Below are 72089 nucleotides of genomic sequence, written 5' to 3' on the forward strand. Positions count from 1 at the left end.
GTCAGCCTCAACAACTTAGTGAGACCCCATATCAAGATAAAATATTTAAAAGGCTGGAGATATAATTAAGTGGTAAAGCACCCTGAGGTTCAATTGCCAATACAAAAGAAAAAAAGTTCCCACCCAGGGCCTCATACCTGCTAGGTAAGTAATCTGCCACTGAGCTACATCCCCAGTCCTTGGATTTTATGTATATTATTGCTTAGGATCTGACTGAGTTTAGAAGGTGAGACAATCCAAAAGGTTACTAATGAGTGAATAGATTAAAAAAACTGTGGTTAACACCAAACCCGGATAAAAATTAGCCATAAAAAAATAAAAATCTGGCACATGCTCTAACATAGTTGCACCTTGAAAATGTTATGCTAGGTGAAGTAAGCCAGGCTCAGAAAACAAAAGCATGGCAAGATTCTACTTGCTTTAGGTATCTCAAGTGGGAATATTCATGGAGATGAAGTAGAATAGATATTACTGGAGGCTGTGGGGAGAAGGGAATGGAGTTATTATTTAATGAGGACAGAGCTTCTGTTTGGGATGATAGAAAGTTCCGGAGATGTGTACAGGGATGGTTGTGTAACTTATTGTCACTGGAACCTGGAGTGAATGATGGTTAGGGGCTGAAGAGGCTGCTCAGTGGTAGAATATTTGTCCAGCCTGCACGAGGCCCTGGTCTCAATCCCTAGAAACACACACACACACACACACACACACACACACGCACACACACACACATGCACACACAAACATGCACACATACAGACACGTGCACACACACTCATATGCACACACACATGCACACACGCATGGTTATTGTGGTAAACTTTATGTCATGTCTTTCTTACTACAGTAAAAAAGTGTGAGCAAATGAAAACATTGATCTGAATAAAAATACCAAGTAATGTACACCTGGCAGCGCCCTGTAACAAAGGATGTTTGAGGAACTGGCAGGAGAACTTAGAGGAAGGACAGGTAGGTGGCTGGACAAAGGGTCAGGTAGACTCAGGAAGCAGATCCAAGAAGTTGCCAAGGTGAAGAGGAGGGAAAGACACGGCAGGGGACATACTCCTCTGCCCTGGGGACAGTGGTGCTCTGCTCTGCTGGGTAGTTCGGGGCAGAGCAGATACCGGTCGTCCCACTGGAGGGGTAACACAGCTGGCTGCAGCCTGTTCAGGGAGCACAGCTCTTCCCCACTTCTGGTCCAACTCGTGCACAACGTCAAGGGGCCAGAGAAAACCCCTCAGAAGTCAAGGGTTGGCAGCCTGAGGCCACGAGATGGGCACGCCCACCATGGTGAGTGCAGGGGGTGGGCTATGACAGGTGCCGACCGTTTTTGTGACAATAGTGCAGCTCCAGGTCAGGAGTGGTGGTGCACACTTGAAACCCAGCAGCACAGGAGGCTGAGGCAGGAGGATGGTGCTTTCAAAGCCAGCCTCAGCAACTTAGTGAGACCCTGTCTCAAAATGAAAATCTGAAAAGGGCTGAGGATGTGGCTCTGTGGTTAAGCACCCCTGGGCTGAAACCCAGGTACAAAAAATAAAAATAAAAAAGTGGGGTTCCATCCTGGTAATGTTTTATATTGCGACAAGTTCTTCCTGATGTATGGTGGGGGGAGAGAGGAAAACATTGTTCCAACACAGGCTGCTCTGCCCACCGTGCTCTCCAGGAGTAAGCCCTGCCCCTCCTACCTTCTTTGGCCATGGGCCACCTGAGACCGAGTCCCTGCATTGAGGATACTGGTAGTGTTTCAAGATGTATATTCTTCCTTCCACTTGATCCCTCAATGCAAAACATAAACATCACCCAGTCCTAACTTAAAAACCCTGGCCATGTTGGTTTGTTGGGAGACCCAGGGCAGGTAGGGAAGGGGTCTCCAACATGATACCTACCTGAGACATAACAGATGCCTCCTTCGGGGTGTCCATGCCCCCATACTCTCTCTTGCTCTTCTATGACCCTGTCTCATCTGTCATCACCGACTGGATGGTCCCCCATGAGTCACCCTACGACATAGAGCTTCTGAATATATTTTTTAAAATTTTATATTGTTTTGGGAGCTACCAGGGATTGAACTCAGGGGCATTTGACCACTGAGCCACATCTGCAGCCCTATTTGGTATTTTATTTAAAGAAAAGTTCTCACCGAGTTGCTTAGCACCTTAGGTTTATTTAAAATTTTTATTCTTTAGTTTTAGGTGAACATAATATCTTTATTTTTTATGGTGATGAGGATGGAACCCTGTTCCTCACATGTGCTAGGCGAGGGTTCTGTAACTTGAGCCACAGCGCTAACCCTTAGCACCTCGCTTTTGCAGAGACCAGTTTTGAACTCACAATCCTCCTGCCTCAGCCTCCCGAGCCACTGGTATTTCAGGTGGGCATTACCGTGCCTGGCTTTATGTTATGTTTGAGGCAAGGTCTTGCTTATGTTGACCAGGTTGGCTTCCAACTCCTGGGCTCCAGTGATTCTCATTGTCTCAGCCCCTTGTACAGCAGGGACAGCGGGGACTACAAGGTCGTGCCACCATGACTGGCTTCTTATTTTTTAAACAAGGCTGTTCTGGAGCTGGGGCTGGGGTTCAGTGGTAGAGCTGCTTGCCTAGCTTGTGTGAGGCACTGGGTTCAATCCTCAGGAGTACATAAAAATAAATGAAATGAAGGTTAAAAAAATACAACAACATTATTTAAAAAAACAGACAAACAACCACGATTGTTCTGATGCCCCAATTTTACAGAAGAAGCCTTGGAGGCTGGGGCTGGGTAACTTGCTGTAGCAGACGCTGTGGGTGCTCCACCCATGAGCCCCTTCCATCCCGCTCAAGGCCGTGGCTGTGGGTGGGGGGAACAGAGAGCCGAGTCATGTTATTGGTAGAGGCTGGGACACATACGCTGGCAGAGGCTCAGCCGCTTTCCTCAGTTTCCCCACTTGTCCTGGGGAGTCTGTGTCTTGCAGCATGACAGATGAGCCATGTCTCACAGGCATGGTGGACTGTGTGTGGACAGTCAAGGGGGTGCGACTGGAATGAGGGTGAGCAGGAGGAAATAAGGTCCCTGCGGCCCCCAGAGGGAACCTCAGTTTTCCCACTGTCATTCCTGGGTTTGGGCAGCCTAAGCCATCCTGTGTCACAGAATCAGAGCCCCAGGCCCAGCACCACACTTGCCATCCCAAGCAATCCTCCCTGGGAAATCTCCAGTGGGGTGTGCCGGCTGGGATTTTTGTTGTTTGGTTTGGTTTGGTTTTTCAAACACAAAGCAACTAAAACAAACACATAGCAATTAAAACCTCCAAGTGAGGGCAGCCACTGTCCTCAGGCAAAGGGTGGAGCAGAGTCGGCCCCTGGGAAGCTTGCCCTGTTGTTCCTCAGTGGAACATGCTGGTGGCCAGTGGACTTGTCTGTGTGTCAAGTTTCAATGAAAACAAGTTGACTTACAAAGTACTAAATTCCCAGATGCGGTGTCCCACGCCCGCAATCCCAGTGACTCGGAAGGCTGAAACTGGGGGATCGCGAGTTCCAGGCTGGCCTGGACAAAACTCAGTGAGGTCCTGTCTCAAAAACAGAAAGGGCCACACACGTGTGGGAGGCTGAGATAGGAGAATTGCAAGTTCAAAACCAGCCTCAGATTCCGGGAGGTGCTAAGCAAGTCAGTGAGTCCCTGTCTCCAAATAAAATACAAAATAGGGCTGGGGAGGTGGCTCAGTGGTGGAGTGGCCCTGAGTTCAATCCCCTCCCCAAAAAACAGAAGGGGATGAGGGTGTGGCTATGTGGTCAAGTGGTTTTCTAGCAGGTGTGGCCCTGGGTCCACATCCAGTACCAAAAAATAAAGAGGGAAGAGAGAGAGAGAGGAAGGAAGGAAGGAGGCAGAGAGGGAGGGAGGGAAAGAGAAAGTCCTGAAGTGGTGCTGAATGAACGGGTTTGGAATCGTTTCCAACACTGTCCGCAGCACGGTGCGGGAACAGGAGGAAGATGTCTGCATCTGCCACGCGTGTGACCCAACACACAATTGCCTTGAACCAGGCAGCAGAAACTAGAACGACGGTGGCCTCCAGGAAAGGCAGGTGGGTGGCTGAGGGCTGTTTTTAATTTTATCTCGTATGCATTGATGAGCAGCCAGTGTTTTTAAAAGTGTGTGTGTGTCCTCCTTACAACCCTCTGCCCCATCCCCAGGGTGCCCATGTTCCCTTGGGGACAGGGTATTGTGGTGCTCCATCTCAACCCCCTCACTCCAACATGTCCCTGCTGGGTGGTGGGGCCCTGGAGACATTCTTGGCCTCTCTGGACTCCCATTTCCCTGTGATACAAGGTGAGACTAGACCAGGTTTCCCCCAAGACCCCTCCCATCCCAATGTCCCATGTGCTGTGACTTGGTAAATGTCAGGGGCTAGAAGGTAGTTACACTCTTACCGTCGCCTGCCTCAACAACTTATAAATGATGTACAAACTCTATCAGGAACCATTAAAGATTTACAGGACCAAATAGACTCCCTGGCAGAAGTGGTCCTTCAAAACAGACGAGGCTTAGATTTGCTGACAGCTAACCAGGGAGGTATTTGCTTGGCCCTAGGGGAACGATGCTGCTTTTATGCCAATAAATCAGGCATAGTATGCACTAAAATTAAGCAGCTTCAAGAAGATCTAGAAAAGAGATGAAGGGAACTATTTGAAAATCCCCTCTGGACTGGGCTTAATGGATTTCTACCCTACCTTCTAGCCCCTGACAGGTAAACCAATCCAGGGCCAAAAGCTGCCCTGATGGGCGACAAACCTCTCCACCCAGCCCACCCCACAACCCAGACCTGGGCCTCTGAAGCCTCCCAAGATGGCGGGACAGCACAGCCAAGCAGCAGCAGTGCTTGGGCAGGTGTCCCCACCTCCAGGCAGCCTCTGCCCCACCTCTGCTACCAGCACCCTCACTGTGCCTTAAGACCCCCCTCACACTGTGTGGACCTTGAGGGACTCTCTCTGCTAACCCAGGATAGTGCATATGCGTCCCCAGGCCCTGGTTCCACAGCCCAGGGACACGGCGACACCAGGACAGGGGCTCTCCCCACGGTGGAGTTCCCTGGATGGTGGTCCATTCCTTGATCCCCTAGGGTCTGGAGCACCCAAGCCCTCGTCCTTCTCCCATCCATCCCAGCAGCTCTCCCCCAACCAGGAAATTCCTCTTGGACCTAAGTTGTCACCTCTGTCGTGTGCAAACCCTGAACCCTGATGGACAGGAGAGCAGCCCTGTTGCTAAGATAGCAGCTGAGACCAATCATGTCTCCACCCTCATCCCACACAGGAGCCACCTTGGAAGGGTGATCTCAGCAGGCCTGAGAGTGCACAGCCCTCCACTCTGCCCTGGAGAGTCAGGCCCAGGCCCCATCTGGGGGAAGAAAGCAAGCTCTTCCTTCCTGTAGGTTGGTGGGGCCCACTGAGCACCCACTTCCTTCCCTGGTGCCCAGAGCGCTCAGGAAGCAGCTGGTGCAGGAAGGGCAGCCTGTGCCCAGGGACTGGCTAGAGGCTGCCAGGAGTCCCTGGCTGGGTCCAGGCTCTCCCAGCCATTGCGAACCCAGGCCTGGGATGGATGAGGCCTTGGAAGCAGTCACAAACCCAGCCATCAGCAGCTGAGAACGTCGGCCAGAGCCTATAACATTAACCTTTTCAGACATCACCTATAAATGGGGGGATTCAGCCCCTTTCCCCAGAGGAGCTGCAGAGGGGGTGAGTTGCAGGGGGAGCCTGGCAGGGGAGGTTACCCTTGTCCTTTCCATCAAAGGGACACAGGCTGGGAGTGGGCACGGACAGGGGTTTTCCGTTCTCAGATAGGAGAACCAAGGCTCAGACAGGACACGCTGGGTCCTGAGAACTACGAGAACTCGCCATTCTCCAGGTTCCTCCTAAACAACCACACAGCTGTCCAGGCTGCACAATGTGGCCTATGGAACTCGGTGAGCAATTATTACACCTGCAAAGAACCACAAGGGTCTTTTGGCTGGATGGGCCTTGAGTGCATCTCCCTATCCCATCTGAGGGCACCACACAGCACTACTGATCCTTGCTGTGCAAGAACTCAGTCAAGGGCTGCCAGATCTCCTGATCACCTGGAGCCTGGGAGCGCAGCCCGGGTCAGCCCTGGGGGAGGGAAGCCTGGTCCTTAGCACACAGCCAGAGGGGGACTTCCCTGATTGTGCCGATGGCCTGCGAGGAGGGCTAGTGCAAGAGGTGGCAGGGTCTCCCCAGGGCACTGGCCTCCCCTTTGCCTCAGGGCACCTCTCTACACCCACCTCCTCCCAAGCCACCTAAGGGACAGAAACAGTAGTTAGGGCCCCACTGTCTGCAATGACACAAACCCGGGCTCTTGGCCACTCATAGCTATGTGACCTCTGGCAAGTTACTCAACCTCTCAAAACTTCAGTTTTTTTTTTCTGTAAAACAGGGGAGGAGAGCCTCACTTTGTAGGAGAATAATGCTGCTCAACAAATCCCATCATTCTTATCAATAAAAACATTATAGTTCCAGAAGCCTTGGTGCATGCCTTTAATCCTAGCAGCTCAGGGGGCTGAGGCAGGAAGATTGCCAGTTCAAGACCAGCCTCAGCAACTTAGAAGACCTTGTCTTAAAAATAAAGGAGGTGGAGGCTGGGGATAGAATTCAGCAGTAAAGCACCCTGGGTTCAATCCCCACTACCACAAAAGAAATAAAAATTAAAAGGTCTTGTCCCTTTCCTGTTCTAATACACCTCACGCCCCTGGCTATGGGGTTAACACAAGTAGTTACCTGGGAGTTTTCCAACCCTGGAAAAGCAGGGAGTCACCTAAGCAAAATCTGATTCCCAGTCCTAATTCAAAAAGGAGAGAAGGGAGACAAGGCAGCCCACCTCTCAGCCTTGTCCTGGCTTAAAGTGGAAAACCACTGATCTAGTCTACTGTCCTCCAGACAGATAGGGAAATTGAAGCACAGAGAGGTGGCGTGACTGGAGCAAAGTCACACAGCAAGCAGGAAGCAGGGCTGGACCAGAAGTTTCATGCTGACTCCTGTGTGCTGCCCCAGCTTATCTAACCCTTAGTGTGTTAGCAACACTCAAGGCCTCCAGGGCCAGATACAAAAGGGGAAAAGAGGGCTCAGCTGCATTCAGGAGTCATGGAAACTGGCAGGACAGCACCAGAGATCCTTGCTATGTGAGAACTCAGTCTGGAGCTGCCAGGTCTCCTGGTGACTTTGAAGGACAGTTAGAAACCTGAGTTTTTGTGCAAACTTCCCTGAATCTTAAGAATTACGTTCTAGGGCTGGGGTTGTGGCTGAGAATGGTAGAGGGCTCACCTAGTATGTGTGAGGCACTGGGTTCGATCCTCACCACTACATAAATATAAAATAAAGATATTGTGTCCACCTAAAACTAAAATATAAATATAAAAAAAGAATTAAGTCTAATTCCAAGCAAATTTTTTAAATATTTATATTTTAGTAGTAGTTGGACACAATACCTTTAATTTATTTATTTATTTATTTATTTTTATGTGGTGCTAAGGATCGATCCCAGGGCCTCGCACATGGTAGATGAGTGCTCTACCGCGGAGCAACAGCCCCGGACCCCAAGCAAATTTTAAACCTGAGCAACCAACAAACAAAAACCTGGAGCCAGATGCACTTCTTGGGTTACCAGTTTGCAACTTCGGTTCAGGATTTCAGGGTTGGACCTGGGGATGACTTTTTGGCACCGAGTCAGGATGACATGAGAGGTTCTTGGAAAGTATCTTTATGAATCAGTGTCTGGTCCTGGTGGCTCAAATTCTTCCATTAGGATTTGTTCTTGTGAGCCAAACAGTGCTCTCCCCAGATATTCTTGCCAAAAGATTTCAATGAGTTTATTACAAATATCTTTGTCTAGAGGACAGATCTAGGTAGTGTCCTGGCCCTGGAAGAACAGAAAAAAGTAATATAGACAAGAGCAATTGGACGACACGGAGCAGTTCCGATGCCCCAGGTGCCACCCCAAGACCTAGGGACACAGAGTGCCGCCAAAGCTTCTGAGAGGTTGAAGCAAGGCACGTGTCTATTCTAGATAAGAAGCTGCCAATATCCCCCCAATATACCACCCATGAGAGGCTGAGATCAGAAAGCTGGTGTCTTGCCAACCAGGAAGCATCCGCCACATTTGCCATCCCAAAATAAGTCTGGCGTCTTCCAGGAACAAAACTTTTAGCTGTCAAATGAATCGCTGGGGCTCAGCGGAGGCTTTGGCCACCTGAAATTCTGCCCAGAGTCCTCGCAGTGCCGAGGGGAGGACAGAGGTAGGTGGGCAGGCATGGGAAGCTGTGCCTCGACACTTTTCCCTAAAATACTGATCTTAGGTCTAGACAGCAGAAAAGATGCTGCTAAAATTACTACAAAGCCTTTCCCCAAAAGGCATCCGGTTACCTCGGATTTTAAAACTGCACTGATGGAAGCCTCTCCTCTTGGCCTGTCCTGTGTTTCCACACGAGGGCTCTGGAAGAGGACTCCAAGATTAGGGACACAATTAAGGAGAGGCAGAGGCTTAGAGAGGATTTCCCAGGAAACAAATGGGGTCGAAGGGGGGAGGACCAGATTCTTTACAAACTCCCTTCTCTCTATTCAAACACGATGAGTTCATCCAGTGTGCCACGCCCTTCCCACCAGGGGGCCTGGGGAGCTGTGGACCATCCCCACCAACGCCCCAGCCCCCAAGCCCATCCACATCACCTCTTTACTCCTTAGACCCAGCCCTACCATCCCTTTTTCTCAGGAGTGGTCTGTACGTCTGGAATTCAGTTCCCCTGCTCCTAGCAGCACTCAGTCCAACCAAATTGCACTGTAGCATCACACCCACTGCCGAGCTAGCCTGAGCAAAGCTGCATAAAAATCACCTGGAGAGACTTTGCAATTTCAGATTCCTGGTCTCCACCCACAGAGATTCTGGCTCAGCAGATCCAGGGGCCTGGGTTCCCAGGTGAGGGTGATATCCGGCCTGCACTATCCATGACAGTAGCCATTCCTCCTGTGGCTACTTAAGTGAAAATCAAAGTTAAATCAAATTAAAAATAGTAAGCCAGGTGAGGCAGAGCCCATGTCTATAGTCCCAGCTACTTGGGAGGTGGAGGATGGCTGGATTTCAGGAGTTCAAGGCCAGCCTGGGTAGCACAGCAAGAGCTCATCTCTAACAAAAGTAGTCACACTAGTCACATTTCAAATGCTCAACAGCCACATGGGGCAGGTGGCAGCCATGCAAGATGGTCCAAATGGAGAACATTCCCCTGTCTGCAAAGGTTCTCTCAGGTAGCACTGGTCTAGATGCCAGAGCACACGTCATGTTGGAAATCGTGGGCTTTCCTGTGAGTTCCTCAAGGCTGTTGTCGCAAGCAATCAGAAGGCAGGATTCCTGAGGACAGGGACTAATGCCGTGTTCAGCTCATAGGAAGAAATATTTGTTGAAGAAAAGGATGGCTAAACACTGGATGGATGGAGGGAGAGACTGATGGTCAGCTGGACACAACTCCAGAAGGGTTAGAGAAACCTGGTGGCCTGAATCCTCTTGGGGATTGGATCCACACCTCCGTTACTGACTGGGCATGCTCTCTCCATTCAATACCAGAACCCTATCCCCAGACTCGAGCAGCCAAGGACTGTCCCCCAGGTCCTGGATGGCCATGCCCTGCTTAAAACTGAGAGGAAGCCACTGATGGAAAAGAAAGTCGATTCTAAAATGCCTTTACTATTTTGAGTTCCTGGCTACCTAGCAAAATGGGGCTGACAATCTGCCTTTAATAGCTCCAGCTCTGAGTGTCTTAAAGACATTTATTTCCAACTAAGTAACCCAAATAACTTTAGCGACTTTTTTTTTTAATAAGGATTAAAGATGCTAGAGGACCTCAGTTCTCACCCACAATGTGGGGCTCCACCCTCTGGGCCAGCTGAAGGCCCTGCAGTGGGATGTGCATCTGTAGGAGGAAGGATGAAGGAACAGAGTCCTCTTTGCCCCACAGACTTGTCTTTAAACACTCCTGTGATTGGCTGAAGAGGTGGCTTAGCAGCAGAGCATTCGCCCAGCATCGCACACACAGAGTCCTGCGGGGGTGACTGAGGCAGATGAGCTGACCTTTCAGCCCTGACACCAGGGAGGCTACTGTACCCAGACACCCGTCCCCACAGGGTCCACCCATGCTTTTGCTGGAACTGTCATTGAGCCAGCCAAGGTTGCTGGAGCGCTCCTCTTGCGTGTCTTCCCTGCAGTGGGAGAGGAGGTGCGGAGATAACTGAACATTCTCTGGTGGGGGCCAAAAAGCCCAACTGGAGGCCTCATATGCACCCACCAGAGGCCCTTCCGTGGGTGTGTGACCTCATGCCCTTGGAGCTGCAGCCCTGGAGGCTGCAGAGGGACTGGGGCTGGGGGAGGGTGTAATAAATACCTTGATGCTGGTGGAGCCCTGAATGGCCTCCTTCCCTGGGCCTGAGTGACAGCCAGCCTAGGCTTTGCACTCCCAGGAGCCAGAAGGAGGGAAAGAGAGAGAGCTGCAGGGGCAGAAGAGGGGTGCCAGCCAGGGACAAAGGAAGAGACAGAGAAACAAAGGAAGAAAAATCCCCTCTTGTTATAACCTGTGGTTTAAAGAAAATTGTGGCTTGCTCCCCCAGGAGACCTCGAGTGCAACCCTGAGTCCATCTGATGCAAGGCCAGGCCCTTCTCCTTTGCACACTACACCTCAAGCCCAGGTGTGACACGGTGTCCTGGGCATTCTCCTAGGCCGGAAGCTCCCCAGGCCTATGTTCAGAATCAGGTGGAGTCAGAGGCCATCATCTCCAGCCAGATTTGGGAGCAAACAGTTTTCTTTCTGGATTTAAATAATTGCATTGCATCCCCAGTTCTGATTCTCTTCTAAAGCCAGCCCGAAATGACGTTTGGCAGGCTAACGGTGGTCTGGCTTTTCACACCCCCTCTGCCCTGTGGGGTTTTCTCAGAATATTTTCCTCAATGTCTGGGTAGCTGCCTTTTAAACAAGTTTATTCTTTTTTAGATCAGGTCTCAAATTTTATTAAATTTAAATTTTATTCCATTTCAGGCTATAAAATCTCCAAAAGTGGCTTTGAAAGTGAACAGGTTTTGGCATGCTGGAAATAGGTTACCTCCAATGCAAATAAAAGAGTCTAGCTTCCGAGAAAAACAAGGCTCTTAAGGGTTGGGAAAATGCGTGGAGTGGTTAGAGACCAATTTAAAAGCACATATATTTTAAATGAAACATTCTGTGGACATATGGAACCAATATTTCTGCCAAGAGCTCAATTCTAGGGATCAAGTCTCAAGAACTAAACTTCAGTCTTTACTACCCAAGGTGATTATAAGCCGACAAAAGAAAACTCCTTTTTTGGTTTCTAGTCTAAGGCGAATCTTTATAAATTTTTAAATTATTTGGCATTTTGAATTAATTTTCTTAGAATGAAATGAGATTCTTAAATTGGGATCTTTATTTATTATATATCACCAATAAATTTCTAAAAATATAATTTACACCTATTTTTTTCTAATCCTGTTCATGATTTCTCTATTTTCTTGATTATATGAATTTTTTAAAACTGATATTAACTTGATAATCTGTATCATTTCCTGGTTTACAAACACTCATTGATTTTTGCATCTTTTTAGTTATAGCTGGCCTCCAGTAACTAAGGGAAAGACCCCTTTCTTTCTGCTCCTCCCAGCCTTGCTCCAGCCTCTCAGCTTCCCAGACCCTCATGCAGTTGGTTGTAAATTCTTCCAGAATTTTTTATTATTTTTCAAGACAAAAAAAAAAAAACTTTAGAAAATACTTTAAAAAGAAAAATGTGGAGGGAGGAAGCAGCAACAGTTTTTTTCAAAATTAGGCTTTTTAAAAATTTTTTTAACATTTGTCCATATTTAATGTGGGTCAGCCACTGATACTTCATCAAAATAACAGTTTCTTTGCTGAGTTCAGGTGACCAAGGAATAGCCACACCCTCGGAACAAAACAAAACACACACATACAAAAAATTAAAAAAAAAAAAACAGAATCATCTTTAACCTAACTGTTTATATGATGTTTCATATCCCCTTAACTTTGCAAACAAGATTCTGTATTCAGTTGAATTTTAACTTTTTTTTATTTGAAGAGAGTGCGACTATTGAACTTGAAACCTTTTATTCTAAACATCTTGTTGGTTTCTAGTGAGTTTAAGTGGGTGAGAGGGTGAAAAGAAAGTGGGGGATTCTTTCCTATCATAACATGAAGTTTCCCCCACAGTCTGCTCTCAGGTGCCAGACTTCAAGTTTTTCTTACAGTGGTATACTTTGATTATTCTTACTTCCCCTTTACCCATAAGTTTTAACAGAATTTGATCAAACTGCACTTATTAAGAAAAATTTTAAAAATATAATTATAGTTCACTTCACCAGTCTGTACTTATTGCTTATGGTTTCACTCACCTATTATGCCTGTTTTTGGTGTCTGAAAAACAGACAAATTATTTTACATATTTTACCCAGTTTCCTCCATGTTTATACTGGAAAGAAAATCAGGTCTGGAAATACTTCACTTTGATTGAATGCTATAATCAAGAAAATAAATTTTAAATATGCTAAATATATCTCCAGAATTTCTCAGGTAGCTATGCCTAAAACAAAGAGAATTTCCTGAAAAGAAAAACCATGGTTTGTCTGAATGCCTGTGACTTTAAAAGTAAATATTACTTAAAAAAAAAAAAAAAAAACATGGTCAGTTTCAAGAAAGCAAGAATAGAACCCAAGTATTTATCACTAACGATAGATTGTAGATGATGAATACAGAATAACCTCATGATTTAAAGGAAAACTCGTATTCAACATGGTATTCTAAACTGAAACAGACTATCCTTTAATGATAAATAAAAATAGATTTTCATAAATGATAAAATTCTAAAAAGCTGTTTTCTGTTCCTCATTTCAAAGAGAGTTACTCAATATAGAAGAAAAATAAAACAAAGGGAGCAAAGTTTTTGGATAGAAACAGGGCCTCTAACTACAGAGCTGAAGAAAGTTCTGCTGATTCTGCAGTAGACCTTGAAAATAGCTTTGTTAGCATACCCCAGTCCTACTTTTAAAATGATGGTTTAATAGAAATATTAGCTAGTGAGTAGTCAAGTGATTGAATGTAGCAAAAGTTAGAAGATTCTAGTGATCTATTTTCCTCAACACAAAAAAATTGAATATTAGAAAATACAGAAAAAACAAAGTGATGGAAAAGAAAGTAAAAACCCACTAAATACAAATAAAGGAACATCAAGTTCTGCATATGAAACACAGTAAAGTGTGGTTTTTTTGGAACATTTGATGGCATTGAAGAAAATAGTATTTTTTTTTAACTATTCAGTGCATGTGCAAGAAGATCCATTTGTTTTCATATCCACAGTAAATAAGACTGTTTTAAAATTATTTAATGTTGCTTGCCTTCTTAAAGTTTTGAACTCTTAATATCCTGCATTTGAAAGTGACAGGGCTATTTGAGTATTGATTGTTCTTGATGGGAAGAACATCCCTTCATGAACAGCATTCATGTCCTGATATTGGATGTCAGAAAAGCTAATAAATTAGAGAAATAAACTATTCTTACTTCTGGTATGTGTTTTGCGATGAAAACTATTTTCAAGTTAAATTTGTGAAAATGCTTATTTTAACCTTCATAAATTTTCTGTAGACAAAGAATGCAATACAAAATTATTTTTAAAAGAGAATAACTAACTGATGAAGCATGAACACAGGCACTTGTAACTATTAAAAAATAGAGTGATGTGTAGAGGCCTGTACAAATGCTGATGTTCAGAAATAATAAAGTGTCCAATGTTGATTAAGCAGGAAATCACAGAACACATATCATTATGATTACATAAATGAAATTCAATTAAACACTAAAGCCTTTTAATATTTGACTCATCAAGCCTGAAGAGAAAGAAGTGGCTCCATAAGCTAAATTGGTTTTCCTCCCTCTCTCATTGCAATTGGAAAAAGTAATGGGAACACCTAATACATTGTGAAGGGTCTCCTATGTATATATTTCAAAATTATGGTCAATATCATACAACTAGTAGTAGGTATGGCTTAATTTAGTTTCCTTTTAGAACTTTACATAGTTGCAGATATAGTGGAGGCTGCTGATTTGGGTGTAATATTTTGGAAACTACTGTTTTATATAGTCCTGGGAATTAACCCCAGGGGTGCTTTATCATTTATCTATATTCACAATTCTTTGATATTTTATCATGGAGATCTTGTCTCAGTTACCAAGGCTGGCCTTGAAGTTGTGATCCTTCTGCCTCAGACTCTATGATTTTTGAGGTTACAAGTATGTACCACCACATCAGGCCTGGATACTACCTTTTAATTTTTTACATGAGTCTAATAATCAAAACTATTTTAAATATTCCTGCCTTTTCTTTTATATAAAATATTCAATACTACCTTTCCAAATTGTTTTTCACCATCACATTCTTTTTTTTTCAGAAGGCCAATCTTCATGTTGTGTAATTATACATTTTTGACCATCAAAAGATATACTCAATAGATTTTATTCTGAGTTAGCAAGTCAATTTTATATATGTTTTAGAAAAACAAATTACCATAAATTTTTCTGGTCATGCTCTTAATAGAAGTACCTTCCTCTTAGTCATCATCAAAAGAAAATAGGAGGAAATTTAGAAAAGTCAAAAGCTAAGATCCAACGGTTGGCTAGTTGATTCAACCAGATGTTTATGATTTTATTGTTTTCTATTAAATTACGTATTCTGATTGCTCTCATGGCTTTTCCTATGATATTTTATAGTCAGCTCAATTTAAAAGCACTAGTTTATGTGAAAAGTGGATACTAAGGGAAATAAATATCTGGAACAAATTAATATTACTCAATGTTTCTCATAATTATATACAGCTTCCTCCTATAATACTGGGATTGCAATACATAAAGCTTTCAATGACTTCTATTCCTCACTATATTTCACTAATCAGCACATGCAGAAATAATTTCTCAACAAATTTATATTAAATAAGTAGCAATCTAGAGAAAATTAGATATAATTCACACCTGTGAAATTAAAACAATATATGTGGCAGTTTGCCAAAGAATACTTGGCATATTCAAATAATAAAATAAATAACTGTTGCTTTCCTTTATGTGATAGGGAACAGTTTATTGTCATGTTGTTTCAAAAAAACATTGACAGTTTCCTTATGAAAAAAATAGTTGTTACTGTTTAACATGGATTTTACTTGAATTTTTTCATTTTTATTTTTACCCATTTATCTTGAACACTGAGAAGGTATCAGTATCAGTGAGATACTGATCAATCAATTGTATTTTCAAGTAATGTTGTAAAATGCATCTCTGAAACATTTGCAATTGTTTGTATTTTATATAATAACATCATGCACACTCAGCACGAGAAGAGGTTGCTCATTAATTTTGGTATCAATACTGTGTTAGGTACATTGAAAACATGTTGAGAAAAATATATCTATAATGGTGAAATCTCCCAATTCTTTGTTTTCATTTTTCCTGTGGTGCTTCTGCTATTGATATTAGTATGTTAACTTTAATTTGAATTTTTCATAGTTTCTTAAAACATACGACACTTAGAATTGAGGAAATTACATATAGCATATTTATTTCATAAACTGATATAAGATTCAATGAAAGACTTCAGCATTATTAATGTACATTTTATCAAAATTCCATTAAGTCACAATGTAAGAAACAGTATTAAAATTTTATATAACTAAAGGGTTTTTAACAATGAGCTATAGGCACCCTAAGCAAGTATGTAGTTCCAATTATTCATTTACTGAACTTCATTCATTCATAATATAATAGTTGGTAAAAACCACACATCAGAGAGTCTGTTTTTGAAAAAAATTGTTTGGTGAATTACTAACAATGCAGCATGTAATTGTTATTTGTTCATCATACCCACATCTTACCCACATAATAAGATTGTTATAATACTCAATAAATTGTAGCTAAAAACATGAAAAACCACATACCATATTGTATAGATTATATAAATGCTCTTTTTAACAGAAATTTACTATATGATAATTAGAATTAAGTTCATCCTAATTATTTCAGATATTAAAAAAAACCCTACAAGACCTCATTTGAAAAGGGCAAAATAGATTTCAGAAGTAACTACTGTTTCTCTAGTGAATAATGTGTATAGAAATCTGCTAAGGTGTTGGGGTATGAAAACATATTTGGGATGCATCAGAGAGTGCATATGAAAAAACATACTATTGATCATATTATATAAATGAAGTGAAATATCATACCAAAAGGTTAAAAAAATTAACTTTTGGGGAAAAAAAGCAAAAGAGTGCACTAGTATTTGAAATAAGGTAATAATTTTTTTTTTCTATAAGTAGTTGTTTCTGGGTGTCATTTCAGTCTTTACTTTAATTATCCATGCATTCTGTTAAGTACCCCTATAGGTGTTTTTGGAAAATATTGGCATTCAGTCAGTAATGCCACCAATTTTCTGTTCTGCAATATTAAAGAACTATTTCAGATTCATTGCAATGAATAGTTTTGTTTAAAAGTAACAGTAGTTTTCCAATGTAGAAATTACTAAGGTAAATTTGGGTGTTCTCAAAAAGTTTATAACAATCATATTTGATGAACTTTTTCTCATAGTGTATAAGAAAAGTTGCTTCCACACCCCAAACCAGACATCATTGGAATACCCTTATGTAGTATCAGCATATTCAAGTTTTGATGAGGACTTTTGCATATTTTCTGCTTTTACTTCCCACCTACAACATGGCTTATTTTTTATAAGCAAATTTCTATGCTTGTTCAACCTCTCACACATCTCAGAATTCACTAGGAGGGATCCCTGACAATCTAGAAACAAACATATCTGAGATAGTGTATTGGTTAATATATGAAGAAGTTCAAGAAAATATTGATCTGGCCATGAGATGGTGCGGTAACTATATAGAAAGCTAAAAAATTGAAAGATAGATAATACTCCTGAGAATTACTATGAATTATGTAGTCTGTGGAAGTAGATATTTTAAGTAGGTAGAGAAGTGTACATCATCACAAGCAGAAAAATTAAATAGAAAAAAGTGCAATTTGCCTTATGCTAAAAAGACCCCTTCATTTATGTCCTTTTCTTTTAGCTCTCAGGTTACATATCTTTGGGCTCAAGATATTCAACAAGAAGAAAGTGGATTTGTTTTATGCTAGATCAGTTAAGAACTGATATAATTAGAATGTAAAGATATTTCAATTGGGGGTTCAGTTGTTTCAAGTATGACAGCTTGCCCAGGAAAACAATGCAGGAGATTTTGTCCAACACTTGATCCAAACTGTATGGAAACATTATTATCTTTTAAATTAAAAGTGGAACCCACAGGCAATCTACAGCAGGTATTGAAAGGTCATGATGAGACACCAAAAAGCAGTTGTTTTTCTTTTTTTTTCATTAATTGCTGGGGAATTTGATTTGAATGTATGAAATATAAAAACTATATTTAAAAATAAACACAAAATATTCTTTTGTATTTTAAGGCTCAGAGCCTGAGGTCATAATACACAGTATAATTACCTCATATTTTTCTAATGCAATCCCAAGACAAAACAGTTGGGATATATTTTTCATTAAAAAAATTTTTTTACTAAGTAAAACTATGTTGTTCAATGTATCATACTTTTCTCTGCAGTATATGTTTGGCCTTAAAATTAATAGAAGTGAATGCTTTGATGGGGCTGACAAAAGGTTTATATTATCTTGTCCTGGTGAATATTGTGGCAGAATATATGGAGCATGAACCAGAAGATTTCTGAAATTGTGTATTGTTGTGGCTGGAAACACCTGAAAGGTACATCACTGTTATTAATAAAAAAGACTTACTAAAAACAGCAATGTTCTTTTAGCTGTACATAAGTGAACAAATTCTTTGTTATGCAAAAATGCCCTGTGCATCCGGAGATCACTGAAATACATTATACAGAGACTCTGGAAATCTCAGTTCTATTTTTTACCTCTAACTAGTAAGTTTTTCTAGCTCAATAAATCTTTATTCCTTTTCTTGCTTTTAAAACCAGAGGAGAAATGCTTTTCTTTTTTTAACTTTCTGGATTGTTTCTCAATTTGACTGAAATAAAACATGCAGGAATCTTTTGGAATATATTATAAGGCATACAAAAGGAAGTGAATAATCTTTGCTAACATTGTGATTCTTTTTCTTTCAAATGCTGTTCTAGCTCAAATTGGGTAACATCTTTCTTCAATTACCTCTGATTATATGATGATTTCCCCCCTAGAATTTAGAGGCCACACTTCATCCAGTATTTGTCTCTTGCTTAAATCTTTACAAGTTTTTATTTGTATATTGTTGTGCTTTGATCCAATTTATTTTTCTTCTTATTTAGTGTAATTTGATGTATAATTAAATTGGTATAAATATGTCTGTATTGGAGAGTGTACAATGTCCCCAGGCATTGTTCTTAGCCATATATTGTTTTAAACTCAGTTCTTCAAAAATTATATGTAATATTAATAATATTGTGAATGATATTCAATATGATTTTTGAATGGATTCCATGCATAAAAAGCCTTTGCCCTATTGTAGTTGGTAAGCCAACATTTTATGATAAGAAACTTAATCTTTACATAAAGCCTTCTCAGTTTACCTCTTACCACTTGGTTCACAGAAAATAAGACTATGAAACATAGCTCATTGATTATTTTTTCATAAGTATAAGACCTCACTCAACCTTGACTCCACATCCATTTCTCTGATTCCTGCCCTAAAATAACACTGCCTATAGAATAACAGTGATGTCAGAATTAACTAATGTATATGAAAACACTGATCATTTACCTCATTCACATAAAAATGAAATGTTTCCAATGAGGCTGAAGTCTAGAAGTGCATTATGCACACACAAGAAAGATAAAGCATTTCTCTCCTGCAAGAGCTTCCTTTAAGGTTGTGGAAATTCAGTCTATTCAAATCATTATGAAATGTTAAAATGTTAAAAAGTTAAAATGTTGAAATTTGTAAATCAAGATGTGAAAATCTGGGGCTTATTTTCCAATATTTATCTATGTCCTTCCTATAACTTGTAATTTCACCATGAAAAAAAAACATAAAGTAAATTACAATGATTTGATTATGCAAATTATACTCCACATTAAGTTTGATTAAAATGTGTAAAAGTATTAAGAGATGCTAGAGTATTATTTACTCAATAGTAGGTTTTACTGTTGCATAAAATATTTAATCAAGTGGAATACTGTGATATCTGTCTTTTAATGACAAAATGCAATACATGAGTGTTAACATATACAGAAATATTCAGTTACAAAGACATATTGCATACATAAATAGTTAAAAAATGCACTGTAAACTGGGCAAGATGGTCCATGCTTGTAATCCAAGCAAATTGGGAAGCTGAGTAGTTTCAGAAGTTTAAATTCAGCCTCAGCATCTTAGTGTGGATTCACACAACTTGGCAAGACCAGTATCAAAATTTGAAAAGGCAGAGAGAGGACATAAGAATGTGGCACTGTGTTTAAAAATCCCTAAATTTAAACTGCAATACAAAAAAAGATTAAAATATTACAATTCAGTGTTACACATCAAAAAATAGATTCCTTATAATTGTTTTCTCTGGTATTCAAAAGTGAAAATAGTAATATTTGATTTAGAAAAAAATATATATGCTTTCAACGATGAGGTTTCTGCATTATACATGTATGATATTTATGACTGACATTTCTACCAAATAACTTGATAATGCTTAATAAATTTAATCAAAAGTTACTTATATTCGATATTTAAATGAGTTGTGTCTTTATTGATCCTCATATACATCAAGGTGTAATGTATAGATAATGACTTCACTATACTCTCACATTTGTCAAGGTGTTGATTTTAAATGTTTCATTGTTATATAAGGCATACATTTTGGACAAAATCTGTTCAATGTTCACTACAGGTATGATTTTTCAGATGTTCAATGGATTTAAAATTTGAATAAGTTGGGAAATATTATTTAACTTTTTAGGGTTTCTGGGCACAATGTATTCTCCAAAAATCACTAGTGTTTAAGAAACATGTGGCTATGAAATGTTGTTGTTTTTTTTTTTTCCATTTGTATTCTCTCTAACCTGTATGTATCCACAGGTGCTGAGTATTGTTGAATAAATTTTGAAGGCATTGTCACATTGTCAATTTTCACATTTCCAAACTTTCTCTCTGCTATGATTATTGTGGTGAGGATTAAATTTTAACCCCTTCTTAGAGGAATGGTTCAATGGTCTAATTTATAAGGCTTCTCTCCAACATATTTTCTCTGATGTCTAGTAATGTATGATATATAATTTAAAATATTTCTACATTCTCTATATTTGTATGTTTCCTTTTCAGAATAAATAGCCTAGTGGTGAAAAAGAATTGATTTCTTATTAAAAGCTTTGATACATTGTTTTCATTCATAGGGGTTCTTTCCTATATAAATTCTGTTGTTAATGAGGTTTAGTTTTTCTTTAAAAGTATTATCACTTTATTTACATTTCATATTCACCAGGGTGTCTTCTGCTGTGGTGAATAGTTTTATTTTTTATTAAAAGTTTTGCCACTTTATTCACATTTTTAGGGCTATTCTCCAGCGTGAGTTCTTCTATGGTGAATAATGCCTGTTTTATTCTAAAGGCTTTGCCACATTTGTAGGGCTTCTCTCGAGTGTGAATTCTGTGTTGCAAATAAGGTGTGATTTTCGATTGAAAGCTTTGCCACATTCTTTGCATTGGTAGGACTTCTCTTCAGTGTGACTTCTGCTGTGGCAAATAAGGTTTGATTTTTGACTGAAAGCTTTGCCACATTCTTTACATTTGTAGGGTTTCTATCCAGTGTGAGTTCTGCTGTGGAGAATAACGTGTGATTTTCGACTAAAAGCTTTGCCACATTCTTTACATTTGTAGGGTTTCTCTCCAGTGTGAGTTCTTCTGTGGCTAATAAGGTTTGATTTTTGACTGAAAGCTTTGCCACATTCTTTACATTTGTAGGGTTTCTCTCCAGTGTGACTTCTGCTGTGGCAAATAAGGTTTGATTTTTGACTGAAAGCTTTGCCACATTCTTTACATTTGTAGGGCTTCTCTCCAGTGTGTGTTCTGTTGTGGCTAATAAGGAGTAATTTTCGACTGAAAGCTTTGCCACATTCTCTACATTTGTAGGGCTTCTCTGCAGTGTGAATTCTGCTGTGGTGAATAAGGAGTAATTTTAGACTGAAAGATTTGCCACATTCTTCACATTTGTAGGGCTTCTCTCCAGTGTGAGTTCTGCTGTGGTAAGTAAGTCCTACTTTTCGACTGAAAGCTTTGCCACAATCTTTACATTTGTAGGGCTTCTCTCCACTATGAGTTCTGCTGTGGTGAATAAGGTCTGTTTTTTGACTAAAAGCTTTGCCACATTCTTTACATTTGTAGGGTTTCTCTCCAGTGTGACTTCTACTGTGGCAAATAAGGTTTGATTTTCGACTGAAAGCTTTGCCACATTCTTTACATTTGTAGGGCTTCTCTCCAGTGTGAGTTCCTCTGTGGCAAATAAGGTGTGATTTTCGACTGAAAGCTTTGTCACATTCTTCACATTTGTAGGGCTTCTCTCCACTGTGAGTTCTGCTGTGGTAAGTAAGTCCTACTTTTCGACTGAAAGCTTTGCCACAATCTTTACATTTGTAGGGCTTCTCTCCAGTGTGAGTTCTCCTGTGGCGAATAAGGTCTGTTTTTTGACTAAAAGCTTTGCCACATTCTTTACATTTGTAGGGTTTCTCTCCAGTGTGTGTTCTCCTGTGGCAAATAAGGTGTGATTTTCGACTGAAAGCTTTGCCACATTCTTTACATTTGTAGGGTTTCTCTCCAGTGTGAGTTCCCCTGTGGCAAATAAGGTTTGATTTTTGACTGAAAGCTTTGTCACATTCTTCACATTTGTAGGGCTTCTCTCCACTGTGAGTTCTGCTGTGGTAAGTAAGTCCTACTTTTCGACTGAAAGCTTTGCCACAATCTTTACATTTGTAGGGCTTCTCTCCACTGTGAGTTCTGCTGTGGTGAATAAGGTCTGTTTTTTGACTAAAAGCTTTGCCACATTCTCTACATTTGTAGAGCTTTTCTCCAGTGTGAATTCTTCTTTGGTAAATAATGTTTAATTTTTGACTAAGTAGTTCACCATATTCTTCACATTTGTAGGGCTTCTCTTCAGTGTGAATTCTGCTTTGCTTAATAAAGATTGAGATTTCTTTAAAAACATTCTTCCCATTGGTAAGGCATCTCTCCAGTGTGGTTTCTTCTGTGGCAAATAAGACCTTTTTTTTACTAAAATCTTTGCCACATTTTTTATATTTGTAGGACTTTTCTCCAGTATAAATTCTCTGGTGGTGAACAAGACCTGATTTTTTATATGATTTCTGGTGTTCACTCTCACTTGTAGTTTTCCTTATTTTCTTTTGTAGTAAATAGTCAAGATCACAACTTCTGTATTTCCCACTTATCACTTTGTGAAATATATGTTTTATGCCCTTTTCTGGTGAATATTCTTGGGTGTCCTGAGGAGTCATGGCTGAAATAAACAAAAATTAAAAAATAAGCAATACCTACTAGACAGGGATAAATATATTTTACATACATAACATGAAATTGAGGTAGAATAAATACATCAGGAGTGTAGAAGATTAGTATGTCCAAGTCATCATAAATCAAAAAAATATATCAGTTCAATAAAAAAGCACAAACAAAATAACCTTCAGAATATTACTCAAAATTTTGTAGAGATCACAGCATCCAAGAGGAGTATATCATTAAGAAGAGAAATATAATAAAGAGAAGGTAAGTATGTCACTTTTATCATCTACAGCCTTTTGTTCTCTATAAGATAGCATTGTGTATTTAGGAAATATCTACCAGCTACATTCACTCTCAGTAGAACACGAGAAATGTAAAACATACAAACATTTGTTGCTTTCTCAAAGAAAGTATCTAAAAACTGGCTTTGGTCTACCATGACATACAGACATGAAAATAACTAGTGTATTTTGAGTGATAATACCACAAATATTCAACAAGGGTAAAGAGGCTATGGACTCTTAAACAGAAAAATGAACAAAAAAATTTACTAAGAAATATACACATATATGTCTATAAAATTTTCCATTAAAACATTTTAAAAGACTATAAAAACCTTGCATAGCCTATGGCCATAATACTTGGATGAAGTCAACCCATAACAATCAAGTATAATAAATTGATTTTTATATTTTTAAATTCATGAGATATGATGATTTCTTTCATTGACAAATACACCTTTGTTTATTTCCTAAATATAACATGGTACTTTATACTATATATATACAAGGTAAAATTACTAAATATAATGAATTAACACAAAAAAGAATGAATTAACACAATTATTATTTTAGATAATTATCAGTTTTGTTCTTACAAGGTATTATATTTCTTCTATGAGTATTTATGAAGAATATAATACACTCACCATGTGGTAAAACAAAACTCTTGACTCTCTTATGCTCAATAAAATAAAAATATGTAACTTTGAGTATAATATCAAACCTACACAAAACACAGTACCTGGTGAGCAAAATTTTACCCACTAAATTTCTGTCTTCCACATGTGAATCAAATGTACCTGCAACTTAATCTCTGCATGCCACATTTCTCTTAATGCAAAGTCCTGCATATATTTCTTATAACACTTTAAGAGACAAAATATTTTATAATTCAATAATAATAGTATATAAGTACAATATTTGTACACATTTGGTCATTGATAGGCACATACATTGAGCCCATAACTTTAATACTGAGAACAAAGTCTGCACTAAACACAAAAGCTGAGTTTTCTGATTTAATTATTCATGGATACATATTTAGCACTGGCATTTCTCCATCTTTAGGTCATCTAACTTTTAATTTTTCATGTGTGGTGCTTCAGATTAACCCCCTAAATTCTATATCACTGAACTACAACACAAGTCTTTTTAAAAGTTTTTGACTCATGCTGTTTCTAAATTTCTATGACTTCCCTCAACATGAAGTACTTTTGCATGGCCTCCCAATTTGCAAATATTACAAGGATGCAGCACTGCTGTTGCCTATTTTTATTTATTTAAATGTTTTTTTATACTTTTTTACAAAAATGAACTATATAATCTACTGTTAGCTCCTTTAATGAACAAAAAAAAATAATACAGCAAATATAAACAAAGAGAAGCATGGCTTAATCCAAGTGACAAGAAAAAAAATTAAAAACTGAAAATTAGGATACTGGCAGTTATGAATTACTCAAAGAACACTAAATAATGATTTAAAGAAAGTTTAGAGAGTGAAATTAAGACAAAAATATAAATATAAATAAGCATAAATCGTGTATGTGAATAATTCTTTTAAAAAAATGAGAGGGGCATTCCTAGTGTGCAAACCTGAAATTCTACCATTATGGGAGAGGCTTATCAAGCAGGACCAAGTTTAAGACAAGTCTAAGCAACTTGTGAAATACTGTAAAAATTAAAAACCTATAGAATATACAAAGATAAGTGGGATACACACACACACACACACACTACACTTGAGGGGATATAAAACATATATATATATATAATATATATATATGTAAAAAATCCACTCATGTCACAATAAAAAGCAATGATCTAGAAATTAAATCATTAATCAAAATAGAAAAATAAGAAATATAGAAAATAGCTTACAAAGCAGAAGTATAATGAGTTATTCACTTCAAAATATTTATGATTATAATGCATTATTAAAAAACACAATAAAAAATAAAAAATACTAACAAAATTGAATCTAAAAAAAGAAACTTCCTAGTCAGTACCAGCATTGAGCATGAAAAGAAACCAAGCATGATCTGCTCCTAGAGGGCCTATTTGTTTAAAGATGGATAATACCTCTGCATTTACATCTCATCCTTTTGCACAATGTTTAATGAATGAGGTTTAGTTTTAAATTATGAAATTTCTCATAATCATTTGACAAGCTTTTGTTGAGTAAATTATATCCTGATCCTTGCCTTTTAAAACAGAAACAAACCAAGATCTAGCCTCTCTCATATTAATATACATTAAATACTGTTTTATTTACACTTAATGTGCTCAATATACAACATAAAATTAATATTCAAAATTGGTCATCTGCATTGAATAGGCATTTTATTCTCAAACAGCCATTATCTATCTATCTATTTGTCTATCTATCTATCTATCTATCTATCTATATCTATCTATCTATCTATGAAAATATATATAAGATTCCACCTTATTATCATGGCAAGGTACTATGCCTTTGATCACATGGGGAAAAGCATGGACTGTTAAACTTATGCCAAAATGTTCTTTTTGATGCATGAAATGTAGCAATTATAAATGTATATCAGGGACTTGACAAGCTGATTTGTAAGATTCATTTAACCCTGGAAGAGAAGAGTCCCTCCAAACAAGAGAATAATCATTCTCCTTAAAAGAGGAGAAAGATTAATAGAGGAACCCAAGATACTATAATTCCAGATTCTTCGGGGGATATAAAACCATTAATAACCTCAGCTCAAAAGGAGTTGGCTCAAATAGGTTAGAATGCACTATGGATAACTTAGTTACTGCTTTGGTTGCTAAACTCACACAAAACTCTGTTAATGCTTAGCTCTGTTTTTGTACACCACTTGTGGGAAACTCAGTACTGTCAGATCCTGGACTTCTACAACCCATTAAAATATCTTGACTCACTTGGATGAAATCGTTATATACCTGAAAAAATGTCTCATGATATTCATTGTTGTGTTAGCAGAATAACTGTGTCCTTACCATCCACATAGTATTTAATAGGTCACAATCCTGCATAATATATTCATGAAAGGTCTATCCTCTTGATAAAAACTGTGATAATTCAGTGAACCTTCTCTCTAAGGCAGAATTTGATGCTCTGACATTTTCCTTAGTGGGTTTCCCTGATTAGCTCTATGGGCTTACAAAACTACAATGAAACTTACCTATGCTATCATAAAAAGTATTAGTCATGCCTCCATGGCTGTTAATATGCTTAATGAAGAACAAAAACAACATTGTCAAGCCATACTTAAAATTCATGATTGCAATTGATTGTGTGGTATTGTTATATCATAATGGATATCAGAAGTTTAATAACATGTGTTCCTTCAATTTAAGTGATAATAGTAATTTTATTTCAAAAGACTTAGATTACCTTAAAGATATCATTAATAAGGTACAACAAGATGATTAATGATTGACTTGTTGGATTGGCTAACTTCATGTTTACTCAATTTCATCTGCGTCAAAAAATATTCATAGTTGGATGTTTACTGATGTTGGCACTTGCTGTTGTCTATGGCTGCCCTATTTTTTGCCCCCACCAGCATTAAGGAGATAAGTAATATTATTTATTCAAAAGGCCTTAAAAAAAGAGGGGGGGGGGCTTTAAGTATTCTGACCTTGGAAATAGAAAGTGTGCGGGTGATGGAAACTGGCACCCTGAGTCCCACAATAGTTAAGTCCCAGCAGTTTCTCTCTGAAGCTATTAAGACAACTTTACAGGTGCACTATCTAGTTTCTGTGGTAATGTCCTTTGGGAGAAGAGACTCTTTGTTTGTATTAACTGTACGCTATCTTGGTTAGCTAACACTTGGGGTTAAAATAATACTAGGTTAGAATGCAGTCATTCCAACAGAAGCTATGTAATTTTGGGGCATACTATGTACAGCCATGAAGAGGAGTGGCCAGTTTTTTTATTTTTTCTTTTCACTGAGATTGATTCTCTGTCTTCTTTTTGCTTCTTTAAAGGTTTCCTCACAAGAAGAATTGTAGCACATCATGCTGGCCCTCACAATAAAACGTAAGTATTGATAGTTAATCTGAATAAACCGGGACATAACTAAAGAAGAAAATGGAGGATCACAAAGAATTTGAAAATGTGATAAATGTAGGGCAGTATGTGTTCAATGATTAAAATCAAAAGAAATAAACCTAAGCTTCTAAAATGTTTTTTTTTTCTGCTAAATAACTACTCTACCAACATTTTTTAGATTGGTTTTCTCTATTTGAATGTCTCGCTGTGTCCCCTGCTCTGTGTAGGCTACAAGAGTTTACATCACTAACGTATGCTAGGAACTACTTATCTAAAGTGGAGAATGTATAACATACCAAGAAAGAGAGAGATTAAAGAGTAACAATATATATTAAAGAGTAAATTATCTGTACTAAAAATGCCCTTTATCTTTGAAACACAAAACTGAAACTCATTCTTATTGAGAAGTTCCCAGAAGATACAACAGAAGTACATTAAATAATAACTATTAATTAAAAATTTTAAATGGAAATTAAACTTACCAAGGAAGGCAAAGTTTCTATAGTTCTCTAACATCACATCTTTATATAAGTTTTTCTGAGCAGGCTGAAGGCATTCCCACTCCTCTTCAGTAAAATCAATGGCTATATCCCTGAATGATAACAGTAACTGTAAAAAGAATAGATAAATAAATAACACATTAACCACATGAACATTTGCACAGTCTGTAAGGTAAATGAAGTTAAAATGAAAGTTAGTAGACTATCATGTAGGTGGTGTTCTGGAACAAAATGATACTATTATCTACTTCTGCAGAAAAAGTGATTTAAGTTCCAAAAAGTATATATATTCCACATTTGTGAAACACAACATAAAACTCAGACATTACCAGAAAAATATATAATTTTTGATATTTTATATCATGATCTAAATTATGTATATTGTTCAGATGAGAAAATTATTGTAATTAAAAAAGGGAATCCTCAAATTTTAATTGTACAACCACTAATCAGAGATTTACTAAAGTGTAGAATCTTATTTTTTATTTCTCTGATAGAGCTGGCTTTTCTGAATATGTAGTAATATCTCTAGTAATCCCAATACCAATGGTATAAGAGAAATTTTGAAATATAACAAGGTAGACAGACCACATAATGGAAATATTTAATAGTGAATTTAAGTTCAAACATTCTATGGTATTTATGGACGTTATTAATATAAAAAATAACAAAAACAATCCTGTTTGCATTTTCCGTTTTATAATTTTAACAATTTTTAACATACCAAATAATATATAATTTGTTTTTTTTTTTTTTTTTGGTTCTTTCTAGTTCTACCTGAGAGTAGAATCAATTTTTATGGTATTATGTAATCATGGGATATATTTTATCCTAATTAGAATCTTGTTCTTGTTGGTGACTCTGATGGTAGGATTTATATATATCTTTAATATTTCTATCTCCTTCCATTTTATTTATTTATTTATTTATTTTTACCACTGTGCAATCTACTGTTCTTGTTTTCTTACCCTTCCCCACTTTATGAACTTTAGATTTTACATATCAGCAAAAAAAATTAAACATTCAGTTTTAAAGAAATGGTTTGTTTTACTAAGCATAACATCTCCAGATCCATTCATTTACTGGCCAATGTCATAAAGTTATTCTTCTTTATGGCTGATTAATAGTTTATTGTGTACATAAGCAACAATTTTTTATCTTGTCATCATTGAATGGACCCATTCCTCATTGAATGTTTGCTTTTGTAGCTTAGCTATTGTGAATTATGCTGCTATGAACATTAATGTGGCTGAGTCAATGTAGCATTCTGATTTTATGTCCTTCGGGTTTATACAGTACAGTAAAAAACCTGGGTTAAATTGTCTTTCCATTTCTTTAAACAATATCCATAGAGGTTATTATGTTTCACTTAGACCTCTATACAGCTGCAAAAATTAAAATTCAACTAAACCTGAGGTTGAAAATAAAACATACAGAAAATAATTAGTAAGCCATAAAATGACTAAGAATTTATTATCAAATCTTTGATCACAATGAAAAGTAAATTTTATAAACTAAAAGTAAAGAAAATCTTAAGCAAAAGAACAAAATCAGAAGCTATTAAAGATGAACATAACACAGAGACAGTTACCAATATCCATGTTGGTGCTCTTAAAAAGCAAATGAGCAAGGTCTAGTGATGGAAAACTATAGTTCCAGTGACTGAGGAGGATGAAGAAAAAGGATCATAAATTCGAAGACAATATTATATATAATATTGTCTTATATATATTGTATTGAGCAACTTAGTGAGGCACTTAGCAACTCAGCAAGACTGATAAAATAAAGAAAGGACTGAGGATGTGGCTTCATGGATAAGCACCCCTGGGTTCAATTTACAGTACAAATTTTAAAAAAGCAGATACAATTAAAGAAGCAGTAGCAAATTTGAAAATTCAACAAATAATAATTATTTTAATTATATAGTATATAATTTCAAATATATGCATATATAATGATTTCTCATTTGATGGAAATACACTCTGATGGAAATTTTATCCTAAGAATATTCTGCAATTTTTCATTTCTCTGAGTATAATGACAAGAATCTAGATATCTGGCTAAGATATTTGTTATTTCCACTGTTGTACATAAAGTCTACTGCTGATGAAAATATCATGATGCCACATGATTGATGCTATGAACTTAAATCAATCAGGGTAAACCTCATAATAAAATAAATGGTAGAACTACAGAAAACAACAACAAAAACAAAACTCTTAATAAGCCTCTTGTTATTTAGGCAGTGATACATAATGAAGATTGGAGTGCAGGGAAGAGGAAAAATGGCATTCATTCCAAAGAAAGATGCTAGGATATTGGGAAAACAGTGTGATAATAAAATGCTATTTTATCCCTTTATTCAGAAAACATAACAACATATAGACACATTAAATGCTGAATATAAGTTATTAATAAATAATACTGAAATATATAAAAAGTACAAAACTTAAAAATTTATATACAAAAGATAGGGTACATACTACATTTACAATAACTTCAAAAAAAAATAAGATACTTGGGAATCAACTTAATGAAAGAGGCGAAAGATCTATACAAGAAAAACTACAGAACCCCAAAGAAAAAAAAATCAGAAAAGACCTTAGAAGATGCAATGATCTACCTTGCTCATGAATAGGCAGAATTAATATTATCAAAATGACCATGCTATCAAAAGCACTATACAGATTTACTGCAATTCTAATCAAAATCCCAATGGCATTCCCCATAGAATTAGAAAAGCAACCATGAAATTTATCTGGAAAAATAAGAGACCCTGAATAGCTAAAGCAATCCTTAGCAGGAAGAGTGAATCAGGTGGCATCACTATACCAGACCTTAAACTATACTACAGAGCAATGGTAACAAAAACAGCATGGCATTGGCAACAAAACAGACTGATATACAAATTGTACAGAATAGAAGACACAGAGACTAACGCACAAAATTACAATTATTATATATTAGACAAAGGAGCCAAAAACATGCACTGGAGAAAATATAGTCTCTTCAACAAACCCTACCTCTCACTATGCACAAAACTCAACTCAAAGTGTATCAAGAACCTAGGAATTAAACCAGAAACTCTGCACCTAATAGAATAAAATGCAGGCTCTAGTCTTCATTATGTAGGATTAGGCCCCAATTTCCTTTACAAGACACCTATAGCACAAGAATTAAAACAAATAATCAATAAATGGGGTGAAATCAAACTAAATGTTTATTCTCAGCAAAAGAAACAATCTGTGAGGTGAAGAGAGAGCCTACATACTAGGAGGATTTTTTTACCACTCACACTTCAGATAGAGTACTAATCTCTAGGGTACATAAAGAACTCAAAAATCTAAGCAAATAATAATAATTATAAAAATAATAATAACAACAACAACAACAACCCAGTCAACAAATGGGCCAAGGATCTGAACAGACAATACTTAGAAGAGAATATACAATCAATCAACATTTTTTCTATATATCTGATAGGTTATGCTGCTCCCTTTTCAGGACCAAGCATAGTTCTTGTTCAGTTTCTAAGGAAGGAAGACATGAACCAGAAGTATTCTCAACTCTCCTTTATAAATTATCAAATACAATTTTCTATGTCATGTTCTAAACATAGGTGGACATGGGAAATAGAGACTTGGAGCAGAGAACATTTTTTATTAGAAACACAGTGTAAAAGAAAGACAAAAAAAAAACATAATTATTTGCACCACTTTGAAGCACAAAAGAAATGGACCCTGGAATTCAGAAAAGAAAGATTCATACTTTTATACTCAGGAATGTGGATGACATGGATGCCTAAAGTGAAAAGGTTATTACAAGCTTTTGAAATACATTTTATGTGAGTGGCAGATAATCGTTAACCAAATAGTATCTGCACAGTGTCTTCCAGGGGCTTTATCAGCTGTGCACTACAGAACATACAGGTATTCATAGCCTCCATGAAGAGCATTATTTATCTGTGTCCTCTAAAATTATTCCCACAGTACAGATAAAAAAAAATGGGTATTTGTATACTGAATGGCAATTCAGCAGCCCACATCAAACTACCCAGACAGAACTGTATGAAGTTTCTTCAAAGACCATCAATGTATTGTTAGCTCCTGACACAGGGATGCCAGTCTGGGGAAATATTATTTTCTTTCCATTTTGAAGAGAGTGCATTGAGAATACATTTCAGGGGCAACACAAGTACTTTTTTTTTCATGTTAAGAAACTATTCAGAAACAGAGCTCCCAAGACAGATTTCTTAGAAGGGTAAATGCCTGGAGATTATAAAATGAAAAAAAAAAAAAATCAGTGGCCCTGAGAGACTCAGTAAGGAAATAAATATAAAAGGCTTATTAGAAACTGAAAAGCAAAAAAGTAACTATTTCTAAAAATAAATATGCTCATTAGTTGCTATCTCCTCAGCATGTCATTAAGTAAACAACAAATTATGTATGAATATTTCTAGGATTGAACAAATTTTATTCCATATGATTTTATATTAAACACCAAAATCCAGATAATAGAATTCATGATTCACTGCCAAAAATATTTAAGAAAAAAATTCCTTAAGGAGTGGATGTTTAGTAAATATGTCATTTAACAATTTAATTACCATATGATTTTGAGGAAATTTACTCATTTTCCTGCAGCCATAGTGTTGACATATTTCTTATTTATTTTTCCTGTAGTAACTTCCAAAGATAAAACCTAGAATCCACTTTAAATAACCTACACTTACAATCACACAAGAAACCTATAATAAATGATGAGGATAAAAAAGGCAATTTTAAAAAATAATTTAAACCTTTTTCTTTTTGTTGAAATCAAACTCAAGCTGCATTTTTGGATCCATTTTCTCTTTTAAGCCAGAAATCATAAAAAAAATATTAAGGCCAAAAATTTGAACTGCAAATTTATACATGAGTTATGTCTATTAGATTTAAAAATTCAAAATTTTTAGAAATTAACAATTGCAAGATAAAAACCCATTTTGGGAAAAAATAATAATATTGATGAAAATATAGAACAAATGAATAATTATTAACTAAAAAGGAGTTTAAATTAGTATCTATTTGTGGAAAATATTTTGCTATTGAATATACATGATACTCCCCATCATAGAGACTTAGTGAAATTAGAGCATATGTGACCATGATAACATATAAGTAGGCAATGGTACTCATCCAAACACTTTAATTCCAAGGGCATGGCTCAATACAACACCCATCTTGGAAGAGAAAAATAATAATCTGTATGAAAAATGGTCACTAGGCCGGTCACATTTCATAACATATTCAGTTTAAAAAAGAGCATAAAACACTATGTATAAATTTTACAGAGGTGCCTTATGAAAGTGGTATTTTACATGTGTAAATTTTTAGAAATAAAATATGTAGAACTTATAAGAAAATAAAAATTGTGAGAAGCACATAAAAGACTGAATTATACATCCCATGTATAGATGATAAAACTCATCATTATAAAGGTGATAATTTTCCCCCAAATTAATACCCAAAACATCTCACCAAAATTGCTATGTACAAATATAAATATATCACAGTGAAGTCTACTTTTATGTGTATTCTATAATGCAATAATTTTAAAAAGCTATAAATAAATATACAATAAAAGGAAGTAGGAGAATAGGGAAAGGGGAACTACTGGATACTGATGGGTAGCAAATTATATTCCATGTTTTATGATTATGTCAAAATAATCCTGAGTATTAAATACAACAATAATGCAATAATAAAAAAAAATCAAAAACATTTACTTTAAATGAAATAAGTAACCAAATCATAAATTTTTAAAATTAATCTACAAAATTATATATAGGGGCTGGGGATGTGGCTCAAGCGGTAGCGCGCTCGCCTGGCATGCGTGCGGCCCGGGTTCGATCCTCAGTACCACATACAAACAAGGATGTTGTGTCCGCCAAAAACCAAAAAATAAATATTAAAAATTCTCTCTCTCTCTCTCTCTAAGAAAAAAAAAAACACAAAATTATATGTAACTTTAGCCAAAAACCTTTTCAATTATAAGAGCAAAAAAAAAAAAAAAACTTATCATGGCCTACTATTCATATATATTGAGAAATCATAATATTACAATAATCATGAAAGTATCACAACACAAATAAAATCCCCATATGAATACATTTGTATGCAAAACCTGTATGCTTTATTGTGATAGTAAAGTCTAGATATATCAACCATAGCAAAAATAATCTCAGCAATTTAGCTATGACCTTTCTCAAAATAAATTTAAACCTACTATTAGAGCTATTTACCGGTGACAAGTCCTTGCCTCCGCAATGCTGAAGTATAATATAAGAGAAGCATGCCAAGGTAAGTTTAGAGTGGAATGTTGAAGCTTTATTAAAGGACAGTAGAAAAGACTTCTCTCAGAGGAAGAAGGGGACCCAAGAGGAGGAATCCATGAAAGGGCGAGATCTTCTCTTTTTTATAACTAAGTTCTTCCTTCAGCTTTCCTGCATTCCTGTTGAATTTCTGTCCTTTGATCTGTTATCTTGCAGTGATGGAATGTACATGGGAAGGCCCAAAGGCTGGGGGACAGGTGGGCTGAAGCAGTAATCTGGGCAGGAAGGGCTTTTGAATTAGCATCTCCCTGTTTGCTGGGAGCTGCTTCATTAACATTTACTTGGGATGGGCTCTGGGCCTTGGGGACATTTTCAATTCCCCTTTTCCTGGACTCCATTCTCAATATAATGTTCATTCTTCATTTTACTTGATATTAGACCTGATTTACCTAATGACACTAACTACCTAAATAATAATAATAATAATAATAATAATAATAAAAGAAAGTCACAATAAAAATTAGCTGGCTCAAGAGGAAATTAGGTGCCCCAAAACAACAGCTCCTTTCCTTCAAGAAAATGGCCTGTGGAGATTTGATTTTGATAATTATTCCACCTGTCAATCTCCAGCATCTGGTAAGACAGTGGGCTGCAGGAACACACCTGACACATAGTATTTTAGGCAGACTGAAGATGCCCTTTAAGCATAAGGAAGACAGCAAAGAGTCTCTTCCACTGACATGTTCCCCACCTGGTTGGTCAGTAGGACTGAGGACATAGTGGCCCAGTGGAGGACTTAAGCCTGCAGAAACTGCCCAGAGTCACAATCTGCTAGCTCCTGTTTTCACCACAGCCAGTCTTAGTGGTTCCAATAAGTAGTCTTTCCCCCCCAGCCTACCTCACTAGACCAATACACACTCACCATTTCCTGGTTCTCTGCAGTTGGGCCTCCTTGGGATCCTCAGTTTCTGCACAGGAGAGCAACCTGTGACTCTGAAGTATGAGATTCAAGTCCAGACAAATGTCAAAAAAAAAAAAAGAGGACTTAGGAGATAAGAAGTAACAGTGAAAGCCCACCCTCCTCCTCCCTCACAACACACAGAATTGGACAGTTCCCACAAAATGCTCTTGATTGGAAGGGGCTCCAGATCATGTATATTGCATCTGAGACCAGAGAGCCCTTTGTGAGTCATCACTACAGTTTCGGGGAGGGTTGTTATCAGGGAAAACAACCCTGATTTTTAAAAGCATAATACAAAGGCAGGTACAAGGTTAATGGTTTAAAATTGTTCATCACTTAGGGAGTAAGTTTAGATCACAACATCAGAATTTATGAGGCACTACTAAGGTTTCAGAGAGGGTTGTCATTTGGTCAGGGAAAGCCAGAATTTATGAGTCATCACTAAAGTTTCAGGGAGGGTTGTTATCTCATCAGGGAAAACCAGACATGGGTGAATTCAAGGCACTGGCAGACATTTCAAGCAACTTTAGAAATCACAGTAATTTATAATGAAGCAGAAATTAACTTTTCATGCTTGTGTGATGAGATGGCTCCCAATCTTAAGAAGAATTTAGGCTGGATTTTTCACTTGCCAAAGCCATAGCTTTTAAAGTATATATTTCATACTTTAACAAGTATGAACATTAAATTATTAATATGAATTACTACAAATTTTTTCTTAAAAAACAATTAAAATAGAAACTAAGATTTGTTATTAAGTGGGTAAAAATTTTGATTAATATATTGATGATATAAATATGGAAAATTGTGACAATGATAAAAAGACATTTAATATAATGGCTTCAATATAAGTCCCTATGATTAATGTTCAGTGGGTCAGTTCTTCAATTTTTTTTATTCTTTAGGTCATTTTGAATTACAGTCTTGTAAATGTTTGTTAAGTATACAAATTTCAGATTTTGTACCTGTAAAGTAGAAAAATGGCACATTTGAGCCCCTGTGAGGATTTTAAAACTTATAAGCCACGTGGGGCATCTTAGCACATTTTTTTTTTCATATTTGCACACAGTACAATTCTAGAGAGGAATGAGTTGGAGATATAGTCTACTCTCCTGAGCAAAAGAGAAAATAGCCTTAGGCTATTTCTAAAGCTTTTAACTTTTCTAACTTTTAAGAATTTTTGGTAATTTGAAAAAAATATTTTTAAAATGAATTGTTTGAAATTAATTATTTATCTTTCCTGCATTCTTTTTCACTTTCATTTCATTTTTAGAAGAACTAACAAAACAGAATTCCAAAAATGTTTCATGTGAATATAAATGTATGTTTCTAATGATCAAGATAGAAAGCAGAAGCAAAACATCATCTAGTTTGATGGGTCTGCATCAAACTAGAGAGTTACATATCTATTTCTGCCATTCTTCAAGAGACTCCTGAGGTTGAAAAAAATCACCAGCCAACAAAGAGAAATGTCTTTTTTGTTTGTTTGTTTCTCACAAATAATTCAAGCTAAAATACAGTAGTATCACTGTAGTTTCAGAACAAAGTGTGTTTTTAAATAATAAAAATTATATATATATATATATATATATATATATATATATATAATAAAATATAATGTTAGATAGATATTTTTTGCCTGGATAATCATCTTGTACATATTTCCCTTTAGACACAGTTCTGGGAAAAATGTGTCACAAATAAGACATGGATCCTACATTGCTACACAGAGTAATTAAGGCATATACTTAGAGCTTGAATAAAACTTGGCATACAGACATAAATAAGTAGAGAACACCATAGAAAATTATATCTAAATGGTAAGCAGCAAATTCATTGTCTGTAAGTACATGAAGAGACAAGTTATCATAGTATATTTTATGACTGAGTTGCTGCTAATATACAGAGTTAGAGATATTTATTAAGAGATGCATATTTTTGATTTAAAAAGGGAAAGATCAAATGATGTAGGTGACTTAAACATGAGAAATTAATATTTTTCTGCACTCAGTATCTTTTTTAGCAGATATATAAATTGTAATTAATTCCAACCAGTAAAATGGAGAAATGGTATAAAGATTATTCTCTATGAGTAAAATTACTTAAAAATAGTACCAAAACTTCCATTCGTGTCCAAATGTTTATTCCTGACAAAAAAACCATTAGAAAAACCATTTAGAACCATTTCTGTAGATATGATTTTTTATAATAAATATTTTTGTGATTTTTTTGCACATTACTTGATATAGTTATGCTTCACATTTTCTCTTCTGTGCAAAATTTAGACCTGAGAAAGACTCAAATCTCTGCTGCCACCTCTGCAAAGACTTTTGATTTCTCTCAGCACATGTTCCATCTACCTATTTTACCACCTGTATTCTGAAAGAAAAAATTTCTAACTTCTAAACTCCCTTGATATTTGAGCTATCTTTTAATTTTTAAGCTTATATCATTTCTATAATGAATACAGTGCTTTCAGTAAAAATGGCTATTATTATGCACCTGGTTCATTTACAGGAGTTTTGTTTTGTTCTTTGGTTTTATTTACAATGAAGTTTAAAAAAAAGTTAATGTTGAAAGAGAACACAATGAAAAGACCACCAACTCCAATTTGAAATTAAATTAAATCAAGATTGTATTGTGTACACAAACCTGGCCAGAACTGTCTCTTACAAAACTCCATGCTAGAGATCATCCTCTGATCTTCAGGAAAAAGTATTTTCAGCACAAAATATTACAAAGAAGGTGGGTGTCTCGGGTACTATACAGCTAACAAGATTTTGACAAGCATAAAACAAAGGCAGATAGCAGGTTAAGGATCTACATGTCTCAACATTTCAAGGTAGGGAATAAATTCAACTCCAGACATTAGAATTTATGAGCTGCCACTGAGATTTAGAGAGAGTTGTTATTTGGTCAGCGGGAGCCAGGATTTATGAGGCACCAGTAAGGTTTTAGAGAAGGTTGTTATCTGGTCAGGGATAGCCAGGCATATTTGAATTCAAAGCACAGGTAGAAATTCCAAACAAGTTTAAAACATCAAAATATTGTCAGGCCAAAGAGAATTTTTAGTTTTCTTACAGAAAATAAAAATAAACTTTTTATAGCTTTTTGACAAGATGTCTCCCAGTCTTATACTGGAATTAGGCTGGGTTCATGATTAATACTGTTCAGAGTCAAAAGATTGGTTTAAAATCCCAGGACTTTTTAATTATTTTTTATATTATTTCATTGAAATATTCATACCAATGGTGACCACACCAGGTGAAAAGATTAATATTTGGAAAATAATTTCCAAATCAAATATAATTTTTTTCCCTCTTTAAAAGTTCTTTAGCACAGTTCATGTTACCAACATTTGTTGTATATTTTCTATCTAGTTTTAACATTAAGGCTTACATTTACTTTGATAGGGAAACGTTAAATTTGATTTCTTCAAATGGACAATGTCAAGATTCAATTAGATATTCCAGCAGAGGTTGGCATGAAGCACTTGTGATATGTTTAAGGCAGACCTCTATAAGAGGTCTATAACAGCTGCTTGTTCATGTGATTGCTTTTGTTTTCCTAAAATAAGTGAAGTTTTGTACGGTAAAACAATAAAATTATCAAAAAAGTAAGATACAAATTGAATTTTTAAGTGGAAATATATAGCTCACAGTCATACTTTTTTGACTCACCTACAGGCAATATGTTACAAAACAAATATTTTGCAAAGTTCTGGTAAATGATATATAAAAACATTTTTTAAAACAATGATAAAGAGGCATAATCCATTTCCTAGAGGTGCACAAAAGATTAGAAAATGGTTCATAAAAGAAGATGTACAGAATATCAGTAAGAACAAAAAAAAGTCTTCAGATAAATGCAAATTAAAATCTGAATGGCATATTGTTACATATTTATTAGACTGGTTAAAATACAAAAAGGCTAATAGCCCCTCATGTGGGCAAGATTGCAGAGCAACTGGAAATCCTCTGTGATATTTCTGAGTATATATAATGGACCCAACATTTTGAAAAACAAACTTGTATTTTCCATTTTTGTTTCTAAAATTGAACATAGACACCAAATGTGAGTCCCAAAACCTCCACTCTGAAGTTTTACCCAAGAGAAGTGAAGACATACATCACAAAAGTAGCATTTAGTAACATTTTATTCATAATACCTAATATTTATAGTTTGGAGTCTACAAATAGAAAATTAAATACACTCTGGCCAAATTACCTATACATTGAATAGCATTTAGTAAAGTCCTTCAATGCCTTACTGTTAGATGTACTATGAATTAATAATAAAACAAGATAACTAAAGTTCTTTTAAATACATAAACTCTTGTGTTTTATATAAAATTCTAGCACAGACTATTATCAGTTGAGAAAATATAAAAATAGTGATTGCTTCTGGAGTGATGGAGTTGAAATTGACTATTGTAAGAAATTTGGGGGTTTTGGATGCTTATAAGGCATAAAAATACAATTATGGGAGAGGGTCTCATTAAAAAAAAAAAAAAAAAACTATGTTTCACTGTGTGTGGTGGTTCAAGCCTGTAATTCTAGAAGCTTGGGTGAATGAGGCAGGAGGATAACATATTTGAAACCAGACTCAGCAACTTAGTAAAGTTGTAAGCAACCTAGAGGGACCATGTTAAAAAACAAACAAACAAACAAATAAAAAAAACCTGGGGATGTGGCTTAAAGGTTAAGTGTGCCCTTTAGTTCAATTCCTAGTTAAGAAAGAAAGAAAGAAAGAAAGAAAGAAAGAAAGAAAGAAAGAAAGAAAGAAAGAAAGAGAAAAGAAGAGAAGAGGAAAAGAAAAGAAAAAGAAAAAAATAACACCCTTCACAGCCCGAAACTGCCCAGGGAACTATGACAAAGAGCCATAATCCAAAAGTTGAGAATTTCAAGTGAACTCATGGGGAAAAAGAGAGTCAGAGAAAGTGTCTCTGGAAATTATTTGCCCAGGTAATATAGCTAGTAGTATGGCAGGGGTTATAAAAATCTGAAGGGTGGTATCACCTTGGGGTCTCTTAACCACACTATCTTTTAATTGGACATTAGATGCTAGGTGCCCAAAGCAGGTGGGATGTGAATGGTGAGAATTTTTTTTACTTTCATCTATATTTTTAAAATAATTAGGGATAAATAAGTTTGGATTTGGCATTCATGAGCTTTTGAACTAATGGTATTCTGTCTTTAGTGAAGATGTAATTTAGGAGCAAACACATGGAGCAACCACAGAGTCATCTGAAGCCACTCAAGAACAGGAAAAATTGAAAATCAGAACAAGGAAGAGACATGCTACACGGGGCGACAAAGGCCTGCTGGAATGCTGGCAGTTATTTTGCAAGATTCCAGGGTCCTTGGATGATAGGACATGACACACCACAGGGACATTTGGAACATGTGAGTTAGAGCCTCAAGTGAGACTCTACTCCTCCCCAACCCATATCCATGGAGATTGAAATGGCTGAAAATAACTAACAACTCAAGGAGGTTGGAGACAAGACAGTGGAACAGAAAGAGTCAGAGACGACAAATAAAGGAATGTAACTGGGGAGAAGATGTGAGGGAGAGGGTCACAGAGTATCAGGTGGTGATCTGATCATGGGATGCACAAGGCCTCTAGGGCTGGAATCCTGTTAAAAAAAAAGCCTCAAGTGAGAGAAGGTGCCCAGCAGGGACACAAGGGGCTGCACCCACAGGCTGGGACATAGCCATCTGGGGTACTAGGGGCAGCTTAGGTATGCACAGTGGAGTGGGATTAGCTGAATATTAAGGGCTCCCTGTGTATTGACATTTTGATCATCTTCTTGGACTCTTGAATATGGATAAGTGCTGTCTAGGGTGGCAGAGTCTCTGGCCCTGGAAATCCCATGGAGCCCCTTCCTGGAGTTCGTGGCCTCCTCATTCATGACTGTCCCCCTTGGTTAGCTTTCTATGTTATCCCCAGGGCCCTTGCCATTCCACTTCTCTCTCTAGAACTTTCCCGTCTCCACTTATCACATGGATACCCACTCACTCCCTCTGGATTTTGCTTGGACATGAGCTTTTCAACAGTCTGGAGGTTCCCCCCGCTCATCCCTGTCTCCAACAGACAATCTCTGTGCCCCCCACATTGTGCCCATTGCCTTTACCTTTCCTGATCTACTCTATATTTACTTTTCTCTCTCCCCCCTTTCAAAATTATAAGCTCCAATTACATTGTATCCCCAATGCCTAGAACAGAGATGCTCAATAAATGTTTGTTCAGACAAATCCTGAATCAACATCTGCCACAGGAACTCAGCACATACCACCCAATTTTACTGACCCTTTTCTCCACCTAAACCTGTTTCTGAAGAGCTGAGATGTGAGGCCATGTTTCCAACAGAAACCGTAATGTGTAAGTGGAATCTCACCACGACTCTCAAAGAATCCACTCTCCTTTCACTGGTGAAACAGATCACATGACCAAGTCTGAGGGCAACAGAATCTAGGCTGGACTCTGCCCAATGAGAAAGATAAAATAATCTAATTTATGTCAGCTGCTAACATTCATCATCGTCACATGCTCATCATGCTCTTCATGACATCATTCTCATCAACATTATGTCACTATCATTGGCATAACCATTGCTGTAATCACCATCATAATCATTTTCATCATTATTGCCACTGCCATCATCATCATCACCACCACCACCACCACCACCACCACCATCATCACCACCATCATTATCATCACCATCATCACCATCACATTTATCATCATCACCATCATTGCCATCATCAGCATCACCAGAAACTCTGAGAGACAACAATTCATAGAGTCAGCCCCTTTCATCAAGTTCATAAGCAAAGGTGGAACAAGAAATTTTCATGGCTAAGAATCTAGTGATGATGTGGTTTTGTACATCCAGGAAAGATGGGTGTGAAGTTCATGTGTGAGCACATGAGGGCCTGGTGAGCACATCATGATAAAGCCTGAGAGTGACCTGCTGTGCCCACTGAAGCAAGTATCTTTCTCACAGGAAAATCAATCTGCCTGAGGAAGATAAATGCACATTATGGGTAAAATACAAATGTGAGATTATGAAGAGCAGAGCAGTAACAGATTTAGGGTCAGGCAGTAAACTTTACTCTGTTATTCACTCTAGTTTGAAGAAAAACATAACATAATTAACAAGGTTGCATGTTTCCTAAGAATGTTTTTAACCTGATATCCTGGAATAATGACTGTCATCTCTATTTCAAAACTTACTGGGTAATCCGCGTGAACTTTCATTGTTTCATGGGGAAAGAAATCCATCAGTTTGTTAAAGCTAACAAGGGCCATCGATTTTACTTATTATTTGTAGTTTCTTAACTAGTTTTTTGCTTTGGTCTTTTTGGTGTCTCACATTTTCTCATGGTGATGAGTTATTGCCCCACAGGTAGCTGTCTTGGAGGAGATGCCCAGTAGTGAGTCAAAGTGATGGTCAGGATAAAGAATAATGGGACATCAGATATCTGTGGACCCAACACAGAATTAGCCTCACTGTACAAAACAGAGGTGCTCCTCAAAGTGCTGCCTGGAAAAATCCCTTGAATGGGTCATTGTTTGGAAAAGATCACTTTGTCTTTTAAGGTTCTGTCCTTCATTTCTCTTTGGCCTCCAGTGGGCAGAGGCCCCTGCCAAGTGAGCGTGAAATGCATTCTTTCCCTGGCTATTAGGAAGATGGCTTTGCCTCCCACCACCCAATTCTGCAGAAATAGACATCACATGAAGTGCTTTCTGAGACTGCCATACGTCACTCCACCGTCTTATACACTCTGCAATAAGTAGGCTTTCCCAAAACCAAGGAGGGACATGGTGACAGGATAACAAAGGAGAAAGAGAGTGGGCTCCATAGCATTCATGGCTCAAATCACAGCTGTCTTTTCACATGGCCTCTGCATTTTGTTTTAGTGTCCATGCCTCAATCTCCTCAAACTTAAAATGAGAAGAGGATCCATCAGCCAGGATGATGCAGTTGACATTGGCAGGGCAGTTTTTCCATGAAAATAAGCTTGTGTGTTCAGATGTTCAAAGCTGGATATGACTGCCTAGGTGTGCCAGTGAGACACAAATCCTCATGTGAAGTTGAGTGCAGTTTTGCCACATGGAGTTGGTCCAAGGCTCCTCAGCATTGAGGACCTGGGTCTCAAGCATGTGGTCCCCCAGGATGCTATCAGTGGCTAGTGGACTTAACCTGACTGCTTAATGACCTGAGCACAGGACCACAAAGCACCAGCTCCCAACCCCCACCACTGCCTGATCTCAGCAGCAGCTGTGAAGTCAGATTTGTTATCTCCAGAAAGAAATGGAGTCCAAGAGGTAAGGCCCCTCCTCCCACACGTAGCACTGTTTAAGGACCAAATCCAGATTGATAGTCACACTTCTTATCCACAATACATGGAACCTCAAAGATGCCTCCTTCATCTTTTCCAGGTAAATTCAGGCAAGAGGACTGGGCTTCTTACCCTCTCAGCAGGTCTTTGACCACTGAGTTCCCAAACAGAGCCTTCCTCCAGTCCAAGTGAACTTTGTCCAAGGCCATATTTTCATGAAATACCAACAGCATTCCTTCTTCTGACTCTGGTCAGACAGTGCCAGCCCTACAAGTATGAAAGATCCTATGCCCAGAAGGGCCTCCAGTAGTTCTGCTGTGCTGTTCTCACCATCTAGAAATACTCAACATTTTCATCCTTGAACCTGTGCTCTGAAAGTGCAGCCTAGTGGAACAAAGGCAGTCCACAAGCACAGACTGCCTGCATCAGGCATGGCCATCCTTCCTCACCTTCCCAGCCACCTGCAGAGCCTGCAACACACCAGGAGCACATGAGGCTGGGGCTGGCAGAATGCCTTGTCAGTCAGCAGGATGCATAGTGCGTACTGCAGGTGCATCATGAGGAGGCCGGGAAGACAAGCTGCCTCAACAAGTTGCTCAGCACCTAACCACACCTTGCTTTGAATGCAAAAAAGAGCAGCAGCATTCTAAGAAATATGACTGACCAAAGAGCTGCCTAGTGGATTTCTGTTACTCATCAGCATACCAAAAATCTTTCACTGTAGCAAACTTACTCAAGTACCTGCTCCAAAGTCACATTTTCCTTTGACCATTACTCTATGTAAACATGACTGTAAAAGAAAATTACTATTGGATAGAAAAGTAAAGAAATCTGTCTCCCTGGATTGCACAGTTGTCTGTTTACTGGCTTCAAATGAAGTCTGAATGTTTAGCTAAACTACCAGCACTGAAGGCTCAGTCACTGAATACTGAAAACATTACTTTTGCAAGCTGCCCTAAAGCAATTCTCTAATTCAAATAAATATTTACTGCACATGTGCTCTCTGCATGGCACTGTTGAAAGTGCTGGATTTCCTGCAGAATAGACAGTACAAAATTACAAAGTTATTCCATATCTTTTTTTGAAATAATTTGTAAAGTTTAGCAACACTTAAATCACATGATGAAAGAATAGCAATGGAAACAGGCCATAACCTAGAACATTGACTCTTCTAATTAAAGGTTAAAATATTAAATTTCAATGATTACATGACTGAAGAACTGTATCCTAACAGCTTAGAATTCCAAAATGACAAGTATCACTCACATTTTAAGTGAACCAGAAAAAAGATTAAAAATTATTCTACACACAGCAAGTATGGAGTCTACCAGCTCTAAGAGGTCATTCTGGCTTAGAAATATAAAAAGATGTGAAGACAGACCCCAAATGATTTTTTTAAATACCAATAACTAACAGGAAATTTTAAGTAAATATTCTAACAGCTGGTATTAAATATAATACTCTAACAGCATATTCTTCATTACTGAGCTCAGATAACTGGACCAAGAATGCAAATTACTATATCTTATAGAAGATACAACCTTAATTATTCATCATAAATATAACCATCCATTACTCTGCCACAATATTCAAGACATTTTACAGCTTAGCAAGCATATCCATTTGAAAACCATCCACTATCTTTTTCTCTTGCAATGATACTACCCTTTAAGGTTGTTTCTCTAAAAGAACCCAACACCTGCTTCATTTATGTACAATAAATTAGAGCATTTTCTACTCTCATGTATAACTGATTAGAACTAGTTAATATTTTTTTTAAAAAAGAACCCAACAAAATCATGCCATATCCACAAAAATCTATAAAAATCAATTGTCAGTGATAACTGTGGATGGCATGTGCTTCGGATTCCCTTAGAAAGTTACTCTTCTAATTTTTTTCAGGTTCTTCAGAATTGTCATGTTTTGTGTTCTCAAAGTACAATTTTGCTAAACAATAAGCTTTTAGTAAATTTTGACTGACATGATTACTCTGCACGTGTTCCAAACACATCATACCCAAATTCATATCTACATTAAACACTACTAATCCTGAGTGTTCAGTAACCATGGAACCTAGACCATGAGCTCTGCAAGCACAATATCCAAGTATTCTCACCTTCACTGAGAAGCGGTATCCACTAAACAAAAGATGAAACCAACCATAGTATACAGTTATTGCATCTTATATTTATTGATTTTTGGAGTTTTACAAATGAATATGGCTTGTTTTAGGTAAATTGGTGAAAAAAGCACAGAAATTTAACTTATAGTTAAAATTATGAAAATTTACATCTCACCTCTTTTTTTTTTAAAGAGAGAGTGAGAGAGGGGAGAGAGAGAGAGAGAGAGAGAGAGAGAGAGAGAGAGAATTTTTAATATTTATTTTTTAGTTCTCGGCGGACACAACATCTTTGTTGGTATGTGGTGCTGAGGATCGAACCCGGGCCGCACGCATGCCAGGCGAGCGCGCTACCGCTTGAGCCACATCCCCAGCAACAAACATCTCACCTCTGACACTGATTTTAATTAAAATTGTGAAATAATACCTGCTACAGCTTGAGTTCCATTGAAGATAAGAGCCAATTTGTTCCTTGTGATACCTCTGCTGTCAATTACTGCCCTCCTGTTGCATTTTACTTTGAAGAAAAACACTGTTGTGTGGAGTAAGATCTACTTATAATTTGAAATGATCTTGGCACTGTGCTTAGCAGTTGATATGCAGCAGCTCTGCTCATCCTCACAACAATGCTATAATGGAGAATATTATAGACAGTGTCACTAACCTTAATATACCTGTCCAAGGTCACTGAGCTACTTCCCATTATTAACAGCACAGAGTATATCCTGAATCTTTTATCAAGAGGGCCCCAAATAAGACCACACCTGCCAGAGAATATGGATTCATCCCACCATGAGTACCTCCCATTTAATCTCAGCAAATTTATCTTTCTCGAATTCACCTTATCTGACCATCTGCCTTGGCATGGAGGAGAAACAACATAGTGGCAGAGCTGGTGTGGGCAACAATTTATCTTCCAAGTTTTGGCATTTAGCTAGCCTTCATTGTCATATCTTGCAAAGCTAGAAAAGATCAAGATCTCTTTAGTAAAATGACATATATGGAATGGCCTTACCAGCAATGCTATTATCAATCCTGACAATGTTTAAAGTGACTTTAAATATTTTAAATATTCAAAACAATTCTGATCTTAAATGAAGCAGTGTTTATCACATAAGCAAATGATTCATGTCATGTTATAACACATAAGATATATAAATGAGTAATTTATCCTTCATTCCTCCAAAAATGACTTTGTATTTCATTAATGAAAATAGAACAATGAGTTATCTGTGGAACTGAGTATCACACCCAAGGCTTCACACATGTGAGGCAAGCCACATCTCCAGCCCAGAATGCTGGTGTTTGAATGATGCTGTTGGAGTAACAGTGTAGTGCCAGCCCAGCCATCCACTGTCCTCTGACAAAAATTCCTATTTAACTGCTACATACACTGATGTTTCATGGATTACATCCAGAAAAGAAGTTTACAGAAACCATATAACGTCTACCTTTTTAGAATTGCTGTACACTATATTGTACTCTTTGAGATGCAGAAAGAAATTTCAATTCAGACTTCACTAACATAGGAGCAAGAATAGTTAAACAGCATCTACTGTTCTTTGTTAATTAAGAAAGATTGCTCAGCCAGATTGTTGGCACACACCTATAGTCCCAGTGGCTTGTAAACATGAAGTAGGTGGATTGCAAGTTCAAACCCAGCCTTAGAAATTTAGTGAGGCTTTCAGCAACTTAACAGAACTCTGTCTCAAGAACAAATTAAAAAAAAAAATTGTTGGGAATGTGGCTCAGTGATTGAGCACCCTGAGCTCAATTCCTAGTACAAAAAAAAAAAAAAAAAAAAGTCAGAAAACATAGAAACAGAATAAGCTGCACTGTAAAAAATTTTAATGACTTTATCTAAGAGCTAATAAAGGTACCTCTGAAAATCCATGCTAGTCTCTGGAAAGTCATAGCAAAGAAATTAACCAATCCCTAGAAAGGCTTCTATTAGTGAATGAAGTCAAGTGAATTGTAACAGAAACATAACATCTTGAAAGTCACATCCAAAACTAAGCTGGTCTAAAAGTGAACTCTGTTTACTTCCTGCATTCTAGTCTACTCACTTGTGAACCTTGTTCTTGCACAGAAATGCTGTCACCATGGTCTACCCAGGCCACAAACTTCTGAAGCATTCCCAATCTTCATCTTCAGATCTAAACATCTGCCCAAGCCAACTCGAATAACCAAAGAGGAACAGATGGCTCTGCTCCACAATCCTTCCCTGATTCTGGAAATGCTAGTGATGAGGGCATGGAGTTCCCAGCAAAGCTTCTGCCCGAACAGGGGGCACAAAACCCAAGGCTAAGAGTGCTCTTGGGGGCTGGGGTTGTGTCTCAGTGGTAAGCAATAGCCTAGCATGTGTAAGGCACCAGGTTTGATTCTCAGCACTACATAAATATAAACAAAATAAAGTTCATCAACAACTAAAAAAAATATAAATAAAAAAAAGAGTGCTCATGGGATTTTAAAAAGCACAGCTGGAAGGAGACCCTCTTTCGTCCCTCTTGTGGGAGAGCCTGAGTATGGCCCCTGCTCTGTCCCTTAGCCCCTAAGGCCCTAAAATCATGCTGGCTTCTGTAGCATTTCATTCCTTTGAATCTTTCTTCAGAAATCTTCTTTCTTCAGTAATCCTCCTTTTAAATTATGATGGTTGATTGCAGCCAAGCATCCTGACTTACACCTTCTAAACATTTCCAATCTCTGTGTCCACATCTATCAGCAGTGTCCTAGCTCAGGTCCTCATTGGCTCTCATCCCACAGCCCCACAAGTCTCCTGTCTCTAGTCCTCACAAACAGCTTCTGTGGTACAGATAACAGGAAGGTCCATGTTCCCCACACACATCCAAACTCATCAATGGCTCTCCATTATTAAAGAAAGATCTAAATTCCTTAACAGGACTCGCCCAAATCTCTATATACAATCTTCCCTCCAGTCAAACAGCTGTTCCTCTTTGACTCACATTTTAGCTCTGACTACCCAAAATTGCTTGGGTTTGGTCTGGAGCTCAGATACACACACCACACCAAATTAATTAGTAAGTAGAAAGTTCCCATTCTTGAAAACCTAAAGAAATCAACAAAATATGACTTTCTTCCAGCTTGCTTCTAGGTATCAAAGTCATCACATTGATGTCTACATTTCATTGCATCAAATTCCTAAATATTGTTGTTACAAATAACTGGTGCCAATGTACATAACACACAGCAGCAGCAAATGTCTGAAAGGAAGAATCATAGGCTATAACAAAAGGTTCTGATCAGCGATGAATCTCTGCAGACAGAGCACCAGCACTGACTCCCTGAGAGGCTTTCTCACCCAGACATTTCCCCTGTTTCTCCACTGGTGCCACTACCCTCTGTAGAAATCTGTAGACTGGCACATGACCTCTGCTTCCTTAAGGACAGGACCATGTTCCAAGTATCCCTGGATCTCCAAGACCAGTCATCAGAATACATTAGACACCTGTAAATAATGTGTGCATTCTGGGCTAAGCAGATTTTTTTAAAGTGCACTGGATATCAAGTTAGAAAACTTGGGCTTCTTCCATTAAATGTGATGAAAATATTTGAAAACAAAAAATATTTTTAATATCTCTAACCCATTGTGTAGTTAACTAAATGATCATTGTTTCTGTAGAAAAAAAATATTGGAAGATGTTGAGAAATAAGGTCTGTTTTTTTTTAACTTATAGAAAATTTCAGAGAAAACTGCATAAGCAGTCAAAAAACTGGTAAATTGGACTTGAACAAAAAACCTATTGGCCTTATAAGAATGAAAAGACTATAGAATAAGAAAAAAATTTATACTTCATACATCTGATAAGTGTACATTTGTGTATATCCAGAATACAGAAGAACTATTAAAACTAAACAAAAAAAGGACCGCTCAATTTTTAAAATGGGTAAAGAATCTGAATAGGAATTTGTCTAACAAAGATAAACAATGGCTAACAAGTACATGGAAATATTGAATATCATTACTTATCAGGGAAATGCAAATAAAAACCACAACGCAATGCCACTTCATACCCATTAGGATGACTACTATGGAAAAACACCATGGCACAATGTTGGCAAAGATATGGAGAAATGGAATCTTCAAACATTGCTGATGGGAATATAAAGTGGTTGAGTCACCTTATAAAACAGTCTGGCAGAGTTTCTTATGGCCCATAAATTTCAATCCTAAGTATCTACCCCCCAAAAAACAGAAGTCAACTCAAAAACACCAATATTCACAGCAGCATGATCATAAGAACCACAAAGTGAAAGTCACTCAAATATCCATCAACTGATAAATGGATAAACAAACTGTAGTGTATCTACATAACAGAACACTATTTAGCAATAAAAGGAATGAAGTTCTGATATGTGCTACCTCAAAAACAGGCTAAAAAACCAGATACAAAGGGCCATATATTGAATGATTACATTTATATATATATATCATGTCCAAAACAAGTAATTTCACAAAGAGATAAAGAAGATTCATGCCTACATGGATACAAGAGTGAGTGGAGACTGACTGCTAAAGGGCATGGGTCTTCTTTGGGTATGACAAATGTGTTTCAGTATTAGATAGCTGGATAGGCACACAACTGTGTGAATATACTAAAACTCAGTGAATTGCACTTTTAAGGAGTGACCTTGATGGTAATGTGAATTATATATCAATAAAGCTGTTATTTTTGAAAATGGCTGCCCAAATCCTATACTAACACCTCTGCACAACGGTCTGGTTGAATGAATCTGCTTGTGACAGAATAAGCTATCAGAAGAACACACAATCTATTTAAATCAGAAAATAATCTATGTTCCTACCAATAAATCCCTATTTCAACCAACCATAAAACCAGATCAAAAGTAGACAGAGCAAAGAACAAAAGAGCATGCAATTCAACAATTAGCTGGAAGGTTATAGAATAAAACTAACCAAAGATTGTCTACCCAACTTTCCAATCAAATGATCACTTACTCTGCCAGTCTAATTTAAACTTTATGCCTAATATAGAAAGAAACTGTTTCAAATACAGAAAATCCAACCCACTTAATATGTAATAAAGTCTTTTCTTTTTTTTTGGGGGGGTAGTTTTTGATGGACATAATTGCTTTATTTATTTATTTGTTTGTTTGTTTGTTTATTTATTTATTTATTTTGGTGCTGATGATCAAACCCAATGCCTCACACATGTCAGGCACGTACTCTACACTGACCCATAATCCCAGCCCTGTAATAAAGTCTTAATATTTATTTAAATGTAGTATAAAAATTTTAACAATTGCAGCTAACAGAAGAAATAAAGAAAAAGGCCTTCATTTTTAATTACAAATTCTGTTTAATCCTTCACTTTCCAGGAATATTTTTAGTAGTTTTTATGGCACAAAATTAAAGAAATTAACTCATAAGTAAAATGAAAGGCACTGTATAAACAAATTCCTGTACTCCCACAGAAAAGATTCAAAAACCTAAAACTTCAATATTTTAGAAAACAAACAAGATTACATCATTAGTCACAATAAGATAGCAGAAGGAAAAGTCCAGGAAAACCTCATTAATTTGGCCCAGTAATGAAGACTCAGTAATTTAAAGTCTGCCTTGATTTAATTTCAGACTATTTATTAAGAAATATTTGGTAGGGGCTGAGGTTGTGGCTCAGCAGTAGAGTGCTTGCCTGGCACATCAGGGCCCTGGGTTCAATCCTCAGCACCTCATATAAAATCAATAAAATAAAGGTATTGTACCCAACTACAACTAAAAAATAAATATTAAAAAAGAAACAATTTTTAGGCAAAATAAAGTGCAAATAAACTTGCTAGAGTATTATTTAATTGATTTAAAAGTTTCACATGCAAATAACTTCTGCAAAAATAATAATTAAAACAAGTTACATGTATTCTTTAGAATCCTGCATTCTAATAGAAATAAAGTGTATAAAATAGAGACTAAAATACTGCTTAAATCTGTTAAACCACAAATTGTTCTATGTCTCTATTTACTTTGGCTGTGAAAAACTGGTTTAGGAGTCAGAAAAGCTTCCCAGGCAAGTCTCAGACAAAAACTTATTCATTCTACTCAAAGTCTGGCAATCTAATTTTCTGCTTTTATTTTAAAAAATGTGAACCATACAATTATATTTACTTTATTTTGGGGGGCATTTACTTTATCATTATTTTCAAACAACATATTGTGAAAAATATTGCCATGTCTATACTGAGAAACATAAACAGATCTTAAACAAGATCCAGCAGCATACTAAGTTTAAATACTTACTCTGCCCATTAAAAAAAAAGATTTAAAATACAGGACTTATGTGATTCTAAAAACTAAATAAAATATAGTCCACATCAAAATTTGAAATAAAGTACCATCGAATGTTATGGCAGCAAGTGCCATAGAGTTATACATATCTAAATTTAAAAGAAACCATGTTAGTCTTCTCTAAATTAAAATGTATACTATTCTCTTTTGCATCTTTAACTTAATAATGACAATATACATCAACCATTGGGAGGTTGAGGCTGAGGCAGGAGGATCCTACATTCAAGGCCAGTCTTAGAAACTTAGTGAGGCCCTAAGCAACTTAGCAAGATCCTGTCTAAAAATTTTAAAAAACATAAACAAAAGGGCTGGGGATGTGTTTCAGTGGTAAAGTGCCCCTAGATTCAATCCCCAGTACCATAAAATTAAACAAAGAAGTAAATAATGATTTGGGTGTCTGTGGATGCCTACCATTTAGGTAGGTATTTAGTGCTAAATGAAAACTGGTGAATAAATCGCCAATTGGACCATATTGTCCCAGCCTTGGGTTATTCAGTAAACAAAGTTAATTGAAGTGAAAAAAAAGCATCTCAGGAAAGGCAATCTAGATGTACTTTATATATAGAAGACAGTTCAAAGAATAAACAGGAGGTCAATGATAAAGTTGAGAATCTGCTTCATGTGAGGTCATCTTTATATGTAACTCTTATTTGATTGAAATAAAATGTAAAGCAAACATAAAATTAAAAATCATATTTACATCAGGATGTGATAAAATCTTTGGACAGAAGAGATACACATAATTTTAGAGATGATCGCACAATCATATAGTTTACATAACTCATAAAAACTATATTATCACCCAATTATGGAAATAATATTCTGTATGCTATTCAGCCATTGGGATCCCTGTTTGAAAATTGTTAAGAAATTTATTTTGAAAGTTACTTTAGGCTTTCCTTCAGGTGAATAAAACACAAAAGTACTGCTCTTTGTAGAAGAAAACATTCTGTATTCAAAGCAATTATAGCTGGTTGATCAAGTTTTCAAATATTGCTTTTAATATTTCCTTTTTAGGTGTTTTTTTTTTTTTTTTCACGGTGGACACAATCTTTTTATTTTATTTTTATGTGGTGCTGAGGATTGAACCCAGTGCCTCATACAGTCCAGGCTAGTGTACCACCACTTGAGCCACATCCCCAACCCTCAAATTTTCATATATTAACAATGAGTTAAAATCAAGGCAAAAGACCTAAAATGAACTCAATATATTTAAATATTTTCATCATATTAAATGTGTAAGAATATCTGACACGTAAGAATCACTAGTATATTGTTAAGGAAGAGAATTCTTTATGTTAATAAGAATGTTGAATGAAAGAAATCTTTGAATAACACAAGTTTACAGTGGAACACACGTATAATCCCAGAAAATCAGGAGACTGAGGCAGGAGGATCACAAGTTCAAGGATAGCCTCAGCAACTTAGCGAGGCCCTGTCTCAAAAAAAAAAAAATTAAAATTAAATGTGCTGGGGATCTAATTTACTAGTGAAGTACCCATAGGTTCAATCCCCAGTACCAATAAAACATATGTTGTCTCAAAAATGTACTTTTTTTCCCTATTGGATTAGCAAAGATTAAAAAGATTAACAAAACTTGGTGTGAGCAAGGGTTTTGAAAATAGGATTCTCATGGACATTGAGGAGGACAGTTTTTACAGATAACAGCTTAGCTATATTTATCAATATATAAAATGTATATAATCTTTGACCTGGCAGTTTTACCTCTAAGAAGATAAGTGAATAAGTATACTATAATCAATATACCATTATTAACAAAAAAGAAAAACAAGTAACAATCTAAATGGTTATGAAAGGAGTAGCTAGATAAAGTATGATGCCTCTAAATAATAGAAAACTAGGCAGGCAAGTCTGGGTTGTAGCTCAGTGGTAGAGCACTTGCCTGGCATGTGTGAAGAACAGGGTTTGATTCTCAACACTGCATATACAAAGGTCTATTGACAACTAAAACAATAATTTAAAAAACAAAACTAGGCAGCCAGTAAAATTATCACCCATGATTATGCACATCAGGTTCAACTCCCAAATGGAGATATATATAGAATACTATAAAAATGACCACATAGCTTCATATATAGAGAGAGACTGCTGTGTATTTAAAGTCTTATATATACTTTCATATCCAACAATAAGTTTCCAAAAGTGAGTTAATGGTTGCCATTTCTTTGTGCAGGAGTTGAGGGCTTACTTTTGTCATTATGTTGTTTTATATGGGTAAAAATTTTGCTAATTATTATAATAAAAAATCACAACAAATTTTAAGAGAAAGAAGTGCCTCTATATCACCAAACTTACTTCAAATCTTTTCATCTTCCTATTTAAGAGGAAAGAATTCATTGAATGTTGCAAGTAAATGTAACACAGGATCTCCTTCTCAGAACCACACTTTAAAATGACAAGATAATAGAAATTAAAATATTAGAGTCAAAGAGATAGGGAAAGACAAACATCATTATTCAAACAGCACACATTATTGGCATCCACCTTACTACCCAGAGGTTGTATGAACTCAAACACTCCTAAAACAATAACCCTTTTACACATTAAGGAAGCAGACTAAAATAAGAAGAAGAAGAAGAAGAAGAAGAAGAAGAAGAAGAAGAAGAAGAAGAATTATTAAAGAATTTTTAAAATGTAAAATCATAAAACACTTACCACAGTAAAAATATTTAATTATTTTCCTGTCTTACATTCTTTCATAGTACCTTTCTTAAAAACCTGAAAAAAAAGTTTGGAGAAGTTAAATAGATTTTAAATATATACCTTTAATCTGATGTTTATTTCCTTTAGATTTCTGTTTTTCTGGAACTAGACAAAACAGTTCAAAAGTACTCATGGGAAAATAAGCAAGCAAGAATTCCCAAAAATATGAAAAGCAACAAGGGGAAACTAGTTTTAAAAGATATTAAAACTTTTATAAAACAACTAATGTGATACTGATATATGAAGAAAAAGACTACTAGAATACAAAACTCAGAGACACCCCAATACCTCCAAAAGTTAACAATACCATAAGAGATTCAAAGAAGGGCTCTAAAAGCAACAGATGAAAATAACAGACACACAGAAAAAGATAAAGTTGAACATATGCATCATTCTGAACACCAGAATAAATCCTAATTTGAACATTTAAATGTAAATGTGATACCATAAAAGTACTAAAACAAACCATGGGCAAATTCTAAAAATCTTGGAGGCCTTTCAGTGACTTAAACTCCAGATACCTGGGCTGGGGCTTTAGCTCAGTGGTAGAGTGCTTGCCTAGCACTTGTGAGGCATTGGGTTTGATCCTCAGCACCACATAGAAATAAAGAAATATTTTTTTTTAAAAATCAAGATTCCGGGGCTGGGGATGTGGCTCAAGCGGTAGCGCGGTCACCTGGCATGCGTGGGGCCCGAGTTTGATCCTCAGCACCACAAACAAACAAAGATGTTGTGTCCGCCAAGAACTAAAAATAAATAAATATTTAAAAAAAATAATAATAAAATAAAATAAAAATCAAGATTCCGTAATGATTAATATAAACTGTAAAATTTAAAGGAAAAAAATGTAAGACTTTTGTATATCAAAATATGTGAAGGTAAATAAAAATAAGTGAAAATCTGGGGAAAACTAGAATTGATATTACACAGGGCTAATCTCGCCAATTTACAAATTTCTAGAAATTGATAATGGGAAAAAAGCAACCCAAAACAAAAATGTGAAAAAACTCATTAACAGAGAGTTCACAAGAAAAAAAATACAATTAGTTTTTAAGCATAATATGCTCAGCCTTATTAATAATGATAGCAATCCACATTAAACTACTCTATATTGATAATTCTCATCTATCAAACTGTTAACAAATTCAAGGGTTGTACACAGTACATTGGAAAGGTGCCAGGAAAAAATAGGAACTCTCTCATCCACTGCGATCTGCCCTCTTGTATCTGTGGTATTCGGACTGGATTCAACAATCATAGGTGAAAATATTTTTTTTTAATTGTCATACTGAACACATACCAACTTTTTTGTTGTCACTAGTTCCTAAACAATACAGTGTAACGACTATTTACATGCTATTTTTATTGTATTAGGTCTTCGAAGCAATCTAAAGATGATTTAAAAGTATGTGCAGAAAGTGCATAGGTTATATGCAAATACTATGCTTTTTACATAAGAGACTTAAGCATCCTTGTATTACAGTATCCACAAAGGGGTCCTCAAACCAATCCTCAGTGGATAATGAGGAGCAACTGTACTTGTGGGAGTTTAAAACAGTGCAACACCTAAGAAAAGAAGAATTTAACTAAATTATAAATGCACTGCCCACTGGCACAGCGATCCCACTTCCAGGAATGTATCCCACAGATGTACTTGCACATGTATAAAATGATATGTATACAAGCTGTTTCACCATAGTATGGTCTGTGGTAAACCTAGAAACAACCAAAACACCCACCAGGGGGGGCTGGCTAAGAAAACCAGGCACTTAATAGACACTGTTTAAACACAGCTGTTTTTTTTTTTTAAAGTGTTTTTTTTATAAGCAAATATTATATTCTTTCTAAATAAATACTAATAGGAAAAAATCTCAAGAGCATATAAAGAAAAAGCCATAAGATAGAATTACTTACATAGTATTCTACGTTATATATATATATATATATATATATATATATATATATAAATATATATATATATATATATATATATATATATATATATATATATATATGAGTACATTGGCATTTCTCCTACTATAAAAGGAAACAATTGACATCTATGGGAAATAAATTAAAGGTGGTTATCTAAAAAAGAGGGGTGAAGGGGGGCAAAGCAGTTGGAAATCACATTTTCCCAAGCATGCTTGTGTCATTTTAACTTTTGAAACATAAGAATATGTTATCTACATTAAAAGAATTTTTAAACATTAAAAAGAATACTTACAGAAAGAAGAGAAAGAGACACCCATAGATAAGACTTAAAACTAAGGTTTAAAGAGATTTTTTTGCTCTGAAATTAGATGCTGAAAAGCAATCTTGGTGTGGTCATTGAAAAAAAATGCTTTTTTCCTCTTCAATCAAGTTAAAGAATATGATAATCTGTTTTTAAAAATCTATTTGAATGAGTAAGAACTTTGGAAAGGGAAGAAAAGTGTAAAATGAGGAGACTCTAGTATAATGGTTCTCCAAGTACCAGCAGCGTCAGCATCATGTGATAACTTCTTAAAATTAAAATTCTCAGGCTCCCACACAGACTACTGAATCAGAAACTTTGTAGTAGTCCAGTGATCCTGGTAACACCATCAAGTCTGAGAGTCACATATCTTGTCTGGATCTTCCCACAAGTTCAGGTACACCACCAGTCTGCATTTCAAACAAGCTCCAGGACATAGGACCACACTTGGATAAGCAAAGCTGGAGTCCTCCAGGGGGGAAAAAGTTATGTAACCTTCCTATGATTGACTTTCCCATGAAACCTGTCCTCAGTATCAGATGGAAAAAGTCCTTATACAGGCTTCCTAGCCAAGAAATATCATGGAGCTAGTTTCCTACGTAAACTGTGTACACAGAGAACAAATGTTTTCAAATACATTCTTATAAAAACTATAACAACTATGAATCATTGAAATTCAACTTAAGGATGTCTCACTTGAAAAAAATTATAAGTGGACCTACAGACTTACAGAAATAGGGTAAAGAAACAAAAATAATCCATATCCCATAAATTCTGCTTGTGTTGTCTGAACAACTTAACCTCTAACTGCCCGCCACGTGCTTTCATGAAAAAGCACCAAGAAGTTTGTTTCCCTCAAACCCTTTTCAAAAAAATTGTCCTCATGTTGATGAACACTGGTCTTCCATTTGTTTTACACAAGGACAAAGATCTGTATAGGAATCTTCTGAATAAAAAATCCTAGCTTAGCAGAGTGCAGCACAACGTCCAGAAGGCAGGCAGCTTTAGAGCAGTGGCACCGCAACGAGATTCGGACCCAAGCTTGAGCCCTCCCTAAGCCCCAGAGCTGCCCCAGACTCCCACCCCGGCTCCCCGATGGCGCTCGTCCATCTGTCCCCAGCCATGCCGCCCAGCCCCAGGACCCGCGCCTTGAGCACCCCCCCCTTCACCTTCCTCTTCCTGGCACCGCCTGCCACCAACCCGCTGGCCACCACGTTGGTGGAGCTGGAGAAGGCCCTGCCGCTCCTGGGCGCCGGCCGAGAGGGCCATGGTGGGGGGGGGGGCGGCAGCGACAAGGGCCATGGTGGCCCCAAGCATAAGAGCAGCCGCAGGAAGAACCAGCCAGGCAAGTACAGCCAGCTGGTGGAGGAGACCGCAGGCTGGGCGAGCAGAAGCTTGTCGCTGGCGGGCATCTATGCAGAGACCAGGAAGGTGGTGAGGTTCGACCAGCAGAACAGCCGCACCTACCTCAAGCACTTTGTGCAAGCTGGTGCAGAATGACTTGCTACTGCAGGTCCAGGGCACAGGCTCCACCTGCTCCTTCAAGCTCAATTGCCAAAAGCTGGCGGCCAGCTAACGGTGGGCCCCTTTTCCACGCCTGCTGTGCACAAACCCAAGAAGCAGGCAGCAGGCGCCACGCGGAGCCCTGACCCACCAAGGGTGCCACAGCCGACAAGCAAGCACCCGGAAGGCCGCTGCCACCGAGAACAAGAGCAGCAAGGCCAAGAAGGCAGCGGCTGGGAGCAAGAAGTTGAAGAAGGCAGCCAAGCCCAGTGTCCCCAAGGTGCCCAAGGGCTGCAAGTGAGCGCCCAGGCCCTACATGCGACAATGAGGAGGGGGACCACCCCCGCTGGGCCAGGACCTCCTCTCCCCTCCCCCACCAGACGCTCTCCCCTCCCCTTCCCAAGGGCTGCAGGGAGATTTTTGAAACAGCCGGAGTGACGCCCTTAGCAATGGCGTCGCCATGGTTACCGCCCCACCCGGGAGCCAATGGGCAGGGCCCTGGTTGGCCAGCTGTCTTCAGCCTCCAGGCCTGGCCCCCTCCCTCTCACCACTTCCGGGCTCGCAACAATTGCTCAGGGTGCAGGGCAGGGCCGCGCTCCCCTACCCCCCAAGCCACAATAAAACATTCTTGACCTTTGCAAAAAAAAAAAAAAAAGGATTCTAGTTTAGACAGAAAGATTTAGAAGTGGACCCTGGTGGCACATGCCTGTAATCTCAGCAGCTCTGGAGGCTGAGACAAGACTCTCTCAAATTCAAAGCCAGCCTCAGGGATGGTGAGGCACTAAGCAACTCAGGGAGACCCTGTCCCTAAATAAAATATAAAATAATGCTGGGTATGTGGCTCGGTGGCTGAGTGCCCCTGAGATCAATCCCTGGTATGAACTCCCCTCCAAACAAAAGAAGGATAACTTCTTTTTTGCAAGTCACCTTTAAATAGTTTTGTGTGACCAATGTGCTGAAGTTTCTGGTTATAAGTGAGACTGCATTCCATGTCATATATTGTCCTTTCTTTATTTCTCCTCTACATGTAAGTGAAAGTATCGCACCCACATTCACTTATGTGTGTAGGCAGGTTCTGTTGTGTACAAACCTCACTGCTCAGTAGCAAAGTGGGCTTGATAAACATTCAATACCAGGGAGAGGAGCCTTTGTTCTGTGGTTGACAACCAACTCTTCCAGACTGGAATCCCATGCTTCAAGGGTACTCAAACTTTCCTTTGCCTGAGGCAAGGCTTGGGCTCCAGCATTTCACTTTCCTTGGGCGAGTGACCCAACCCCGGGAGTACAAAGGTCACTCTAAGCCTACCTCTGCTTTCTCACACAGGGCCAAATGATAGTTTAGGGGTGGAAGTGAAAGGAAAGTGACCACAACACTCGGAATGACCAAGAGATCTTTATTGCAGCAGTGCAAAATAGGAGGAGAGAGAGAGAAAAAAGAGAGAGCAAGGGAGAGTGAAGCAAGAGATTGAGACAGAGAAAACAAGAGATGCCTCCCCCCCCCCCGCAGGAGAGAGTTTTTAAAGCCAAATTTTAATGGGATCTCTGGGTCTCCAAGCTGCCTTGTTGGTGGATAATGATTGGATTACACAGTAGTTGCTAAGGGTATCCTTCTCTGCCTTGAGGCAGATGGGACAGGGGTCAGATGTGGGTTTCTGTTGCACCAGATGGGTGGGGGTCCAGTGTTCAGACTTGATGTAAACAGGTGATAAAGGATCAGACAGGCCGTGGGGGGGGGTGTTGGGTGCATGTGTTATCCTGCAGCTAACATCCATTAAGCCTGCCCTACAGACAACATGGTTCAGCCTGTCCTGAACCTAATATTCCTTCCATTTGTTTTTCTAAGTGACATGGGAAAATCATAAAATCCTCTGGCTACATCCTGCTTAATGGTGGGCAAGGTGGGACCTAGGAGAGAAAGTGGAGGAATGTTCAGGGACAGGTCAGGGAACACCAGGCAGCCAGAAATAACACCCAGTGGCTATATACAGTTTTTTTTTTTTTTTTTTTTGGCAGGGGTAAAGTCCATAAAAATTCCTTGAAACCACAAGTTATCAATAGCACCAAATCAGTCTTGGGCAGAGGAGATCCTTGGTAACAGCCATTGGTCCTGTCGTAAGGACTCTAGGAAGTATCAGAGGTAGCTCTGTTGATTCCAGTAATGTTAAAAGTGACAGCCCAATTTCAGCCAGTGGAAGCAAAATTGCCTTGATCCATAAATTGAGAGTGGGTGGTGTAATCCTGGTGCCATGTCACTTAGATGTTAAAGCATCATCTGTGTTTGGAATAGAAACTTAAAAGAAATTTAATGATTAGTAAAAGAAGAACAGGATTGGTGAGAAATTTTGAGTTTGATGGGCGTGGTGGAAGTTCAAGACTGGATATTTGTAACAGGTGCCTTTTTTAGGTGGGAGACATGGTACCAGCGAGAATGCCTAAAAGCTTGGTCACTATTGGGGTAGTAAGTATGACTGTATGGGGTCCCATCCAGCAATGACTGAGAATGCAGTTCCTGAAGTAAGACTGAGTCACCCAGTTGAAGAGGGTCCAATTTAGTTTGTGGTTGTGCTGGGATTGAGGCAATGAATGTTGCAGGAAGGCACTGGTCTGCTTGTTTCCTGAGAAGTGGGGGCTGGATTTTTGTCTGACTGGGTGGAGGTGGGAAGTCTGAACCTGGGAATAATCTGCTTGATGAGGAAAAAGGTGATGGTGTCAGCAGTTTCCCTGGATGTAGGAAAATCTTCTATCCAACCTGAAAAAGTATCAACCAAAGTAAGTAGGTAGTGAAGCTTTTTGTGCCTAGGCATGTGAGTGAAGTTGATCTGGCTGATCTGGCTGGTGGCTCCTCATCTGATGTGTGGGGAGTTTAGATTTGATGGTTCCTTGTGGAGATGCTGTAGAGCAGACAGACCAAGCAGAGTGGACCTGCCAGAGAGCAGATCTCATTTCTAGGAAGTGAAAGAGAGGTTGTAAAATCTGGAAAAGAGGTTATGAAGGGTGTTAGGTGGGGGCAGAGTCTCTGGAGCTAATGTTATGCTTGAATTTGGGATCCCCAAAAGACCACCAGAGACCCAAGATTGATGTAAGCAGCAAAGAGGTGTTTATTGTGAGCTAGCTCGGTCCTCCATATGCACATAGCAAGTGGTGACACTGAGAGGCCCCAAGCCCAGGGTTTGCAGCAGTTTTATACATTATTTGGAGAAGGGATTAAGTGGCAGAAGAGAATATGAAAAGGATTCTTGGTTAGTTCAAGGGGTTGATGCAATTAAAAATGATTGGTTTAAACCACAAGGGTGTGGCATGCCCAGCTTCAGGGCTTCTAGTTTAGATATTGGCCACCACACCTAGGTGGGAGGGAGCATCTGGAATTTCGGATATTTCAATATCTTGGCCTATCTTCAGGGATCACCATCTGCAGCTTTTTTAGAACTGTTTCCACAGAGCTTTTCTGTGGTATTTTCCTGACTTTAGGACTATAGTAGGTCAAAGGTTAACTTTCAGAGCAAAATGAGGTCACAAGTAGAATGAGGTTGCTTAGGTCTTTCAGTGGATCTGCAAATTAATACAAATCTGGATATCTGTATGAAGATTTAAAAAACTAGAAATGAATATTCGGCCTAACCTGTGCCTGAGGGCTTAGGAGATCCTAGTTTTGAGCCCTGCTGTCTCCTTCAATATTTATTCAGGATCACTTTACAAAACACTCTTTCTTGAGGCTGTGATTCTCATCATCTTAACACAGTGACCCTAGGTGCTTTCTGTGACCTTGGCAGAAAAAAAGCAAGAATGCTGAGAAAGTGTCCTGAGGCTGAGCGGAAGGGGCCCAAGTGCATTCCATTAATTGTTTCCCTTGATGATTTTTTATTTTTGGTTTTTAATATTTATTGATTTTTTGGTTTTCGGCGGACACAACATCTTTGTTGGTATGTGGTGCTGAGGATCGAACCCAGGCCGCACGCATGCCAGGCGAGCGCGCTACCGCTGAGCCACATCCCCAGCCCCTCCCTTGATGATTTAATGGTTCTTTTTTTTTTCTTTGTTTTTTGCAGTGTTAAATTATAGAAAAAAAAATACTGAAAATTGAAAAACAAATGTGTTCCTAAAGCCAGAATTAGACAGGCAGTAAGTACAGATAGATAACTTGAGTCAGGCAAGGTCAAGAAGACCAATTTTGAGTGATTCCAATCATTTGGAGACTGTCCCATAAGGGAAGAATTTAACTCTCTCAGAGTGCTTCTTTGACCCTTGTCAAGAACCTCACACCTCCACCTGGAACCACGGTAATCTGTCCCCAAAATTCCCCCTCTTTACAGGAAGCTTTAAGGTGGTTCATTTGTCTTTGGCTCTCTGCACTGCCCTTCCCCCTTCAGCCAACCTGGGTTCCACCTTTGGGCCACTCCACCAAGAATTTCTTGGCTAGTTCTGGGCGTAGTCAAGGATTCAGGAAGGAGAAAAATAAAAAGAAAAGGCATGAGAACAAAGAAAGCCTAGAACACAAAAAAGGACAGAAATCCTCACTTCTTCGGACACCAGTGTTATCGTTGTTTGCCAGTGACGAGTCCTTGCTTTTCCAACGCTGAAGTATTGCACCAGAGAAGCACGCCAAGGCAAGGTCAGAGGGGAAAGTAGAAGTTTATTAAAGGACAGCAGAAAAGACTTCTCCCGGAGGAAGAAGGGGACCGAAGAGATGGTATCTGTGGAAGGGTGATGTCTTCTTTTTATAGCTAAGGTTTTCTTTTAGCTTTCCTGCATTTATGTCAGTATTCCCGTCCTTTGTTCTATCATATTTCAGTGATGGAATGTAGGTGGGAAGGCCTGAAGAGTGGGGCACACGTGGGCCAAAGGTAGTCTTGTGAATCCAGCAAGAAGAGCTGACCAGATTCCCTCTAAGAGTGTAGGAATGTAAGAAAAAAGTTCTCACATCTGTTGAGAATTAACCTCTGAACTATTTAACCAGAAATTGGCTTACCCTGTCCTTGGATAAGGTGTATCCAGCAAAGAGATGAGAAGATTGGGAGGCTATTCTTTTAAACTACATCAGGAGGGGGCTTGTTTCTGCTGCAGAGCTCAGAGGGTTCTGTCTGAGAAATCACATCACCATCAGCACACTCAAAGACAGAATAGAGTGCTTTCTTCTGACTAGGAGTTCAGGAATTCACAGGGATAGATAGATGATATATAGTTATACCGATATATAGATATAGATAGATATATGATGTATAGATATATAGATATAGATAGATATATGATGTATAGATATATAGATATAGATAGATATATGATGTATAGATATATAGATATATGGATATATAGAGAGATAGGTAGATAGGTAGGTAGATAGATATATAGAGAGATTGATATATAGATATAGATCTAGATATAGATATAGATAAAGCAAGAGGTATTTTAAAGTAAAGTGCATGCATGGCAGGCTGTCTGACCTGAGCCAGGGCTATAGCAAGGATGATAATGGAAGAAGAAATGGTTTGTGTCACCATCACACAGAAGTTTCTAATGGTTCTTCTGCAGGGACATCACCTCTTATTTTTCCAGAGACCTTGTGTGAAGACTTCCAGAGCTGTTGAGGACCTCCAAGGACATGCTGCCTGTCCCAGCCCCCACTTTGTTTTTTTTTTTTTAATTTTTTAATTGTAGATGAATAATGCCTTTATTTATTTAGCTTTATGTGGTGCTGAGGCTCGAACTCAGGGCCTCCACATGCTAGGCAAGTGCTCTACCGCTGAGCCACAACGCCAGCCCCCCAGCCCCCACTTTGAGTGCAGAATTTCTTCTTTCTTGGCAGGATGGGCCAGGAAGAATTCTAGACAGATAGAGCAGGCCAGCCAGCTTCCACTGGCAGATCAGAGTCATTGCAAGGCCACCAGGCCTTGGACAGAAAAGTTGGGGTCAAGGCTTTGGATGCTGCCATTGGACCCACCTTCTTTCCTGTTCCTCTTCTGACCACCAAAAGATAGGAGCAGGTTCTATGTCCCTTTCCATGACACAGGTAGGCCCTCTTCGGGTCCCACCCAGGCTGCATGGGAGGTGTCATGAACACTAGAGGGAGTTGGAAGTCTTCCACGAATGCCTTCTGTGACCCCGATACTAACCTCTTCTCTTTGTGCCTCAATTTTCACATGGGTCAAAGGAGCTAGATAAGATGATCTTCAAGGCCCTATCAACTCTGCACATAATAGTGTTTGTTCCTAAGATTCCCCAGATTTTTTTCTTGACATAGATTTTTTTCAAGAAGCAACTTTCCCTTCTTCTCCCAGGGAAATCTTAGCCACATGTTTCTGAACGTTTCCACACCACCTTCTCAGGACTCATCTCACGGAATCTTTGCTTTTTTTCTCAAGTCCCTTGTGGCCAGAGCTTGTAAGGTCTTGCCCGCCTGTTCCCTGGGACACAGTGATCTTATATTCCCATGGAACTTCTTCCGTGGAGGGGGAAAGACAAAGGTGCCCCCTCTCTTTGAGCTTTTGCTCAGTCCTGGGCCCCAGGCTGGGCTCTTTCATTTGGGTTTGTTAATCCATTAAAATTTGAAAGCATCTCAGAGCCACAGAGGAGTCAGTTCAGATGAGGAAACTGAGGCTCAGAAACCATGGCTTGTGCAATCTCCCAGATTAAAAAAAGGTGAAGCTGGGAATCCAACTGCCTCTGTTTGGCCCTAAAGCCAGATTTTGTCTTTTGCATCATATAACAACCTTGCTTCTTCCTGGAGGAAATTCCTGGCTCAAGGACAGGGGTGGCCAAATAGCAGAGAAGGCAGAGCACAGAATGTTGCTCTGAAGACATAAATACATCTCAGGTAAACAGGGAATGGAAAAGGAGACACTCAAGTCTCAGAAACTGTCAATAATCCACTTGAAGCCAAGGCTCCTGGCATGTGACATCACACTCAGACTCCTCCTAACCCAGCTTTGTCAATCTGACTCTTTAGAGAGGACTTTGTACCAAATCCTACAAAAGCCCAAATGGCAGAGTGCAATGTGCCATCATTTCCATCACAGAGGAGCTGTGGGAATTTGGATAAGTTCCTCCCATGCTCAGAAACCTTGTTTCATTTTCTTGAGTAATGAGTGTGAGAATCTGCACCTATCTCAACAGATTATGGTGGGCAGCAAAGCTGAACAGATTTCTCTGACTCAGATGTAAAAACATATTATCATCTTTCACTCACAGCACCCACACATCTCAAGAATCACCTGTAGCAAAACCTGGCAGACATTTTTGAATCTCTAGGTGTCACCAACTTTGAACAGTCATTTAAAGCTTCATGAGCATTTCCATACTTTCTAGTCTGCAATTCACCCAACAGACCTCTAAGTGGGCAGTGCTGCTCCTGTCCTTGGCTGTAGTTCACAGATTTAGAAACTAAGGCCCACCATTGATGGTTCCCAGGTTGTTGAAGGGTTGACATGGAGTTGGAGCCCTCTGTCAGCACTTCTCCATCTTCTTGTCATTTGGAGAGAGCAGGCTAGTAAGGACATCTCTACAGCCATCTGTGGTCCAGATGTGCCCAAGACCCTCATGGGCCCTGTGTCCCTCCATACCAGGCATGTGCCTGAGTTTAAAGCCAACCTCAGGACTGAGCATGGAGGTTTGGCCACAGGTCAGCCCTCCGGGGACCACCCACATTCTGAGGGCTGCTGGTCTTCTTTCCTTTTTTTTTTCTTTTATGTGTGTACACTGGGGACAGAACCCAGGGATGCTTCACCCCTAAGTCCCATCCCCAGCCCTATTTTGTATTTTATTTAGAGACAGGGTCTCACTGAGTTGCTCAGGTCCCCATTAAGTTGCTGAGGCTGGCCTCCAATTTTTGAACCTCCTGCCTCAGCCTCCTAAGCTGCTGGGATGACAGAATATGCCACCACACCCAGCTCTGAGGATGCATGGACACCTGTAAACTTACCATGACCCCAAGGTGAGTGGGACTCCCCCTCAGAGCACTAGCCTGTATAGCATCTTCCTCTAAAGCACACTCCCCAGTCGTCTTCAGTCCCAGCTGGGCACAGTCTCTGGGGACATGAGTGCTTGAAAACTGCCTGCAGAACTGCATGATTTGAAATTTGTTCTTCATGGTCATAGGATGCTGGCTTATTTTTGGGTCTTCAATGCCATTTTGAAACCAAGGTGGTTCAGACTTCTTTACAAACAGCCAGTCATGAATTCAACTTCATTAAGGCCAATTAATCCTGGATTCATTATAAATTTGCCAAGAGGAAGTTATTATACTTTCCCCTTTGATTGGAATTTGGGCTTTAAAGATGCTTTCAGGAGTGAAATGGAAATTTCTCTTTTCTCAGAGGGTCCTACCCTGCCAGTTATTGCCATTAACCCTGTGTGTTCCTCAGTGTGTCATACACCAACCTCAGAGCAGACTATCAGGCCTCCAGCTGAGCTGCCTGTCACCCCCAGAACTGAACAGATCTGCTAATGCCACACTGAATCAGAGGTGAGGAAGTCTGACACAGTGTCAGAATCTCATTCCAGCAGGGCACACTGGTGCTCGTCTGTCATCCATGTGGCTCAGGAGGCTGAGGCAGGAGGATGGCAAGCAAGTTGGAGGCCAGCCTCCACACCTTAGTAAGACAGTGACTCAAAATAAAAACACCAAAGAGAGCGAGGGATACAGAACAATGGTAGAGCATCCCTGAGTTCCCTTCCTAGGACCATAATCAATGAGAAAACCTGCTGCGGAATTTGGTTTACTAATACCAGATTTTTGTGAGAAATTTTGTGTCTATGTTCCGGGGATATTGACCTGGGTTTTTGTTTTGTTTTGTTTTTCCTTGTAGAATTTTTACCTGCTGCTGTTACCAGGATGGTGCTGGCTTCATGGGAACATATTAGAAAACATTTCTTCCTATTTATTTATTTGGTAAGAGTTTGAGATGCATTTGGTTTGATTCTTTGTTTTGGCACTGGGGTTTGAACCCAGGGGCACTATCCATAGAGCGCCATCCCCAGCTTTTTTTTATATTTTATTGAGAGACAGGGCCTCACTGAATTGTTTAGGCCCTCACTTTTGCTGAGGCTGGCCTTTAATTTGTAATGTTCTTGCCTCAGCCTACCCAGCTGCTGGGATGACATGAGTGCACCACCTTGCCTGGTTGGTGTTCATTCTTTAAATATATCATAGAATTCACAATCGAGTCAAGCCATTGGGTCCTGGGCTTTGCTTTTCTTTCTTGGAAATCCCTTGCAGCTAGCCATAACTTTTTTTTTTTTTTTTTTTTTTTTGGTACTGGGGTTTGAACCCATGGTGCTTAAACTACTGATCCACATCTCCAGCCCTTTTAATGTTTCATTTTGAGACTAGGTCTCACTAAGTTACTGAGGCTGGCCTCCAAATGGAGATCCTCCTGCCTCAGCCTCCTGAGCCCTGTGATTACAAGCATGAGCCAATGTGCCCAATTGAGAAAAATAAATAACTTCTCTTTTGCTTTATTCACCATTGTTTTGAGTTTTTGTGTTAATGCTGTTATACTAACATTCTAACTAATACAATATTAGATCTGTTGAGAGCCACAGCCTAGTCAGAATGAGGCCTGGCATTTGCCAGAGGGAATGTTTGAAAGGTGACACCAGGGAACCATTGAGATGATGATTTGAGTTAAGCTGTATATAATTTCTGTGATGCTGGATTGATTGTATTGTATATTTGACCTTTACTGTCGGTCAATAGGGTGGCTCTTGCTTCCTCACTCACTACTTTGGAGTTTTCATGCTACTTGGGATGGGATTGAGGTGGGATTGTTCAGTGCATGGTTCTGGAAGGTAGTTCTCCATAGGATTATTGGTGTATGTTTCCTGCATTGATTTGGCATTTTAGTACCTATTTAGTGGATAAAAATATAATTGAAGCCAGGCACAGTGGTATATGCCTGTCATCCCAGTGACTTGGGAGGCTGAGGCAGGAGGATCATAAGCTGGAGACCAGCCTCAGCAACTTATTGAGTCCCTAAGCAACTCAGTGAGACCTTGTCTGTAAATAAAATATAAAAACGGGTGAGGAGGGGCTCAGTGGTAAAGTGCCCCTGAGTTCAATCCATAGTATAAAAATAAAAAGCATGGATTCAACAGTGTGTGCAGGAGGGTGTTTTCTAGAACCTTCTTTGAATTCATAAGAAGTCTTATCTAGAAGCTGGTTTGTAGACTGTGTAACACGTTCCAAAATTAAAATTAAAATGGTAAATATGTGTTCTCTACCTTCATAATGTAAAGCAGTAGAGGGAAAGAGACAAAATCGCCTCAATAATGATGTCAATGATCAGAATAAAATAATTATATTTAAAAGTCAGACTAGAGAGGACAAAGAAATCACATGGGAGTCAGCAACCCCCACAGGTGGACTGGATATCAGGCGTGCCTTCACCCTCATGTGAGCTCACTTATCTCTGGAAGTTCTGTTTTCCTCTGTATGGGTTTTTTCTTCATGTGCAAAATGGTGCAATGCCATTTGCTTTTGACAAAGTCTCACTCATTTATTAAGATTCTGCGTAGATGCCAGGCATGTGGGTGAACATCTCTAATACCAGCGGCTTTGGAGGCTGAGGCAGGAGGATCGCAAGTTGGAGGCCAACCTCAGCAACTTAGCAAGGCCCTAAGATACTTAGTGAGACCCTGTCTCTAAATAAAATACAAAAATGGGCTGGGGCTGGGACTCAGTGGTTTAGAGCTCTGGTGTCAATCCCTGGTACCAAACAAACACCCAGAAAAATGCTCCTCAGGGCCACCCCCCCCCTGCTCCTCATTAAGGGAGCAGAACTCCAGGGATCAGTCCTTCTGTGCTCACACCTGCAGAGCAAGCCGGAAGTACTCTTGCCAGGGAAGTCAACCCAGAGCCACAGCAGGAAGTGTGTGCGGAGATCTACCAGCAGGTGTGATGAGCGCATGCCTGAGCCAATGGAGAGTGAGGGTGTTCCAATATCCTCCAATGGGACGCCAGCGGAGGTGGGCTCTTGCCAGCCTCCCTAGTAATTGCCGCTTGGTAACCCCTGGGCAGGTGCAGGGTAGTGGCTCCTGGTTCAATGCAGGTTGGGCTCCCGGCTGGCACCTTGAAGATCCAGGAGGTGGAGAGCACCACGAAGATGCTGCGCATCACCTCACACAGACACGGGAAGGGGCTGAAGCTTGATGAGAGTGCCCTGGCCAAGCGCGAGAGGAGCTGCGGGCACAGCCAGGGATGTGGGGGCACGGGGACCGTCCTAGCGTTCTCCCCAACTCAGTGTCACTTTGGTGCTCAGAGTTGACCCAGGGGCGCTGCTCATGGAGCCACACTGTGACCCTTTTTGTGTTTATTCCAAGACAGGGTCTTGCTGAGCTGCTGAGGCTGGCCTCCACGTTGCAGTCCTCCTGCCTCAGACTCCAGGTGCCCTGGGATGACAGACCTGCACCACAAGGCCCTGACCAACCATCTGTAAGGGGGGTCCGGCGAAACATCGGAGGGAGAGACCATCCAAGAGACTGACTCCATGCAATTGGCAAAAGGGGATTTATTGAGGATCCATTCCAGCGCGATGGGACTCTGTGCTCACTCAAGAAGGGAGAGCAGCCCAGAGCCCAGTTCAAGCAGAGCTTAAGTACACTTTTTGGAGAGGGTGGGGGGCTTTGAGTACATCAGAACAAATCATCATGAGGCACGGGAAAATTGAACAACAACCCTGAGTCAGGATTAGTGCATACATTGGCGGGAACAGATTGGACAGGGGTGATTGGTGCTCCTAAGTGGGGTACACATTCAAACTGATTGGTTTAGGTCCTGCATTGCCTACGTGCCAAGCAACTCAGAACCCTTAGCTATTAAACAACCAGAAAGTCAGTGGAAATATTTACTGGGCAGTTCCAGTATTGTCCTAACAACTTTACAGAGATTACAGGTTCCGGGGTAGCAGAGGGACTCTAACAATACCTAGTCTTTACTTTTTAACCCAATCTCTGCACTTTGGAAACTTTAGGATGCCTGGTCTTTTACACTTTAACTCAGACTTTTGCAGCTTAGAATCAGCTTAGAAGTTTTACCTTTACACATCCTTTTACCAGTGAGGTCCACTTTTGTTAAGTGGCAACTGTACCAAGTCCCAGCACTTACGGTATTTTATTATTATTATTATTATTTTCAAAAAAATGGCCCATCCATTGGCCACCCAGTTTAGTAATGACAGCTGGGGCTTTGCACTCCATTGCCTCTAAGCTGCAGGACCCTAGAGTCATGGCCCATGGTCTCCCTTTAGGCTGAGCATCTACAGAAACCTGCAATTTATATGAGCTTGTGACTGTGGCCTCGGAGCCTCCTATTAACAGAAAAGGCCAATGAAAAGCCTCTGGTTTCTTGTCTATGTCTCTTTTTTAGGGGGTGGGGGGTGCCAGGGATTGAACTTGGGGAGCTCTCAATCCCTGAGCCATTCTCCAGCCCTATTTTGCATTTTATTTAGAGACAGGGTCTCTCTGAGTTGCTCAGGCCTCACTTTGGCTGAGGCTGGTTTTGAACTGACATCCTCCTGCCTCAGCCTCCCAAGTCCCTGCCATCACAGGTGTGGGCCATTGTGCCCAGCAGACTTTTCTCTCTCACCTCCACTGTTGGGGCATCCAGAGCAGTGCCTGGAAGGTGCTGGCACCCAGGGTTGGTTGGACCAGTCTGTGAATCATTTGGACCAGGGACTGCATTTTTTTCCCCACTGAAACACAGTAATATTGACCATTTCTTCCCTCTGTGCTGCAGGCAGATGACTTCGTAGAAGAGTTAATCCAAAGCATGAAGATGGCAGGAAGAGTCGTGCTGTGGGCAAGACCTCTGGGAACTGGAAAGGTCTTTGTGTTCTCATTGATTTCTGCTGCCCAATAGGACGATCCTCACGTAGAAGCCAAATGGAATATACATCTTAACTAGTCTTTGTTTAGTGATGTGGGTCACATGTGTGTTTAAGAAAGGACTCTGATACCAAACTCATGCTTCTAAAATGAAAATCATCCTGGCCAGAGTGGGAGGATAGTCCTCTGAGGGGTCTGGTCACTGGGATGGTTCTTGAACTCTTTCAAGTCTCCTTTGCTTGGAAAATGCATCTCTTTTTCTTTGCTTTTCTCTTCTTTTTCTTTTCTTTCTTTTTTAACCAGTGATTGAACTTGAGGGCACTCAACCACTGAGCCACATAAATTTTTTTGTATTTTATTTAGAGCCAGGGTCTTGCTAAAGTTGCGGAGGGCCTTGCTAGGTTTCTGAGGCTGGCCTCCAACTCGTGATACTCCTGCCTCAACCTCCTGAGGATTATAGGTTTGCACCACCGTGCCCAGCTGAAAATCCATTTCTGTTGGTCCAGTGCCTCCTAAAAATTTGTGACAGGCTGTGGCTGTGGATCAGTGGTAGAACACTTGCCTTGCACGTGTGGTGAAAAACCAGCCTCTATCTCAGAGCAAAGCCTGTCCAAGGAAGGGACATGACCTTTGTCCTTGGAAAGACCCACAGAGCACTCCTAGGCACATTCCCACCCTGCTAAGTTGTTTATCTACAAATAACAGGAGAGATCTGCTGTGCCAGGTGTCCCTGACTCAGTCAGGCTAGGTGGAGATCCATAGCAACCCCCTAGCAGCCACCAATCAGCATGAGACAGGGAAACACCTGGGATGCCACATGACCCTCCCAGTAGTTTATGGTGGTTGATAACATATTGGGAAACCATGTAGTTCAGCACGTACACTCCTCTTGGCTCAAACCAATCAGTTCAAACCAATATCCTTTTGTTCTGACCAATCACCCCTACCCAACTTGTTCCCGCCAGTGAATGTGCTAATCATGTTTTAGAGTTATTTGATTTTCCCGAGGTGTGTGATGATTTGCTATGATGTATGTGAAGTCCCTGCCCTCTCCAAAGAATATATAAAAATGCTGCAAACCCTGGGCTCAGGGCCTCTCAGAGTCACCAGTTGCTGTGTGTGTGCGGAGGACCCAGCTAGCTCGCAATAAACACCTCTTTGCTGCTTACATCGATCTTGGGTCTCTGGTGGTCTTTGGGGGTCCTGAATTCGAGTATAACAGTGGGACCCTGGGTTTGATCCTCCACACCACATAAAAATAAAGAAGTGAAATAAAGGTATTGTGTCCAACTACAACTAAAAAATAAATATTAAAAAAAATAGAGA

The 72089-nt window shown here is 38.7% G+C and overlaps 1 protein-coding gene and 1 pseudogene across 1 annotated transcript; one reads left to right on the forward strand and one right to left on the reverse strand.

Annotated features, from left to right (window-relative positions):
* Positions 1-20122: 20122 nt before the first annotated feature.
* LOC113177936 (uncharacterized) lies at positions 20123-58059 on the reverse strand. The gene is given in 4 exon segments (XM_077795329.1): positions 20123-22593; positions 27404-27530; positions 34657-34727; positions 57915-58059. Coding segments are annotated over 3 exon segments (2040 nt in total). The 5' UTR covers positions 34660-34727; positions 57915-58059; the 3' UTR covers positions 20123-20683.
* LOC113177937 (uncharacterized) lies at positions 57543-58251 on the forward strand (annotated as a pseudogene).
* Positions 58252-72089: the final 13838 nt, after the last annotated feature.

The sequence above is a fragment of the Urocitellus parryii genome, chromosome 1, assembly GCF_045843805.1.
Source record: "Urocitellus parryii isolate mUroPar1 chromosome 1, mUroPar1.hap1, whole genome shotgun sequence".
In the NCBI taxonomy this organism is placed as follows: domain Eukaryota; kingdom Metazoa; phylum Chordata; class Mammalia; order Rodentia; family Sciuridae; genus Urocitellus; species Urocitellus parryii.